Source organism: Bufo gargarizans, chromosome 6, assembly GCF_014858855.1.
Source record: "Bufo gargarizans isolate SCDJY-AF-19 chromosome 6, ASM1485885v1, whole genome shotgun sequence".
In the NCBI taxonomy this organism is placed as follows: Eukaryota; Metazoa; Chordata; class Amphibia; order Anura; family Bufonidae; genus Bufo; species Bufo gargarizans.
In genome coordinates this window covers 272,144,457-272,216,545 of record NC_058085.1, presented here as the reverse complement: position 1 = coordinate 272,216,545, position 72,089 = coordinate 272,144,457, and the positions used below count along the sequence as shown (strand labels likewise).

General features: G+C 45.2%; 1 long non-coding RNA gene across 1 annotated transcript; it reads right to left on the bottom strand.

Moving 5' to 3' along the window:
• Positions 1-20,168: 20,168 nt before the first annotated feature.
• LOC122939999 lies at positions 20,169-61,643 on the bottom strand. Its single transcript, XR_006390222.1, has 3 exons — positions 61,571-61,643; positions 24,173-24,279; positions 20,169-20,268 (listed from the first exon to the last, which is right to left on the bottom strand). It is a non-coding gene; the product is annotated as an uncharacterized LOC122939999 (long non-coding RNA).
• Positions 61,644-72,089: the final 10,446 nt, after the last annotated feature.

Here is a 72,089-nt window from a genome sequence, read left to right as displayed (position 1 = left end):
GCCTTGTTCATTTTGATAAGAGTCAACCTGTCAGCATTTTCAGTTGACAGGCTGATGCGCTTATCAGTTAATATGCCCCCAGCAGCACTAAATACACGCTATGACAAAACGCTGGTGGCGGGGCAGGCCAGCACCTCCAAGGCGTAGAGCGCCAGATCGTGCCACGTGTCCAGCTTGGACACCCAATAGTTGTAAGGCACAGAGGGATCACTGAGGATGTTGACAAAGTCAGATAGGTCCGGTTGGACCTCTGGTTAGTTCACTCATATAGTAAACGCCGACATGCGCTGAGGTCACATTAAACTGCAGTTGCTATGTACTCCTTCACCATCTTCTAAAACTTTTCCCTCCTTGTGACACTAGGCTATGCATCAGGGTGAGGGTGCTAGCGGTGTGTCATGAAACTGTCCCAGGCCTTGGGGAGTGTTGCCCTGCCTCTGTTGGAACTGCTGTGTATTCCCCTCGTCTCCCCTCCTCGGATGCCCAATGAACTACGTACTTTGCCACCAGTGTCGTCAGCTGGAAATTTTTGGAGTAATTTTTCCACAAGGACCTTCTGGTATTGCACCAGTTTGCTAGTCCTCACCACCATTGGAATGAGAGATGAGAAGTTCTCTTTGTAGCGGTGGTCAAGAATGGTGAACAACCAGTAATCTTTGTTGGCCAAAATTCATATAACGCAAGGGTCACGGTTAAAGGCAGCATAACATAAAGTCAAACATTCCAGAAAGATATAGAAATAGCGGGCGGCACTGCCGGTGGTGCGCTACCTCCTATAGATAAGCAACATAGGATTGTAGATAGAAAGGAGAGCAGGCGGCACTTACCACTGGTACAAATCACGTCTTCTTTATTGTAGACTCAAATACAAATCGCGGTGGGGTTGGGGCGGACCAAAGCCTTCACAGAGCTCTCTGTGAAGGCTTCGGTCCGCCCCAGCCCCACCACAATTTGCATTTGAGTCTACAATAAAGAAGACGTGATTTGCACCAGTGGTGAGTGCCGCCTGCTTTCCTTTCTATCTACAATCGTATATAACATAAAGTCAGCCATGTGTGCCAGAGTCCCAACAGACAAGACTTCGCTGTCCTTATCAGGAGGATGACTCTCAATCTCCTCATCCTCTTCCTCCTCTTGTACCCATCCACGCTGAACAGATGGAATAAAACTTCCACGGGTACTACCCTCTGTAGCAGAGGCAACCGTCTCCTGCTCCTCCTCATCATCATCCAATTCGCAATGAAAAGACGAATTGAGGGTGGTCTGGCTATTACCCTGTGTACTGTCTTTCCCCATTTCCACGTCTTCCACATGCAAAGCGTCCGCCTTCATTGTGAGCAGCGAGTGTTTCAGTAGACACAGAAGTGGGATGGTTACACTGATAATAGCGGCATCGCCGCTCACCATCTGTGTTCATTCCTCAAAGTTGCGTAAAACCTCACAGAGGTCAGATATCCATGCCCACTCATCGCTTGTGAAGAGCGGAAACTGACTAGAAAGGCGACGACCATGTTGCAGCTGGTATTCCACTACTGCCCTCTGCTGCTCACAAAGCCTGGCCAACTTGTGGAACGTGGAGTTCCAGTGCATACTCACGTCACACAACAGTCGGTGAGCTGGCAATTGCAAGCGCTGTTGCAGCGTTGCCAGACCGGCAGCAGCTGTAGATGACTTTCAGAAATTAGCACACACGTGGCGCACCTTCACCAGTAGCTCAGGCAAATTGGGGTAGGTTTTGAGAAACCGCTGAACTACTAAGTAGAACACGTGGGCTAGGCATGGTATGTGTGTGAGCTTGCCGAGCTCCAAAGCTGCCACCAAGTTACGGCCAATATCAGACACAACCATGCCTGGTTGTAGGTTGAGTGTCGAGAGTCACAGCTCAGTCTGGTCCCTTATCCCTTGCCATAGCTCTGCGGCGTTGTGCTGTTTGTCACCTAAGCAAATTAGTTTCAGCACAGCCTGTTGCCGCTACCTCACTGCAGTGCTACACTGCTTCCAGCTACAAACTAATAGCTGACTGGTGCTGCAAGATGAGAATTCAGAGGTGGAAGTGGAGGAGGAGAAGGAAGGGGTTGCAGCCACTAATGTAGGTGTGACCCGCAGACACTGATTGTGGACCCAGGCGTTCACCCTACCTATTAGGGTGCTTTGATGCCATGTGGCGGATAATGCTGGTGGTGTTGAGGTTGCTAGTGTTCACGCTCCTGCTCATTTTTGCACGTCACAGGATGCAAATGACAATTCTTTTATTGTCCACACTTTCTTCAAAAAAGCGCCAGACTGCGGAACACCTACCCCTTGGCAAGGGAAATTTCCGCAAGGGGGTGCTCCATAGAACAGGTGCAGGCCTGTTTGGTGTGGCCCGCCTTCTCCCTTTTCCCACCCCACTGCCTCTTTCATTCTGTCGATGCTGCGGATCCCTCCCCATCTGTACTGCTGTCCTTGCTTGGCTTGCCACCTTCCCAGTTTAGGTCAGTGATTTCATCGTCCACCTCCTCCTCTTCCACTTCCTCACTCTAGTCATCCTCCTGACTTGTTGACCTAACAAGAACCTCACTTATTGACAACTATGTCTCATCCTCATCATCAACCTCTTGAGAGACTAATTGCCATTGACTTATTGGCAACTGTGTCTCATCATCATCCACCTCGTAAAACACTAATTGCCATTCCCGCCATCATCTTCTGACTGTGGATGCTCAAGAGTTTGGGAATCAGTGCACAAGATCTCCTCATGACCCTCTTCAAGCGGGCTTGTTGAGAGGCCCAAATGAAGGAATGGCGATGAAAATAGCTCCTCGGAATATCCGAGTGTGAAATCATTTGTTTGCCAAGACTCTCCATGTTGGGAGGAAGGAGGATTAGGGTGAGGATTCTGTTTACCAGACTCTTGGCTACTGAGACTGGACTTTGTGGAAGACAGGGTGGTGCTTAACCGACTGGAAGCATTATCTGCTGCAATCCAACCGACCACCTGGTCTGACTTCTAAAGTGGTGTCCTGCGCAGCCCTGAAAACTGGGACATGAAGCTAGGGATCGGGGATCAGTGTGTTTCTTGTGCTCTGGCAGTAGGCACAGTTTCACCGCGCCCAGGGCCACGGCCTCTGCGTGCACCATCAGCAGCACGGCCACTTCCCCGTCCCTTACTGCTCGCCTTGCGCATATTAAATGGTATATATGCTTGCAAGTATGTCACACGTACAGTAGCGCAGGTTTTGTAAGTGTATGCGCAAATAAATGTCACTGGATGTCACAGATATTTAGGATGCGCAGACGTTATACAGGAGATGTAGTGCATGTAATGTCGCTGTCACCAGCGGCTAAGAAAAAATTACACTGAATGTCACAGTTTTGGGTTTCTAACACCTTTCAACACTAAACCCTGCCTAAAAAAACATGACGCGTTTCGGCCAGCCAATCACTGTAATGCCAGTAACCAACATGGCTACAGCATTACAGTGAGTGCCAGTAATTCCCTGCATGTTTATTGGCTGTGAGTTAAAATGGTGTTGGGCCGAGCATGCTCGCCCAACACTACAGCTAGGATGTCATTTATTATTTACTAGTAACTCCTCTAGCTGACGGTGGATCTGCCGAAGTTATGAAGAAGAGCTGGCTACAACATAACTTCGGCGTATCCAGCGGCAGTCTAAATGTATGCCAGCTTCCTTGGTGGCTTACATTTAGACCATTTTGTATGCCTTAAACAGACCTAGAAAATTATGAATGAGACAGGCCTACCGGCCCTTTCCCCACCAGCGCCATGCCAAGGTTTTTAGACCACTGCAACTCCCATCCTCCACTTTTTCTTCCCAGGCTGCCATTGAAATCTGTAGCTTCTGTTATCATTGATTGTCCCATTGTATTGGAAAATGAGAAAAAAAATATTTGTCGGGTGGAAATGAAAAAACCCAAAAGTTTATTAAAATGTTGCCTTTAAAGAGGACCTTTTATCTGTTTTACTTATAGGAGCTAAATACCTGTACTTTCAGGTAGAGATGGCCTTGCGGTTCACCCGGCGGTCGTTTTGCAACGAACTTTGTTCGTTCGTGGTTCGTCGAACGGGTGAACATATGGCGATATCCGCCGGTGCCATATTCTTTTACATTGTGAAGAAGTTTGACCCATGACACATCCATCAGGTGGTACAGGACAGCCAATTGATACGTTTCAGCACATGTACATAACCCTACCTTATAAATAAACCTGATCTGGCTGCCTTTTTACATTCAGTCTTTTGCCAGTGTAGGGAGAGGTTGCTGTGTGGAGCAGGGACAGACTGTTAGGGACACCAAACACTAGCTAATAGGACCACAAAAGTCCTTTTAACGGACTAGTAATCGTGTGCTATCGATAGGTGTGACATACTGAGGGGTGTAATATACTTATAATATACTTTCTAACATAGAAAGTATATTATAGTGCATTTGTATTGTGCAGCAGTTGTGTGCGGTTCTGCTGCAATACTCCAGCTACACAGAGTGCCAAACGGTATTGGAAAAAATAATTTCTACGGGTGTGATATTGTCACAACCAGACATCTGAGAAGCTCTGACAGATGCCTTTCAGAACCTCCTCCTTGAGCTTCCTTTGTTTTGGTTTTCAGTTCCTCATCTCGTTAGCCTCTCTCAGCTGTCATGTAGTTGGACTGATTGCATCCCTTTAAATTCCTCCCCATAATGCATTAGTGTGTGGTTTATACAACTTCCTGGAGTGTGTGTGCATGCTGATCCTATTTCCCAGTCTTCTACAAGATAAGTGTTGTACATTCATTTGTGATTTTCTGTTTGCTGGATCCCAGGTGACCCTGACTCCCTCCGTGTCTAGTGTAGGGAGCCGGTGGTCGTGTTCCCTCACTATTGTAGGGTGTTCAGGTGTTATACAGTCGAGGTACGAGGATATGCAATCATCTACCATTGAGATGTTCGCATAGGCTGAGCAGTCAGGGAGAGTGCCAGGTCTTATGCAGGGGTCTCCTTTTTGTTCCTTAGTTTTGGATCCAGTGATTCATATATTCATTTTGTATTGTCTTGTTTCCTGTACACCTTCTGTGACAGATATACTATTTCCCCCCCCCCCCCCCCCGAAAAAACTGATTGAGGCAGATGTGTTATATACCAATAATATACTTTCTATATAGTGCATTTAGGCAGTTGTCCTGCCCTGCCCTGTGGGTGTTCTGAGGAGATCTGTCAGAGTTGCTGCACATGATTCAGTCTGACAGTTTGTTTTGTTGTGGGTTTGAACAGAATACCACCTTCTCCCAGGTGTTGTTCTTTAGGTAATTGGTGAGGCTATGTATTCCTCCCTCTCCCTATAGCCTTTGCGGGTTATAGTTCTGCCTTGTGTGAGCTCTGGAAGTTTGGTGGATCGTCTGCTCCAACATATCTCTAGATAAGTCCTTTTCCCCTTTTCCTTCGGTGTCTGTTTTTACTAGGCCTCTAGGGTGACGCTAGCTCCTTCGGTTGTTGATCTGGGTGGCTCTATCCCTCTTCCCTACAACTGAGGGTTTGGTTCAGTGTGTTATAGTCTGAGGTACGTGGGCATGTGCATGTCTACCATCGAGATATGCACATGGGCATAGCAGCTTAGGGAAAGTGTTTTAGGGATTGCTTTGTTCCCTAGCATTTGGGGCCTAGTCAGTTGTTTTGTTTGCTTTGCCATGTTCTGTTTCCTTTCCGTATCTTACCTACCGTGACAGTAGTGCAGCATTTGTTTGTGGTTTAGCTGCGTTAGCTCAGCTACAGATAGTGACAAACGACATTAGAACAAATAATTTCTACTGGTGTGAAATACCAGTTGCCCCATAAAAAAACTGATTGAAGCAGCGGTGTGATATACCAATAATATACTTTCTATATAGTGCATTTGGGTAGTGCAGCATTTGTTTGCGGTTTAGCTGCATTACCTTAGATACAAAGAGTGACAAACGCCATTGAAACAAATAATTTCTACTGGTGTGATATACCATTTGCCCCCCCCCCCCCAAAAAAAAAAACTGATCAAAGCGGGGTGGTATATACCAATTATATACTTTCTATATAGTGCATTTGGGTTGTGCAGCATTGGTTTGCGGTTTTGCTGCTTTACCTCAGCTACAGATAGAGACAAAGTACATTGGAACAAATAATTTCTACTGGTGTGATATACCAGTTGCCCCCCAAAAAAAATTATTGCAGCAGGGGTGTTAGATACCAATTATATACTTTCTATATAGTGCAGTTGGGTAGTGCAGCATTTGTTTGTCACAGGGTCATTTTGAAAATGACAGGCAGAGGAAGAGGCAGGCCATTCCGCAGGGGTGGTAAGTTTGGGCAGGTGCACCAGGCCAGAGCCTAAGTGGGAAGTTGAAGAAGGTGCGTGTGATTATGTCAAAGGAAGCACCAGACTTAGTTGAGTGGCTCACTTAGCCTTCTGCTTCTGCACCCTCCTCATCATCTCTATCTGCACTCTTTTCACTTTCTGCTGTGTGCACCTCCAAAGACACCACCACCACCATATCCCCTCCGCTCAAGTCAGAGGAATTATTTTGCCATACATTACAAGACCTTAGCAATGCGCAGCCATTCTTGGCATCGGATCAGGAAGAGGAGGTAGCAACGGTCGCCACCCAGCAGTCTGACGACAGTACCGAGATCAGCCCAAGGAGGGTGTTCCCCGCTGTTGCTGCCTACTCCGACATTTCTAATGTCAGTGGTGGTGAAGGGGACGATGATGGTGTGTCTATGGACGTCACGTGGGTGCACATAAGAGAGGAAGAGGAAGGGAGTTTAGAGGGAGAGACGAAACAGCAGATAGGGAGGAGAAGGAGGAGAAGCAGACAGAACTTGCAGTGCACAGGAGTCAAAAAAGAGACTGCTAATGTATCTGGAATGAGCCATCCACCATGCAAGGTCACATGTGGTGCTCCAAGGACGCTGGCACATAGCTCTGCAGTGTGGGCTTTTTCTAACGTGTCTGCTGCTGACAATAGTGTTGCCATCTGCAGCCTGTTCTGTGAAGTTGCGGTAAGCCCAACACTCGCCTAGGGACAACCGCCTTAAGAAGGCACGTGGACTCCCATCAAGGAGCCCAGTGGGAGCAACAACATCAGAACCCACAAAGACACACTCCTGGTGCTCCACGTGCTGCCTCTTCTCCTTCCCCTTCTCCTCTCTCCTCCCATTTGTCCTCCACTCCACCTTCCACCGTGCCGTCGCCACGTTCATCTGGCAAAAGGCAGGCTTCCATGGCCCAAATGTTAGAGTGTAAAAAGATGATGACTCCGGATAACCCTCTTGCCCAACAGCTAACCGCCGGCTTGTCGGAACCAACCCGCACGCTACTGCCATATAAATTGGTGGTCTCGGAGGCCTTTAGAAAATGTGTGGCCATTGGCACACTGCAATGGAAGGTACCTGGAAGGAAGTATTTCTCCCAGAAGGGCATCCTGGAGCTATATGGCCACGTTCAACGGCAAGAGAATGTATCTCTGACACACAGTGACGGTGCCAAGATACATCTGACCACAGACACGTGGTCTAGCAAACACGGGCAGGGAAGGTACATAACTTTTGCTGCCCACTGGGTGAACCTTCTGACGGCTGTCAAGCATGCAACCCATGGCACCCATGTTGATTTGGTGTTACCACCACGGATTGCATGCAGGCCTGCCTCTTCTCCTCCTTCTACTCCATCCTCCGTCTCCTCTTTGGCTGACTCCTCCTTTTCCACTGCTACCACCTCATCCGCTGCAACCCCCAAGCTCCCCAGAACCTATTCGATGTGCCAGGTGAGACGTTGCCATGCGGTGCTGCGGCTGTTGTGCCTGGAAGCCAAGAGCCACACTGGTCCTGCCCTCCTTTTAGCCTTTCAGTCACAGACTGATCAGTGGCTAACCCCGCTCAATTTGACAGTTGGTAAAGTGGTATGCGACAACGGTGCCCATCTGCTGAGCGCGCCGAAACAGGGCAAAATTACACACGTGCCGTGCATGGCACACGTCCTGAACTTAGTCGTGCAGCGATTTGTTGCCAAAAACCCCGGGGTCCAGAACGTCTTGCGGCAGGCCTGAAAAATCAATGCCCATTTTAGAAGATCTTAAACAGCCATGGCTCACCATGCTGACTTTCAGCGGCAACACCACCTGCCCGTCAGACGTCTGATTTGTGACTGCCCGACGCGCTGGAACTCCACCTTGTATATGCTTGATAGGCTGCTTTAGCAGAAACGTGCCGTTAACGACTACCTGTACGAACTCTGTGGCAGGACAGGTTCTGAAGAGCTTGTTTTTTTATCACCGCGCCAGTGGCTGCTCATGCGCGACGCATGCAGACTTGTGCGGCAATTTGATGAGATCAAACTGGTCAGCCGCAGCCAGGGCGCCATCAGTGACATCGTACCTTACACCTTTTTTTCTAGAGCGTGCATTGCTTCATGTCATTGATCAAGCCGTCGAGGAGCAGGAGCAGGAAGATGAGGAATTTGCAATGCTGGATGAATTCCCAGGGGGAACTACTCCACCTGAAACAAGTCAACAGGAGCCTGAAGAGGAGTCAGAGGAGGATGGGAGCTGGGGCGGAGGAGGAGCAAGAAGAGCATGCTTTAAACATTTCTGGGATCGCTGATGTTGTCCATGGCTGGGGGGAGGAGACTGAGGACAACATTATCCTGGACGATGAGCAGGAGCCAGGCCACTGCACCACTTCCAGTTTAGTGCAAATGGTGGCCTTCATGCTCCAGTGTTTGAAGAGGGACCCCTGTATAAAAAGCATAAAGGCCAAGGACCAGTACTGGGTGGCAACGTACCTAGACCCACGGTACAAACACAAAATGGCGGACATGTTACCACCATCACAGAGGGCTGTCAGAATGCAACACTTCCAGGCCTGTTTTGCGGGCACTGGCAGAGGAATTTTCACTCACAGAGAAACTGTTGCGGGTACCAATCCAACAGCGCATGCAAGAAGAGGACGGTTCGAAGATGTGTTAGTCACTTCGGATATGAGATCATTCTTGCAGCCAACCCATCGACAGCCGCCCTCCGGATCCAGCCTCACAGAATGCTTAGACCGACAGGTGTCCGACTACATCGGGTTAACGGCCGATATGGACGCTCTGAGAAGCGAGGAACCCCTGGACTACTGGGTGTACAGGCTTGACCTGTGGCCGAAGCTGGCACAATTTTCCATGGAACTGTTGGCTTGCCCCTCATCCAGTGTCCTGTCCGAAAGGACGTTCAGCGCAGCAGGGGGGATCGTGACCGATAAGCGCACTCGCCTAGCTCACGACAGTGTGGACTACCTCACATTTCTAAAAATGAATGAGGTATGGATCTCTGAGGAATTCAACACCTGTGAAGACCACGTTTAATTGAATTTCCTCATGCCAGCCCACAAATATCCGCCACCACCCAGAACAAATATTGGGCTCTGTCTTAGGTAAACAGAGCGGCATAAATAGCCTTTTCTGTCCGTTGAATGCCTAATGTTTTGGGCCTTGGAGGAATTCAACACCTGTGACGACCACGTGCTTCAATTATTATCATTAGGGGTTTATTCAAGAGGGGGGATTTTGTTAGCCATGTTTTGTTGGTTGAGTTGGAAGATCACACTTCTCTTCCCCAACTCTGGCAAACTAGGCCAATACCCTGGTTGCCAATACCCAACATTTAGTGGCATTTTAGTGATATAACCATAGTACTCTAGACGCTATGCTACCACATATCTGTCACTGGTAGCCTGACAGCCACAGAGGTCACAGAATATTTAGAACATACACCCATATGGCATTATATGCTATGTCCAGGATTGCAAGTTTGACAAATTTGAGTGGAGGACCTATTTGAATGACAGCTTTTTGTCAATGCTATTTTTAAAGGAGACACTACCTGTCCTACCGGTTCGTGACACTGCAGTTACCTGCTTATCTATCATTCTAATCCTGCCTGTAATGATATCACCTCTGTGTATAGACAAACAGGATCCACCACTCACAATAGGTGATTGTCACAGCTTACCTATCCTTTCCTTGTACAATGACCTCTGCACAGGTCACAGGAACACTCAATTAGGTCCCCTCCTGACCATTGCTTCTATGGACCATGGTGTTGCCGTAAAGCAATTTTCTTAATGTTTTCTAAATGCTGTTAAGAACAACTCAGTCAAGATGACCTCTACACCACCCCACCTTTTCCCCCATAATCATGTTAGGGGGGGGGGGAATCTGAAATTAGAAAAAAAAAATTGAGGTGATAGAGTCACTGCAGTTTTGCACAATTTGATTTTATTTAATAGAAAAAGGTATAAATAGTAAATCTGTAAAGTTATGGTCACTAAGGCTACTTTCACACTTGCGGCAGAGTGATACGGCAAGCAGTTTCGGCAAAACGTATGCCAATTGATGGCATTTGTAAGACTGATCAGGATCCTTGTCAGTCTTAAAAATGCCTGATCAGTCAGAAAAATGCATTGAAATGCCGGATCCGTCTTTCCGGTGTCATCCGGCAAAATGGATCTGGCATATTTTTTTTACCTTTCCGGTATTGTGAATGCCAGATCCGGCACTAATACATTCCTATGGATCTGGCGCGATCCAGCGCAGGGCAAAGAAGAGCATCAGTGCATGAGATGCTCCAATGCCAACATCGAGGGGCTGCCTGGGTGAAAATAAGGGTACAACCCCTTTAAGCCAGTGACTAAGCTGCAGTATATCACTAATTTGTCAAACAAACTACCAGCGTGGGAGAGTGGGGATGAATAACGCTCGTGAACAGGATTTATGTCAATGGCATGTAATGTTCTTTGCAAGATACGCAGAGGGTAAAATTAACACTCACAGACCAGGCTGAACTATTCCTCTGATATCCTGGTTGTCTGTATCCCAAGACCTGTATGCCCTAATGCTGGATTTAATCCTTGGTAGCAATCCTTCTCAGGTATATATCTCTTGCTTTCAATTAATAATCCTTCTGCCCTTCAGAGTACTTGACTAGCTGGAACACTGGCTCTGCTCTGCCTGTGGGAACTGCAGGTTTCTCCTATTTTTTGTCCCACTATAAGACAGGGTCTGATCCTTGTTTCAATACAGCACAATACATCTGTATTGTGCTGTATTGAACTGTTAGTTTCTTAAGGTGACAAAAAATTTTTAATTACTGTAGCACAGTTTTTTTTTTGTTTTTTTTGCGGTGTTCATCTGAGGGGCTAGGTCATGTGATATTTTTATAGAGCTGGTTGATACGGACACGGCGATACCTAATATGTTTACTTTTTTTTATTTATGTAAGTTTTACATAGTCATAGTGTTTTCATAGTCATAGAGCCATAGTTTTTTCATTTTATAGCCGATTATCTTGGGTAGGGTATGATTTTTTTTCTGAATATCAATGCTGAAGAGGTGAGGTTCTGAGTATCTGGCTGAGCAGTTTCTGACTGATTCCAGGTGCTTTGGTCTACAGCGCCCTTTAATACCGGGGAACAGGACACCCTGTGTATCTTGTAAGATGTTACAGATGACATGGCTTTGTACAGTGAGTTCCACTTTGAGTGTGGAGGAGACTGTGTTGCCAAGTTGTGTGCTTATTAGAGATGTGACCATTGTGTGCATTACTTGGAAGTGCCAAGCAGAGGGCCCACTAGAAACTGTAACCACCAACCTGTGTAACCATTAAAGACTGCAACCACCAAGCCGTGTTCCCATCAAAGAATTCAACCGCAAAGCTGTGTGCCTAAGAGAAACTGTAATAGCCACATTTTGTGCCAATACTTGCAACCGTCAAACTGTGTGCCAAATTGTGACTGTAACCGGCAAGGTCCAGGCCACTGTTTATGCCCATGATACCTGTTGCCCCAATCAGAGTAAAGTTCTGTCGCTCTGTTGCCTCATTTGTTGTGGCATTCTCAAGTGTCAAGTCAGGGTCAAAGGCCACACACAAAAATTGACCCTTTTACATGTGCGTAAAGGTCACCTAAGACCAACCTTCACAACATTGATATAGTATTGATCTCATTGGGGTCCCACATCTGTATGTAACCCTTCTTTTATAGTCTACTAGCTTTAGGTGACTGCTCCTTTATATTCACTACCAATTTGCAGTGATTTACTCACTGGTCACCTATATATCATCCAGGACAAACAAATTCATGTTAGCAGTATGGTTTTATTCAGATGAGACGATTTTTTTATATTTTTTTATAATTTTTTATATGGATTTTAACAAGATGATGCCCTATTAACAGGGAACTACAGCAACTTAGAAACTCACCATACCGGCTGCCCAAAAAGCTTAAAGGGAACCTGTTACCCCTAAAACCTCCACCTGCCTGTTATCTGTTATGGTGGCAGGCACATGCACAGTAAAGAAAGGTGTACCGGGCTCACCTTCAACTGCATACACACCAAATGCCACTTTAGGAGGCCTGTGGGATGGGGATCGGCCACTATGACTCCTTGGGAGAGAAGCTCCTCCCCCATGACTCCTTACTGATATCTGAAAACATCAGTTAACATTAGAATTATGTAATATGTGGCGCACAGGACTGACAGAATCTGAGGTGGAGGTGCTCACAGTAAAGAGGAATCACCCTTCCTCTAGGGTTGATAAAAATAGATACAAAAAGATACTGGGCACTCTCACTGTCTATAAAACCACATAGTTTATTTCTAAAATTGCAATTGTGAACAGTAATATTAATACATACAATTAGTATAGTGCATATAAATAACACGCTATATCATGCAATATAAAATCCGGATGAATTATGCTAAAATCAATGTACTTCTACTAAGTGGTTTGGTTCCAAAAGTCCTTATACTGCTGGTAAAGTCTGTGAATAAAGTGCAATGGTACAATCCCTTTGGGATATATAATCCCACAGTTCAAATCTCTTCACCTCAGAGCGTATTCGTTTATAGGTTAGTTGCAGTGAAAGATATGCGGCGTCCCGCTATACTCACTGTTTGACTGGGGTTTAATTGGATTTTTCCATGAATACCATATCTTGCTGGTGTTCCGGTACAGTTGAGGGCTGTGTCCGGCCCTCGTTCGTGCTCCTGCAATTCCTCTCGGTCCCTCTTTGACTGCCGCTCCGTATGGTATAAGAGCCGGCACTCCGCGCTGGACTTCGTTATCACGTGTCGTTTGTAGCTCGTGCTTCTATGCGACAGTCCTATATAGATGCGCGTCTTCAGGGTTGAATAAGCACTGGAGGTATCACCGTAGGTATGGTTAACGTCCGTCAGGGGGTCTTTACACCAAACGCGTTTCGGGGTGTTAATACACCTTCCTCAGTGGTAATGACTCCCCCTTGTAACTTTCCTTATAAAGCCATTGACTAATTGGATTTTGCAAGACCGCTGTGAGGTCTAATCTTTTTCCACAAATCCTGGTGTGGATTCCAAATGGCGATTTAGTTAAACATCCATATCTATTCATAGTGTTTCAACAGTATAATATATAACTTACATATCTAGTAACTTCCAAAACTACTTTTTTATTAAATAGCTAAAAAGACGCACAGACCGTTACAATATCAATAAATAAATAAATGTGCAACAAGGTACTTCGCTGACAACTCCACTTGTAGTCCTCTCATTATCTATTCAGGAGGTAACCGCACTGCTATTATTGATCCTGCGGCATTCATGCGATATAAGACTTCCATCATAAATGATCCACCCTTCTCAGGAGTGATTCTATATCAACCTTACATTCCTGCTTCTCCATATATAGAGAGACATATAAACGAAATGTACTGCATTCTTCATTCCTTATAAGTTATATTTCCTTTATATTCTCTATGAAATATCGCACTGTAATGTTCATAGGGGAGAGATATATGGATACGTAGTTCATATATGAAATAGGCGGATCATGAGTAAGATGGACCGGTGGAGGTCCACCGCAAAGGGTCGGACCCCCCCAGACGTGAAATTACTGGGAGGGGTCCAGCCCTCAGCGGTGGGCACCCACCACTCTCACAGAAATCCAAATAATTCGAACTCTGCGTTCAGTCCGCCTGGTACAAGTGTGTTGAGTTCATATATTCTCTGCGTCTCCAACCTCGACATTTTCCCTATATGATCCCCCCCCCTCCATTCTTTATTAACTTTATCTATTGCGGCAAATTTCATGCCGGATGGGTTTTGGTTGTGCATTATTTTAAAATGTTTTGACAGTACATGTGTTTCCAGACCCTTTTTAATATTCGCTACATGTTCAGAAATACGTTTTCTTAGTGTTCTTTTTGTCCTCCCCACATACTGTTTCCCACATGGGCATTCTATAAGGTATATTACGTTTTCAGAACTACAGGTTAAAAAATCCTTTATCACATGTTTATGTTTGTTCGTTCTTTCGTGGGAATGTGGTATTTTTGCAATTCCCACACTGCCCACACTTATAGAATCCCTCCATATTAATCCAGTTTTGTATGGAAGATACACTTTTTTTCTCCCTTTTAATTGTAGGTGCCACAGTATTCGCCAAATTGGGAGCTTTGGTGAAGGTGATACAGGGACTAATTGGGATTAGGGGACCTATTATTTTGTCCTTCTTTAAGATATGCCAATGTTTGCGTAGTATCCCCTGGATCCTCCTGTATTCGTTATTGAATGGTAATATTATTCTTATCTGGTCAGTCTTAATTTCTTTTTCCCCCACCATTTTAGTTTCAAAAAATTCTTCTCTGTTCATTCTTCTTACTTTATCTAGGGATCTTTTTAATAATTCCTCAGGATACTTTTTGTCTCTAAAGGCGGCTGTCATTTTTGTCGCCTCTATTTCAAATTGTTCATCTACTGTACAGTTGCGCTTTATTCTTCGAAATTGTCCTTGTGGAATATTCATCAGCCAATTGGGAAGATGGCAGCTACTGTACAGGATGTAACTATTCCTTGTGGCGGGTTTGATATATGTACAGCTTTTTAGTACATTTAGTATCAATTTTTGTGGGATGAGTTGACGGTTTGATTGTTTCAATTTTGGCGTACATGCGACTTTTTTGATCACTTTTATTACCTTTTTTGGGGAAGTAAGGTGGGCAAAATTTCAATTTCATCATAGTTTTTTATTTTTTATTTTTATGGCATTCACCGTTCGGGAAAGGTAACATGACCGTTTTATAGATCAGGTCGTTACGGACGCGGCGATACCAAACATGTGTAGGGAATTTTATTTTTCTCATGTTTAATCAGTGATAAATGTGTTTTTTTATTTTTACTTTTTTTTCACTTTTTTCATTTTTTTTTTTGACCCAGACCCACTTGGTTCTTGAAGATCCAGTGGGTCTGATGTCTGTATAATACAGTACAGTACAATATATATTGCACTGTACTATATTTTACTTACACTGAACAGATCTATGCTTTCAGCACAGATCTGTTCAGCACCATGGACAGCAGGACGCCTGAGAAGGCATCCTGTTGCCATGGGAACCTTCCCCGTCTGCTCAGTTATGGTCAGAACTGCGCAGACGGGGAAGGGTAAGGACGAGGCTCTGGGGGGGCTGTCTGGGGGCTCTCTCCCTCTCCATCAGGAGGCTGCAAAGGTACAGCAGCCCTCCGATGGGAGAGGGAGGGAGCTCCCTGAACTGTTAACCTTTTCCATACCGCGGTCCGTACGGACCGCGGTATGGAAAGGGTTAAACGGCTGACATCGCATCACCGATGTCAGCCGTTTATACCAGGGTGTCAGCAATGTGCTGACACCCTGGTATACCCACTGTACACCAACGATTATTATAATGGGAGGCGGGCGGGGGATCGCGATCCCGCCTGCCGCACCGCCCGCCTCCCGCAACTGCCGCACCGCCCACAAACTGCCCCCCTGCACCCCGCCACATAAATGAATTCAGGGGTGCAGGGGGGTAAAACAAATTAGATTTTTGGCAATTTTTAGGTTTCTGATCCCTGCGGTCAGGGACCCCAGGCATCAGAAACTACATAAAGCGCTGCAAACTGCAGGTCTGAATTGACCTGCGGTTTGCAGCAATCGCCGATACGGGGGGTCACAGGACCCCCCTCGGCATTGAGCCTGAGTGCCTGGCTGTGTGTAACAGCCGGCACTCAGCGCTGTCACCATGTCTGCAGACATGGTGACAGTTAAATGCGATGACGAGTATACTAGTCATGGAGCGCTAAGTAGCAGTGCTCCATGACTAGTATACATGTGATAGGTACAGCAGATTGTCACTCTCTCCTTCTCTGATCGCTTCCCTGACAGGAATGGGGACGATCAGAGAAGGAGAGGCACACAGTCCCTCCCTAACCCCCCCTTACCTGCCCTGATGCGCTGCGATTGGTCCCTCTGCAGTATTGGACCAATCACAGCGATCGTGGGCGGGTCAGGGGTCCAATACAGCTCCTTCCGGCTTCTCTGGTTGCCTAGCAACCCCAGCACGCCGGCTTCACTGAACCTTCAGCGCTTCGGTCCCTGCGCTGACAGTGAAAGCCGATCACGTACATGCACGTGGGGATGCGGTGAGGCACCACATTCCCCCACGTACATGTACGTGATGTTGCGTGAAGGGGTTAAATCTTAAAAACGCTAAAGACTTTTTGTCAATATTGTGAGTAAATTTGAGATTAAAATCATTAATGTTTATATCCTTTAAAAAATTCTCCAAATTGCTTCTACCCGATTTCCAAATAAAAAACACGTAGTCGATGTATCTTTTCCAGAGCACCAGGTCCGTCCCCAGTCGGGGGGTAATAAAAAGATCCTCCCAATTCGCCATAAAAAGATTGGCGTAACTGGGGGCGAACCTGGTGCCCATCGCCGTGCCTTGGGTCTGTAAGTAAAAATCTCCTTCATAATAAAAATAGTTATGCGTCAATATAAAATCTATCCCCTTGATTAAAAAGTCTACCTGTTCATCTTTTAGATTACCTTCTTTTCTTAATTGAGTGCCCACAGCTTCTTTACCTTGTTCATGTTTAATTATTGTGTACAATGAATGTACATCCAATGTACACATCCACCACCCTTCCTCAAATTTCAACTTCTCGATAGTTTTAATTATCTCTGTGGAGTCTTTCGTGTATGAGGGTATTTTTTTAACTTTTGGTTGTAACAGCATGTCGATGTATTGTGACAGGTTACATGTTAGTGAGTCTATTCCTGACACAATTGGGCGCCCTGGTGGGTTCTTCCCATCTTTATGGATCTTTGGTATACAATAAAAAACTGGGATTCTAGGATGTTTATTTAAGATAAAATTATACTCATCTTCTTTTAAAATGCCCTTACATTTTCCATCTTCACATAGGTTAAAAAGCTCCATATAAAATTCATTTGTGGGGTCTTTTATCAATTTTTGATATGTCTTAATATCTGACAGCTGTCTAATACATTCTGAATTGTAGTTTTCCACATTCTGTATTACTATTGACCCCCCTTTATCAGCGGGGCGAATAATAATATTGTTATCTTCTTGTAGCTGTTTTACAATGGCTATCTCCCCTTTAGTTAAATTTTGCCTCTTGTATTTATTAGTGTCTTTCATTTTGCGTAAATCGCTTGATACATTTTCCCTAAAGGTTGCCATTTCTTGGCTAATTTCGTTCCTGGGGTATTTTTTTGAACGTTTTTTTAGGTTGGTGTGGGTATATTTGTCATATTGGGTTCTGCCTTCTAATTCCCTCACAATAGGGTTTTTTGCAAAATATTTTTTTAGACATAGATGTCTTATAAATTTTTCCACCCCAATAAAAGTTGCAAATTTGTTTAATTTTTCTGTTGGAGCGAATTTTAATCCTTTATTTAAAAGTCGACTTTGGGCATCAGTTAAAACGGTAGCGCTTAGATTTATAATGGCATCATTATCCACTTGTGTATCAATTATTTGTGATAGTGTCTTTCTCTTTCCCCTTCCTCTCCTTGTCTTCCCCTTTCTTCGTGATGTCTTCTGTGTTGAGTGTTGGCATTGTGTTGGTTGGGATTTTGGTGATGTTGTCTCCCTGTTCTCGGGGTCCTGAAGTCCTGCTGTGTCCAATGAGTGTGAGGCCTGTCCCTCAAGTTGTACTGGTGATCTATTGGTGGATTGTGGTGTGTTCTCTGTGCTCTTCTTGGGGGTGATGTGTGTCTCGTACGTGTACGGTGGTGTGGGGGAGTACGATCTAAAAAAGGCTCCCTTTCTTCAAAAAGTTCAAATCTATTGTGTATTGGAATATTAAAGTTAGTGTGTCTATTTGGGTCCTTACTATCTTTTTCCCTTATCTCCGTGCTCGTGATTATTTCACTGTTTCCCTTGCCTGCTTCTACCTTTTCTCTTTCTACATTTGAGTTTCTCCTTTCCTTTCTTTCTTTTTTCTGAAAGAAGAATTTTCTTATTTTTTTATCCATTATTTCCCGTTCAATTCTATCTAAGTTGTTGCATAGTCTATTTTGCAATATACTTGTTTCTTCATTATTTGGGAATTTATCGGTTATCACCTTACTCATGATCCGCCTATTTTCATATATGAACTACGTATCCATATATCTCTCCCCTATGAACATTACAGTGCGATATTTCATAGAGAATATAAAAGAAATATAACTTATAAGAAAATGAAGAATGCAGTACATTTTGTTTATATGTCTCTCTATATGGAGAAGCAGGAATGTAAGGTTGATATAGAGTCACTCCTGAGAAGGGTGTATAATTTATGATGGAAGTCTTATATCGCATGAATGCCGCAGGATCAATAATAGCAGTGCGGTTACCTCCTGAATAGATAATGAGAGGACTACAAGTGGAGTTGTCAGCGAAGTACCTTGTTGCACATTTATTTATTTATAGATATTGTAACGGTCTGTGCGTCTTTTTAGCTATTTAATAAAAAAGTAGTTTTGGAAGTTACTAGATATGTAAGTTATATATTATACTGTTGAAACACTATGAATAGATATGGATGTTTAACTAAATCGCCATTTGGAATCCACACCAGGATTTGTGGAAAAAGATTAGACCTCACAGCGGTCTTGCAAAATCCAATTAGTCAATGGCTTTATAAGGAAAGCTACAAGGGGGAGTCATTACCACTGAGGAAGGGGTATTAACACCCCGAAACGCGTTTGGTGTAAAGACCCCCTGACGGACGTTAACCATACCTACGGTGATACCTCCAGTGCTTATTCAACCCTGAAGACGCGCATCTATATAGGACTGTCGCATAGAAGCACGAGCTACAAACGACACGTGATAACGAAGTCCAGAGCGGAGTGCCGGCTCTTATACCATACGGAGCGGCAGTCAGAGAGAAACCGAGAGGAATTGCAGGAGCACGAACGAGGGCCGGACACAGCCCTCAACTGTACCGGAACACCAGCAAGATATGGTATTCATGGGAAAATCCAATTAAACCCCAGTCAAACAGTGAGTATAGCGGGACGCCGCATATCTTTCATTGCAACTAACCTATAAACGAATACGCTCTGAGGTGAAGAGATTTGAACTGTGGGATTATATATCCCAAAGGGATTGTACCATTGCACTTTATTCACAGACTTTACCAGCAGTGTAAGGACTTTTGGAACCAAACCACTTAGTAGAAGTACATTGATTTTAGCATAATTCACCTGGATTTTATATTGTATGATATAGCGTGTTATTTATATGCACTATATTAATTGTATGTATTAAAATTACTGTTCACAATTGCAATTTTATAAATAAACTATGTGGTTTTATAGACAGTGAGCGTGCCCAGTATCTTTTTGTATCAGTTAACATTAGTTTACATATACACATAGATGAAGACAATCTGATGTATGAAACATGTTGGCTGGATCTGTAAACTATCTGTAACAGAATAAAATCATGGAAGCAATGTGTCCGTAACAAAAGGATGGAAATGTTATCTAGATGAAGCAGCCAGAGGTTTTATCTGTGTGAATTCACCCCAAAAAGTCAAGTTAGTTTTGCTTTGAAACATCGGTTTAATTGTAGAATCTTGTCCTCACAATGTCCCGTGGGGTTTAAGTCTTTATCGTACGGATGTCCATTACTGAATAGTAGATTACTGGTCCTTCACTCTCTTCTGGCTGGTTGATTTAATCCATATTTGAAGGGAAGCAATAAAGGAGTGAGCTGGCCATAAAGCTCCAACGGAGTCCATTTTATTGGTCAGTCATCGAGTTGACATATTTTGCCCTTTCAGACAAAACTGTAAAAAAAATCCTGTGGTTCATTGGCTATTCGTGTTTAGAAAAATATATATTCTTCTCTCTGTCATCTCTACTTCTCATTTCGGCCTCTAGGTGGCACTGGTGGGGCATTACTGTAGCCAGAGGTTCTTTGAGATCTTGAATGATGAAAAATAATAACTTAGTTGAACTAAAGAATGAAGGTTTTGTTATATAATATATGAAGACTCTGTTCACACTAGCATAATCTCTTATACGTATAACAAAAGCTATACTGGATCCATTTCTAAACAGATCCCAGTGAATCCTGATAACTCGTACTGACTTATAATGGGTCTGGACAGTTTCTATCAAGTATCCAGTATTTTTGCTAAGACTATTGCTGGAAACTGTGCTACTATTGTCCTTAAATATACTGGAACCCAGTGGCGTACCGCCCATAGAGGCAGACCACGCCACTGCTATGGGGCCCGTAGCGCAGATAAGGCCACGCCCACATTATTTGGCCCCGCCCACTCACGGCCTTTTCTCCCCAGGGCCCCCCCCCCCGCCCCTCCTCCATGTTTAGCTGAATCGCCTCCCAGAGGCGCGGCTAAGTCCTCAACACCCGCCCCCCCTCCTCAGCGCCGCGCTCTGCAAACACCGGATCCTCCTCTTGTCGGCGTCCCAAATGCCGCACAGGCGCAGTGCCGGCGATTGCCTGCGCTCTGATAATACGGCTGAGGGCAACAGCTTCAACATCGTCACTGGACATGCGCCGAGCCCAGTGACGATGTTGAAGCTGTTGCCCTCAGCCGCATTATCAGAGCGCAGGCGCAGGCAATCGCCGGCACTGCGCCTGCGCGGGATTTGGGACGCCGACGAGAGGAGGATCGGGTGTTTGCAGAGCGCGGCGCTGAGGAGGGGGGCGGGTGTTGAGGACTTAGCCGCGCCTCTGGGAGGCGATTCAGCTAAACATGGAGGCGTTAGTAGTTTTCATATTTAGGCGGGCACGGCACTTCAGAGGAGCACCGTTCCTGGGCACCGTGGAGAAAGAAAAATGCCCCTCTGGGCTCCAGTCCTTACAGCGTCATTTGCATATCCTAAGAATCGATTTTTAGAAGAAAGGACAAGACTGACATGGAAAAGAAGAACACAGATGGAAAAAGGTACTTTATTAAACATGGATCCATGAGTACCTTTTTTCCATCTGTCTTGTTCTTTTGATTGTGAGTCTTGTCATTTCTTCAAAAAATCGATTCTTATGATATGTAAATGACGCTGTAAGGAGCCCAGAGGGGCGTTATTCTTTCTCCACGGTGCCAAGGAACGCCCCTCTGAAGTGCCGTGCCCGGCTAAATTTGAAAACTAATAACGCCTCCAAGTTCATCTAAATCGCCTCCCAAATCCGATCCTCCTCTCGCTGGCATCCCAAATCCCGCGCAGGCGCAGTGCCGGCGATTGCCTGCGCTATGATAAGATGACTGACGGCACTGCGCCTGCGTGGGATTTGGGATGCCGGCGAGAGGAGGATCGGGGTGTTTGCCGCAGAGCACTGAGGAGGGGGGGTGTTGAGCACTTAGCCGCGCCTCTGGGAGCAGCGTTCAGGTGTCCGCCTGCTGAGTGGAGCGGAGGACAGATGGAGCCATACTGATGCATTCTGAGCGGATCCGCATCCACTCAGAATGCATTAGGGCTGGACGGATCCGTTTGGTGCCGCTTGTGAGAGCCTTCAAACGGAACTCACAAGCGGAGACCCGAACGCAAGTGTGAAAGGAGCCTAACATGGCACCCCAAATAAGGAGACCTGCAGGCTGCAGCAGATATCCCATGTGACAGGTCACCCCCAGGAAACCCCTAACAATGTATAAATTTATTTAATGGGGGTGTGGCATGGGAGGAGCAAGGTCAGAAAGTGGGAGGGGCCATGGTGGGTAGTGGGCGGGGTTAATGGGCCCAATTCAGATTTTTGCTATGGGGCCCAGTGATTCCTATGTACGCCTCTGCTGGAACCTCTAATGGAATGGCAAAAACTTCAGTGTGAACAGAGCCTTAAAGGGGTTGTCCAGGTTCAGATCGGAACCCGGACATAAGCTCCCCTTCACACCTTCAGCCTGTATCAGTGGAGCATCGGTGCATTTCTAGCTCCGATGCTCCCCCTTGTCATGCTCCGCTTAGCGATGGATAAGGGCTGTTTGTTACTACTGGTGATGTACCCGACGTTTTTTCAGTATGCTAGGCCCAGGCTTCCACCTAGCAGTAAACCTGGTGACGTCACCGGCACTAATAGGTGGTCATTAGCGCTGCCCTAACCTGTAAAACAGTCTAGGGCAGCGCTAAAGCCCACCCATTTGTGTCGGTGACGTCACTGGGCTCACTGCTAGGTGAAAGCCTCCGCCTTGCATGCCCATGAGATGCCTGGCATGTCGCCGGTAGTGAAGAAATAGCCCTTGTCCTGCTCTATGCCGGACAGGACAAGAGGGAGCATGGGAGCTAGAAATGCTGCAATGTGCCACAGATACAGGCGAAATGTGTGAAGGGGGTGTATGTCCGGGTTCAGCTCTGAGCCCGAACCCCTTCAATGTTTCTGGTGTTCTTGTCAGCAAGAATAGTGTTATTCCTGCCATCAACAAGGCCTGATTCACAAGTCAGTGTTTCGGTCAGTGATTTCTATCAGTAATTGTGAGCCACGACCACAAATGACAATATAGAGAGGTCTAATGGAAGGATCTGCACCAGTTCTGTGTTTAGATCTGCACCTGGTTATGACTCACAATTACTGATGGAAATCACTGATCAAACACTGACTGTGTGAATCAGGCATTATTCACAGTTAGTGTTTGGTCAGTGATGTCCATCAGGGATTGTGAGCCAAAACCAGGAGGGGAGGCTACACAGAGATAAGGTATATTGGAAAGATCTGCACCTGTTCTGTGATCTTTGGCCCGCACCTGGTTTTGGATCACAGACACTGATGGAAATCACTGACCTGCTGATTGCTGATTTTCTACATTCAATCCTAAGATTGCAGATTTGGCTGCTGTTTACCTACAGATCTGCTGGAAAATCCACAGGTGCCAAAAATCTAAATTTAAAAGAAAGCAATATACTCACCTACCACTGGCGCTCCCATGATGACATTTCCATGAGCCCCCATTGATTTCTGCTTTCTAGCCTTCAGCGATGACATGTCGGCAATTGCAACCAATCAGAAGCTGCAGTGGCCACGCATCAGTCCACATATCACCACTGGAGACTGGGAAACAGAGACTGACTGTGGAAACATGAACATACCGTGGGATCACCTGCGGATTTGCAAAATTTACACAATTTGCATAGCAAAATGCTTAAGCCTCATGCACACGGCCGTGGAACACGGACCATGAGATACCGGCCTGGATTCCTGCTAAGTGCCGGAGCACACGGCGTCATTGGTCGCTATGACTCCATGCGCTTCGTTCCGCCGCTTTTGTACTGTACTGTACAGCGGCGGCACGAGGCGCACCGCGCCATAGCAACCAATGACAGTGTGCGCACCTGCACTCAGCAGGAATCCAGGCCGGTATCTCACGGTCCGTGTTCCACGGATGTGTGCATGAGGCTTAAGGATTTTGCTATGCAAATTGTGTAAATTTTGCAAATCCACTGGTGATCCTATGTTCATGTTTCCACAGTCAGTCTCAGTTCCACGGACGTGTGCATGAGGCTTTACATATGAGCATATCCTTGGTGATTGACAGTAAAACCCAATTCCATTGGCTTCTTTCTATAAACCAAGGACATGAATTATTCGGTTACTTTTTGCAACAAGTTGCAGATGACATTCCCAACTTATCTGGCCACCTGCAATAATAATGTTAGTGGGCCAAGTGAGCTGCACCAAAAATATTTGGATCTCTAAGGAGCACTACAGACCCCGTGTCTCGGGATTGCTGAGGAGCCAAACTCCATGATTGCTATTTTTATGGCATTTCAGAAGATATATTAGGTGAAATTCCCTCCTATTCTTCCAATGATAAAGTACTGACTTCATAGTTAGAATACATTCAGTAGGTTATGATTCATTTTATCTTGCCAATTTACCTTCTCGTGCTTCTGGTTTGTATCCTGGGTGGTCTTGGTGGAGGTGTTTCTTCTGGCAGGGAATGCCTAGGTTTGTATGGTGGAGGATGTTCTGAAACCTCATTATCCTATATCATTAACAAAACATATTTTTTACCTCGTATTTCTAATAAGCATTGAATTCCATACATATATTTATACTACAATGTCTATTCAGCATTTGAGCTCTTTTCACATTTCCATCGGAGGCTCTGTTGGAAATTCCATCATATTGGATGGGGAATATAGCGCAGCATGCTGCATTATTCTTAATGTCTAAATGACAAACCATTATAAGTCTGTGGGGTCTGTCAAAATTCGATTCGGCTGCTTCACAAAGAAATTCTATTTGTGACGAATCTCATTCCATTGTATGCAGCGGGCACAATGACAGAGATTGGCAATTGTGCCGCCGCACGTCATTGAGCCCCTCAGATGCTGCATTCAACTCTGATGGCGGCATCTGAGGGTCACATTCAGGGGGTTAATCTGGGGTTACAAAATAAATATCTATATATATATATAGCTTGAAAAAGGCTCATTCAGAGCCAAAACGTTGCACCGGATGGTTGAATAAAGGTATCCTTTATAAAGGTATCCTGCAGCAAGAGCTCCTCCAATTCTGGAGTGAAAAGGGGACAGGCTTAGAAGGAAGGGGTGTGGCTTTGTGGGAAATGGGTGGCTCATAGCTATATTTTATACCAAAATTGTGCCACAATTCTGGCTTAAAATTCAATTTCAAAGTAAGCCAATAGGGTTGAGCGAACCCAAACTGTAAAGTTCGGGTACATACCGAACTTTAGGATTTTTGGACCCTGAACCCAAACTTTTTCGTAAAAGTTCTGGTTCGGTGTTTAGCGCTTTCTTGGCGCTTTTGAAAGGCTGCACAGCAGCCAATCAACAAGTGTTTAACTGTGTGACCTTAGAAGCCATCACAGCCATGCCTACTAATGGCATGGCTGTGATTGGCCAGAGCAGCATGTGACCCAGGCTCTATATAAGCTTGAGTCACGTAGCGCTGCACGTCACTCTGCTGTTACAAGTGTAGGGAGAGGATGCTGCTGGACTTGTGATTTCAGGGAGAGAATAGGAGAGAATCTAACTCAGCGATCTACAGAGAAATAGTTGTGTGGGTGCAGGACACAATCGTTTTACCCTGCCCTGAGGCAATTGACCGAAAAAAAAAAAAACTTTTATAATTCTGTTAGTTAGGTGGGTGGCAGCGGCCATTTTATGCAAACTCAGTGCACCAACACTGCATCTGAGTTATTGGGACATTGCAAATCACCAATTTTTTGGCAAACTACAACATCTGGAATAGTCAGTGTGCAATTTAAGGTAGAAATACACCCATCATTTTCTGGGGTTTTAAAAACACACTATACTTTTTTCAAAAAATAGTATTTTCCAGATCTGCAAGTGTTAAATTCTAGTTTAATATATACAGCTTTTATATTCTGTTACCAAAAAAAGACTTTTTGGGCAATCTACAACATCTAGTCAGAGTGCAATTTAAGCTAGAAATACACTGATTATTTTCTGGGGTTGGAAAAAACAACTTTTTTGCCAAAAACCACTATTTTCAGGCCTTGTAGCATCAGCAAGTGTGAAATTACAGGCTGTCAAATTCAGTTGTTAAACAAACACTTGTTTGGGCACAAAAAATGTACTTGGCAGCCTTTGATGCAGATGTCATTGTCAGATACACCCTTGAATACATTTGGGTTACATTCAGAGATTTCAAATACCGCCATTTGGTGCACCAATATTGAATTCAGGCCTACACTGGTTCAGGCCCTGTGAGATACACCCTCTACATACAGGGATTTAATTCAGGGATTTGAAATACAGCCATTTGAAATACAGCCATTTTGGGCAAAGAAATATTTACTTCAGGCCTACACTGGTTCAGACAGTGTAAGATATCCCCTCTACATACAGGGGGTTGAATCAGGCATTTGAAATACAGATATTTGAAATGAAGCCATTTTGGGCAAATATATATTTACTTCGGGCCTACACTGGTTCAGACCGTTTGAGATACTCCCTCTACATACATGGGTTTGATTCAGAGATTTGAAATACAGCCATTTGAAATACGGCCATTTTGGACAAAGAAATATTGAATTCAGGCATACACTAGTTCAGACCGTGTGAGATATTCCCTCTACATACAGGGGTTTGATTCAGGGATTTGAAATACAGCCATTTGAAATACAGACATTTTGGGCAATGAAATATTTACTTCAGGCCTACACTTTTTCGGGCCCTGTGAGACACTCCCTCTACATACAGGGGTTTGATTAAGGGATTTGAAATATAGTCATTTGAAATACAGCCATTTTGGCAAAGAAATATTTATTTTAGGCCTACACTGGTTCAGGCCCTGTGAGATACTCTTTCTACATACAGGGGTTTGATTCAGGGATTTAAAATACAGCCATTTTGGGCAAATAAATATTGAATTCAGGCCTACACTGGTTCAAACCCTGTGAGATACTCCCTCTACATACAGGGGTTTGATTCAGGGATTTAAAATACAGCCATTTGGGGCAAAGAAATATTTACTTTAGGCCTACACTGGTTCAGGCCCTGTGAGATACTCCCTCTACATACAGGGGTTTGATTCAGGGATTTGAAATACAGCCATTTAAAATACACTAATTTGAAATACAGTCATTTTGTGCAAAGAAATATTTAATTTAGTCTTACACTGGTTCAGGGCCTGTGAGATACTCCATCTACATACAGGGGCTTGATTCAAGGATTTGAAATACAGCCATTTTGGGCAAAGAAATATTGAATTCAGGCCTACACTGGTTCAGGCCCTGTGAGATACTGTCACAACTGAGGATGGGGGAAGCCCTCAGCTGTGCGATGTTACACGTATGTGGAAGCTGCTTGGCCAGGACAACAGAATTAGGGAGCAGGTCACCTCCTACAGCATCCCTAACTCTGAACCTGACTCCTAGCTGTGTGAGCCAACCCAGATGGTAGGAGGGCTCATACTCAGTAACCTCGAGTCCCTACTAGCCCTCAGCAGATCCCTGAGCTAGGAACTGGGTAAGACAACCTGTTCCTCCTAGACACGGAGGAACAGGAGTCTAAACTGGCCAAACTGCAAGGAAGGGGAAACATAAACAGCCTATGGATAGGGCAGGTGAGTGAAACCACTTCCACACCTGCCACAGACACACTGACTGGATCCCGTGCTCACATGCTGATGTCCACACCAAACATAAAGGAAACAGCACACACACATATACACACAGGAACCCAGATCCATTGGAAAATCAGCGTCAGTGCATGCGAGTCTCCCCAGGACTGCTGCCAGCCCCTGGAGCAATACACAGGAACCAGGGAGCCGACTGCCAGCCTCTGGAGCAACACACATGACACACTCTAGACAGTACGAACCAAAGACCAGCAAAGAAACAGCCCAGAGAGACCGCACTGACACTGCGTCCACTCTCTACTCACGTTCCCACTCCAGTCGCAGCCAACAGCCACTCCTAACCAGCACACAGCCGGAACACCAACGGAATGCTGCCAGCAAACGACCAGAGATAGGAACATAGAGAGGGACCAGGGATCACCAACACGGACACGGAAGGCAAGTGTCACGGACGGTGTACAGGAAACAAGACAAAGCAACATGCATATATGACTCACTGGATACAAAGCTAAGGAACCAAAAGGGAGACCCCTGCACAAGACCTAGCACTTTCCCTGGCTGCTCAGCCTATGCAAAGATCCCAAAGGTGGATGGTTGCATATCCACGTACCTCGACTATATAACCCCTGAACACCCTACAATAGTGAGAGGAAACGACCACCGGCTCCCTACACCAGACACGGACGGAGTCAGGGTCACCTGGGATCCAGCAAACAGAAAATAACAGATAAATGTACAGCACTTAACTTTGTAGCAGACTGGGAAACAGGATCAGCATGCACACACACTCCAGGAAGAAGTATAAGCCGCCCAGTAAAGCATTATGGGGAGGAATTTAAAGGGAAGCAATCAGTCCAACTACATGACAGCTGAGAGAGGCTAACGAGATGAGGAACTGAATACCACAACAAAGAAAACTCAAGGAGGAGGTTCTGAAAGGGCTCTGTCAGAGCTTCTTAGCTGTCTGGTTGTGACAGCAAGGTGGCAGGGAATAAGACACCAACCGCGCCGTTAACGGTGAACCCCATAACGCTCTACCTCCGGAGAACGCATATGCATCCCATCAGCAGATGGCAACACATGCTGCACCCTCTTTCGAAGGTAAACCACGTAAGGAGCCATTGTGGTCATACTGTCACAACTGAATATGGGGGAAACCTTCAGCTGGGCGATGTTACACGTATGTGGAAGCTGCTTGGCCAGGACAACAGAATTAGGGAGCAGGTCACCTCCTACAGCGTCCTTAACCCTGACCCTGACTCCTAGCTGTATGAGCCAACCCAGATGGTAGGAGGGCTCATACTCAGGAACCTCGAGTCCCTACTATCCCTCAGCAGATCCCTGAGCTAGGAGCTGGGTAAGACAACCTGTTCCTCGTAGACACGGAGGAATAGGAGTCTAAACTGGCCTAAACTGCAAGGAAGGGGAAACATAAACAGCCTATGGTTATGGCAGGTGAGTGAAACCACTTCACACCTACCTGCCTCAGACGCAGTGACTGGATCCCGTGCTCACATGCTGATGTCCACACCAAACATAAAGGACACAGTGCACACACAAACACACAGGAACCCAGATCCATAGCTGCAGTAAGATAAGACATCACAAGAACATAAAATAAACATCACGCATACATTTTATGACCACAAGGGTGGCCCTCACTGGCAGATGGTATAAGAGACCAGGAGGATGACTCCAGCTTACAACAAGGCTGGAGTACTGGAGTACCCCTCAGCTTCATATCTCAGCAGAGGCTAAATAGCCCAAGTAGCCACACCCACACAGACACACAGTGGAAAGGGAATTAACCCTTCCAACGCCAGACAGGGTAGTGAAGCCACTTAAAGGGGATGTGCACACACACACATAAACCCAGTGTATACCAAACAGATAAAAGGCACACCTACAAAGACAGGTTGCTAGGTGCAACTAGCAACAGCTCAGGCTGCTATACTGCCAATACAACATGTTGCCGGTGGCAACCACACATGAGGCAACATACTTCAGCCCTCACCTGTGATTGACCACAAGACAAGACCGCAGGCAACTGCCTGCAGTTTCAGGAGTTACGGCCATGACCATGGTTGTGACAGATACCCCCTCTACATACAGGGGTTTGATTCAGGGATTTGAAATACAGCCATTTAAAATACAGCCATTTTGTGCAAAGAAATATTTAATTTAGGCCTACACTGGTTCAGGCCCATTGAGATACTCCCTCTACATACAGGGGTTTGATTCAGGGATTTGAAATACAGCCATTTGAAATACAGCAATTTTGGGCAAAGAAATATTGAATTCAGGCCTACACTGGTTCAGACCCTGTGAGATACCCCCTCTATATACAGAGGTTTGAATCAGGCATTTGAAATACAGCCATTTGAAATACAGCAATTTTGGCCAAATAAATATTTAATTTAGGCCTACACTGGTTCAGACCATGTGAGATAATCCCTCTACATACAGGGGTTTGATTCAGGGATTTGAAATACAGCCAATTGAAAATCAGCCATTTTGAGCAAAGAAATATTTACTTAAGGCCTACACTGGTTCAGACCGTGTGAGATACCCCCGCTACATACAGGGGTTTGAATCAGGCATTTGAAATACAGCCATTTGAAATACAGCCATTTTGGGCAAAGAAATATTGAATTCAGGCCTACACTGGTTCAGACCGTGTGAGATACCACCTCTACATACAGGGTTTTGAATCAGGCATTTGAAATACAGCCATTTGAAATACAGCCATTTTGGGCAAAGAAATATTCAATTTAGGCCTACACTGGTTCAGGCCCTGTGAGATACACCCTCTACATGCAGGGATTTGAAATATAGCCATTTGAAATACAGCCATTTTGGGCAAAGAAATATTCAATTTAGGCCTACACTGGTTCAGGCCCTGTGAGATACACCCTCTACATACAGGGGTTTGATTCAGGGATTTAAAATACAGCCATTTAAAATACAGCCATTTTGTGCAAATAAATATTTAATTCAGGCCTACACTGGTACAGACCATGTGAGATACACCCTTTACATACTGTCTTCTATTCTACTATTAATTAAACACTCATTTAGGGCAAGATCCTAAATTTGAAAAATATGAGGAGAGCGTCAAATAAGGGACGTGGCCCAGGTCGTGGTGCTGCTGGTGGAGCTCCTGTTGCAGGGAGAGGACGTGGTCAATCTGTGCCAGCTACACGCACAAGTGAAACCACTTCCTCAGGTGCGAGTACGCGACAAAACCTGCAGAGGTATTTGGTCGGGCCTAATGCTGCTCTACTGAGGCCTGAACAAGTAGAGGCGATAGTAGATTGGGTTGCTGACAGTGGATCCAGTTCTTTCACATTGTCTCCCACCCAGTCTCCTGCTGAAAGACCACAGTTGGCACCTGCAGCCGATATCCATCAGTCTTTCACCTTACCCCCTTGCAAATGAGCCAAGCAGTCTGAGCCCCAAGTCATACAGCAGTCTCTTCTGATTTTTGATGACTATGTTAGCAGGGCTTTCCCAGGGCCATCCACCTATCCCTGCCCCAGAAGTGGAAGAGATTGAGTGCACCGATGCCTAACCACTTATCTTTCAAGATTAGTTCATGGGAGGACCATCGCAGCACGTCTCGGATGATGACGAAACACAACTGCTGGGGCTTTCGAAAGTGTGCAGACCGACAAGGAAAGCAGGGGTGAAGACTGGGTGGAAGATGATGTGGAGGACGATGAGGTCCTCAACCCCACATGGAATCAAGGTCATGCGAGTGACCTATGTAGTTCGGAGGAAGAGGCGGTGGTCGCACAGAGCCACCAGCACAGCAGAAGAGGGAGCAGGTTGCAAAAGCGAGCGGCCGTCCTCTAGACAGTACGCCTCCTACTGCCCACCGCAGCAAGGGACCGAGCACACCAAAGCCAGCTCCAAGGAGATCCCTGGCGTGGCAGTTCTTCAGACAATGTGCTGATGACAAGACACGAGGGGTTTGCACGCTGTGCAATCAGCACCTGAAGCGAGGCATAAACGTTCTCAACCTGAGAACAACCTGCATGACCAGGCATTTAAGTGCAAAGCACGAGCTGCAGTAGAGTAGACACCTCAAAAACCAAGAAAGGTCTCTGGCTCCTTCTGCTTCCTCTTCTGCTGCAGTCGCAGCCTCTTCATCCACCTCTGGAGTGACAGTGCCACCTGCCACCCCGCAAACAGAGGATCTGCCAGCAACACCAACACCTGGGTTACCAAGCATCTCCACAATGTCCCACGGAAGCGTTCAGCTCTCCATATCCCAAACGCTGGAGAGGAAGTACCCCCCTACCCACCTGCGATACCTAGCCCTGAATGTCACCATTTCTAAATTACTGGCCTTTGAACTGCTGTCATTCCGTCTGGTGGAGACGGATAGTTTTAAAGGCCTTATAATGGTGGCTGTCCCACAGTACGTTGTGCCCGGCCGCCACTACTTTTCAAGGCGAGCCATCCCTTCCCTTCACAACCAAGTAGGGGACAAAATCAGGTGTGCACTGCGCAACGCCATCTTTGGCAAGGTGCACCTGACTACGGATACGTGGACCGGTAAGCACGGTCAGGGCCGTTATATCTCCATAACAGCACACTGGGTAAATGCAGTGGTGGCTGGGCCTGAGACGGAGAGCAGTTTGGCGCATGTCCTTCCACCACCAAGGATTGCAGGGCACTTCAGTTTGGCTCCTGTTGCTTCCTCCTCCTACTCTGCTTCCTCATCCTCTACCAGCTCCTAATACGGTCAGCGTAACACCTTCACCACCAACTTCAGCACAGCCAGGCGTAAACGACAGCAGGCAGTTTTAAAACGTATCTGTTTGGGGGACAAACCCCAAACAGTGCAGGAGCTGTGGACGGGCCTTGAACAGCAGACCGATGAGTGGTTTGTGCCAGTGAGCCTCAAGCCCGGCCTGGTGGTGTGCGATAATGGGCAAAATCTTATCGCAGCTCTGGGACTAGACAGTTTGACGCACATCCCTTGCCTGGCGCATGTGCTGAATTTGGTGGTGCAGAGATTGCTTAAAAATTACCCCGATATGTCAGTGCTTCTGCATAAAGAAGGCAGAGGACGAAGAAGAGGTCGCCAATGCAGCTGGGGCACCGCCAGCACCTCAGAAGGCAGGGTTAGCATGGCCGAAATGTGCAAAAACGTTATCAGCACGCCACAACAACCAGCACCACCAGCTGATATGGAACCACTGGCGGATCCGGGGGGGGGGGCAACGGGCCCCTACGAGCTGCTCAGAAGTGTAGGGGCGGCGGTGGGGCACAGGGAGATGAACGCTTCCATTGTGGAATCGTTCATCTCCATAGTCATCTGTATCGCCGTCCTCAGGACAGCAATACAGATGACTGTGCTGAGGCAGGTGAGGGAGAGGCGTGTCCCTTTCCCTTCCTCTGATAGGCTGCAGGCACTAGGCCGGCAGCCTATCAGAGGCCGGAGCAGGCGGCGCGATAACGTTATCGCGCCGCCTGAGCCGTACAGCGCGAGACACAGGCTGGAAGAGGCCTGCATCGCTTCCAATGAGGTAAGTATAAGTGTTTAGTTATACTAGTGGCTACTGGCACATAATGGGGGGCTCTGGCTACTAGCGCATAATGGGGGGCTGTCATTATTTGCACAAGGGGGGCTGTCATTACTGGCACATTGGGGGGGCTGTTATTACTGGCACATGATGGACGGCTGTTATTAATGGCACATGATGGGGGGGTTATTGCTGGCACATGATGGTGGGGCTGTTATTACTGGCACATGATGGGGGCACTGTTATTACTGGCACATTATTGGGGGCACTATAGGGGCATCTACTGAGGCCACAAAGAAGGGGTGTTTTATATGGGGGGCTCTGTACAGTAGAATTTTATACTGGGACACATTATGGTGGGTACTATGGGGAAGGGGGGAGAGGAGTACTATGGGGTCATCTATGGGGGGGCACTAAGAATGGGTATTTTATACTTGCAAATTATGGGGGACACTGAGGGCATCTACTGGGGCATTTTATACTGGTACATTATGGGGGCTCTAGGAGGAAGGGGGAAGAGGAGCACTATAGAGGCATTTACTGGGGGCACTATATAGGGGTATTTTATACTGGCACATTATGGGGGCACTATGGGGACATTAGCTCAACTGGGGGCATTACGAGGGGGTATTTTTTGCACTGTCACATTATAAGGAGAATTATTTCTACTGGGGGGCATTATGGTGGGCTTTATTACTCCCCCATGGTATGAGCCCCTAGTAGCAGCACCATCCTCTCCCTGCTCCGCTATCCCTCTGCCCCTTCTCCAAATCCTTATTATGAAATCTTTCTCATTAGGATAAAACACATCAGCTGTACCGAGCCACCGGCCAAGTGTTGAAGTGGGGTCCGAGATCCCCAAGGGCCAAGCCAAGTAATTGTAAATTTTCATGTGAAATATCTTTATGTTATACACATATAGCCTACACTGTGCCACACAGTATACAGTATACCTCTACACTGTGGAGTCTGTTCTATAAGCACTATTGTTTTGTGGTGGCGGACAGAAAATAGTCTTGAAGTGCTCTTCCCGAGACCAGGCTCTGGATCCGCCACTGTATGGAACCAGGGCTGGACTGGCCTACCGGGATACCGGGAAAATTCCCATCAGGCCGGCAGCAAGGAGGCTCCTTTGCCAGTGTAGCAACTGCCACAAACACCACACACTGTAACGACATGCACGATGGCGGCGCCATTACTACTTTATAGATGCCCTGCCCGTGTCACAACTTGCACGCTTCTCATTTACAAGATTCAAATTTGACGAATCCCAGGGATAGTCATCTGTATTGCCATCCTAAGGAGAGAGAGATTTGTCTGCTGGGATTCAAACCCACGACCTTCTGTATCAGAGGCAAAGCACTTAACAACACAGCTATAAGAGCTGCACAGCACTTCCTAAGAAGTAATAGTAAGATTAAGGTCTTCTGATTTGGCTTAATCGACATGTATTAACCCCTTAGGGACCCATGACGTACCGGTACGGCATGTTTCCCGAGTCCTTAAGGACCCATGACGTACCGGTACGTCATGAGTTTAAATTGAGATTGTGGCGCCCCAGGGGTTAATCCGCACAGGATGCCGGCTGAAATCATTCAGCCGGCATCCTGTCACAACGCCTGGGGGGGTCATATGACCCCCCCGTATCGGCGATCGCAGCACCCCGCAGGTCAAGTCACACCTGCGGATTGTTGCTATTTCTGCTGTTTCTGATCGCCGCGGTCCCTGACCGCGGCGATCAGAAACTTTAGTGTGGCACAAATCTATAGTGATCACCCCCCCTGCACCCCTGCATGATTTTAGCCTGGTGGGAGGTGCAGGGGGGGTGTTGCGGGCTGTGTGGGCGGTGCGGGAGGCGGGCGGTGCGGCAGGCGGGATCGCGATCCCCCGCCCGCCTCCCGCCGAATAATCGTTGGCTTCTAGTGGGTATACCAGGGTGCCAGCACATTGCTGGCACCCTGGTATAAACGGCTGACATCTGTGAATGGATAACAGCCGTTTAACCCTTTCCATACAGCGGTCCGTACGGACCGCTGTATGGAAAGAGTTAACAGTAAGATGCGGCTCCCTCTCCCATCGGGGGGCTGCTGTGCCTTTGCAGCCCCCCGATGGGAGAGGGAGAGAGCCCCCAGACAGCCCCCCGACACCCCAGTCCTTACCCTTCCCCGTCTGCGAAGTTGTGGCAGACGGGGAAGGTTCCCATGGCAACAGGACGCCTGCTCAGGCATCCTGCTGTCCATGGTGCTGAACAGATCTGTGCTGAAAGCATAGATCTGTTCAGTGTAAGTAAAATACAGTACAGAAACATATATAGGTTCTGTACTGTATTATGCAGACACCAGACCCACTGGATCTTCAAGAACCAAGTGGGTCTGGGTCAAAAAAAAAGTAAGAAAAGGTAAAAAAAAAGTGAAAATCAAAAAACACATTTATCACTAATTAAAAATGAAAAAAATAAAATTCCCTACACATGTTTGGTATCGCCGCGTCCGTAACGACCTGATCTATAAAACGGTCATGTTACTTTCCCCGCACGGTGAACGCCATAAAAATAAAAAAATAAAAACTATGAGAAAATTTAAATTTTGCCCACCTTACTTCCCAAAAAAGGTAATAAAAGTGATCAAAAAAGTCGCATGTACGCCAAAATAGTGCCAATCAAACCGGCATCTCATCCCGCAAAAAATGAGACCCTACCCAAGATTATCGCCCAAAAACTAAAAAAACTATGGCTCTTAGACTATGGAAACACTAAAACATCATTTTTTTTGTTTCAAAAATTAAATCATTGTGTAAAACTTACATAAATAAAAAAAAGTATACATATTAGGTATCTCCGCGTCCGTATCGACCGGCTCTATAAAAATATCACATGAGTTAACCCCTCAGGTGACCACCGTAAAAAAATAAAAATAAAAACGGTTTAAAAAAAGCAATTATTTGTCATCTTACGTCACAAAAAGTGCAATAGCAAGCGATCAAAAAGTCGTATGCACCCCAAAATAGTGCCAATAAGACAGCCATCTCATCCCGCAAAAAATGAGACCCTACATAAGATAATCGCCCAAAAACTGAAAAAACTATGGCTCTTAGACTATGAAGAAACTAAAACTTTTTTTGTTTTAACAATGAAATCATTGTGTAAAACTTACATAAATAAAAAAAAAGTATACATATTAGGTATCGCCGCGTCCGTGAGAACCTGCTCTATAAAATTACCACATGATCTAACCTTTCAGATGAATGTTGTAAATAACAAAAAAAAAAAACGGTGCCAAAAAAGCTATTTCTTGTTACCTTGCCGCACAAAAAGTGTAATATAGAGCAACCAAAAATCATATGTACCCTAAACTAGTACCAAGAAAACTGCCACCTTATCCCGTAGTTTCTAAAATGGGGTCACTTTTTTGGAGTTTCTACTCTAGGGGTGCATCAGGGGGGCTTCAAATGGGACATGGTGTAAAAAAAACAGTCCAGCAAAATCTGCCTTCCAAAAACCGTATGGCATTCCTTTCCTTCTGCGCCCTGCCGTGTGCCCGTACAGCAGTTTATGACCACATATGGGGTGTTTCTGTAAACTACAGAATTAGGGCCATAAATAATGAGTTTTGTTTGGCTGTTAACCCTTGCTTTGTTACTTGAAAAAATATATTAAAATGGAAAATCTGCCAAAAAAGTGAAATTTTGAAATTGTATCTCTATTTTCCATTATATCTTGTGCAACACCTAAAGGGTTAACAAAGTTTTTAAAATCAGTTTTGAATACCTTGAGGGGTGTAGTTTCTTAGATGGGGTCACTTTTATGGAGTTTCTACTCTAGGGGTGCATCAGGGGGCTTCAAATGGGACATAGTGTCAAAAAACCAGTCCAGCAAAATTTGGCTTCCAAAAACCAAATGGCGCACCTTTCACTCTACGCCCCGCTGTGTGGCCGTACAGTAGTTTACGGCCACATATGGGGTGTTTCTGTAAACGGCAGAGTCAGGGCAATAAAGATACAGTCTTGTTTGGCTGTTAACCCTTGCTTTGTTAGTGGAAAAAAATGGGTTAAAATGGAAAATTAGGCAAAAAAATGAAATTCTCAAATTTCATCCCCATTTGCCAATAACTCTTGTGCAACACCTAAAGGGTTAACAAAGTTTGTAAAATCAGTTTTGAATACCTTGAGGGGTGTAGTTTATAGAATGGGGTCATTTTTGGGTGGTTTCTATTATGTAAGCCTCGCAAAGTGACTTCAGAGCTGTAGTGGTCCCTAAAAATTTGGTTTTTGTAAATTTCTGAAAAATTTCAATATTTGCTTCTAAAGTTCTAAACCTTGTAACATCCCCAAAAAATAAAATATCATTCCCAATATAATTCCAACCTGAAGTAGACATATGGGGAATGTAAAGTCATCACAATTTTTTGGGGTATTACTATGTATTACAGAAGTAGAGAAACTGAAACTTTGAAATTTGCAAATTTTTCCAAATTGTTTGTAAATTAGGTATTTTTTTATGCAAAAAAAATAATTTTTTTGACTTCATTTTACCAGTGTCATGAAGTACAATATGTGACGAAAAAACAATCTCAGAATGGCCTGGATAAGTCAAAGTGTTTTAAAGTTATCAGCACTTAAAGGGACACTGGTCAGATTTGCAAAAAATGGCCAAGTCCTTAAGGTGAAATAGGGCTGAGTCCTTAAGGGGTTAATGTATATTGTTTTCGGAATGGGCGCATATTTTTACATGCAGTAAAATACAGCTTTCCATAATGACCCCTACAAGTTATATGCACACTGTGCAGTCAGCTTAGTGTTTTATAAGTACAGTACTGTACAGTACGTGTTCTATTGCCATCTGCATAACTTCACAATGCTTCCCTGCTCCTTGTTAGAGATACATGTTTTATCTTTTTTTTTTACTACACGGCTACACCTAAAATCAGAATTCCGATGTGTTAAGTCTTATGTTGAAAGTACTGTATATAATTATGTACAAAGCTGTGAAAGGAAGCTATTTATCGAATTCACTGGTTCCCTGTGTGCCAATTGGCCATCCGAATTCTGCTCCCCTGGTTTTTTTGCTAGGAACATGAAGGGGTGTACCTACCAGTCATGGCTTGTGTACGCCATTGTATACCAGACACCCTATTCCTTGCAAGGACCAAGGGGCTATTACCAACAGTCGCCTAGTTGTCATAAAAACCACCTGGTATGTGATATGCCGCAGGGACCCTTACTTTTGACCCTGCTGCGTTATCCTAATTGCATGTGATTATTGCCCTCAGCACACTGTACCTCACACCATCTTATACTCCTTATCCCGATCATTGCGATACCTTGTTGCAGCTTTATATAGAGTTGCCGCTGGTATCATCTCTATTTTGAGCATATGAATGTTGTGACATTCATCTGGGCTCGTCTTTACAGAGGGGGCGGGTCAATGAGGGCGGGATGGATGATGCGGCGGTGCCGCGCCTCCTGTTTCCCCATTGGCCGCCCTAGAGGCGTGACTCAGAGATAGGGGAGGAGGAATCTCCTTATATATCGTGTGTTTGAGCGGCCTCGTACGGCCACTCCGTGCTGACAGCTGCAGCCTCTGCTATGGAGGTTTAGCAGCTTATTCTGTTTGTCCCATACCCACATACTCATGCTCCTGACGAGCCACATAGTGGCAAAACGCGTCGAGCGCTGTGGGGACGAACACATGTTTGCCATATGAGACTTGCATTGCGCCCACACTGCAGCTGAGGTCTTTGGGATCGCAGCCCTCTGCAGCTGATGAGCAACTGCAATCAAGCCTGTCTGTTCCATCCAGCTTAGATCAGTGTCCCTTGATTCGTGCCTGCAGGGCCGACACTCGGTTATATATGAGGTCGGCTTCTGTGGGCAGATGTCTATCAACGGATTAGCTTACTAACTTTAGTTTAGGGCACTATCAGCTGGTAATGGTACAGAGCACGTTGTCCACAATACGGTGCATACCTCAGGTTGATTGGATCCAATACGACCGCATGGTCCTACGACTCAGCCTTCAGTAACGCACTAGTAGTGGACCTTCTTGCGACCCCATCCAGGTTGTAATGTTGCTGCCTCATGCGGCTTAACGTGTCCTTATACACTAAATCAATGGTGGCTAGGTGTGTCCTAGAATTTTATATATAGATTTAGTCCCCTTCCCCTTTCCCTCTTTTGTGAATCAATAAAGTATTAGTTTTAGCAGCTATTATAGCGTTCCGATTAACAGTGATATAATGAAGCTATTTATCGGCTTGTTCTCCTATACTGTACTTTGGCTAGACTCAAGTTTTTCTAATGTTCTGTAACATAATGCTTAATACAAATGACAATGCATATTGACACGGCGGGGCTGAGCATTTAATTAACAATTATTATTGTCCTGCTGAAACCCACACCTTGGCATTGTGGCAGTAGGCAGGGGGACGATGCACACATACCCAGCTAGCTGCACCTCCTCAGGAGGCTGACTGGCACCGTCGGGGTACTATATTCCTGGCACATGCCCGCTCTCTGGCTGCACTTTCCCCTGCACTTCCAGTATATCTAGTATATTCAGTGTTCAGTACATTTTCATTTGAATATTCTAACTAATACATTCTAATTTTGAATATTTCTAACGCACTGAAATATCTTCTTAATGACCAGATGATGCAAAAATAAAAAAATCCTCGGGCACTTGTCTATAAAATCTCGTCTTATTTAAAAAAAATGTCCAAACAGTGGATTTAAAACCAATGCGTTTCGGATGAAGCATATATCATCCTTAGTCATCCTACAGTATGAATAAGTCGTTTCAAAACACGTTGGTTTTTTATCCACTGTTTCTCCATGTTTTTTTTTTAATGATAATATGAAATAAAGAAAAAAATTTATGGACGACTGTCCGAGGATTTTTTACTTCTTGATTGCATGGTGGTAAAGCCGGCAGTTTTCTTCCTATGGAGCACCATTCAAACAGGCTTTATGAAGAATGATTGAGTAATCCAGACACCAGACACTTGCAGTAAGACCTTTTATTCTGTGTTGTATTTTGGTGGCATACTGCATGTTAAAGTAAAGGTGGTCCGGACCCCTGATCTGGTCTGTAGAGGAGTGTGATGATGGCGCCTGCAGAAAATGATCGGTTTTATGTCCTGCTACAATACCAAGGTGTCCCGCAAGCGGCAGCACTAGCCTGGAGTAGATGATAGACAAATAGATAAATAGTCAGATACAGTAGATAGAGTGATAGAAAGATAGATACATGTATATACTGTAGATCGCGCTCTCTCCCTAGTATAAAACTGCAGTTCCATGCGCCATCTGCCATAGAAACACAAATTGCACCCTGGATTTTCTAACTACTCTTTTTACGCACTTCGTTCTCTACAGGATATCGCTCTGCACTCACGCGATTCCACTGTGAGCGCTAGCGCTGCTACATCTGTAGAATATGGAGCAGAATCTATTCTTTCAGTAATATGAGCAAGTGCAATAATATAGCAGTGCAGCTCAAGGGCAGACACAAGCCGTCTCATCACTGCATTCTGCTGGTTTCTGGGGTAATAGAAGGAGCCCCAATGTGTGTGATCACCAGATATGAGGTCACCCTAGGCTCTATCTGTACCCCGCTTATATAAGTTATTAAATAGCTAATTATTACCCGGCTTCTTCACTGCAACCATCTTTAAAAAAGCTTCCTCAAACATCTTGTAGTTCTTTAGATCCTTTTCTTTCTTTTTAGCACGCTGACGATAGGCCATATAACTGTGAGACAGAGAAAAGTCCTTACATGAGCCGTACAGATGACAATATTCAGTTCCCCATCAGAAAACACCCATGGACCCCTCCCCCACTACAGAGATTGGGATATAAAGGTGCAGTATAACAAGCAGGAAGGATCTGGTGTCTTAGTGTATATGATATCATAATATAGCAGCGGGAAAGGGAGGACAGCGACTACCTGATTATAGCACTGCCCGATCCAGCCCCTGTATTATAGACTGGCTGCTGTAGTTACTGCGCCACCTGTAGGTCAGACATTAAATCTTATACGAATAATGTGATGTGTAGAGTAGAAGAAAAAGGAAACTCACCAGCAAATTATGACAATCAGAGCGGCAAAAAGAAATATTCCTAAAACCGTCAGGACAATGCGCAATATGTCTGGTAATAAAGAAACGTGATGCTCGTTATTAATTCTTACTATAGAGAGAAAAAGTTCTACAAGACATTGTCCAACATCTCTAGATCCTCCTGATGCCAGCAGGGCCCTTCACGAGGACATCAGCTGGTAGGCACTGGCAGCTTGGCTGGGTATAGCGGTGGTGATTGCTAGACTGTGGACTGGTAACATCTGGATAAGGGGCACATCATTATAGGAAAGGAAATAAGTGACTACTCACTGTTATTCGCACCTCCGCTGTCCGGACCGTGCGTTGTCCGCGGTGATCCATGGAAAGTCACTGTCCATAAAAGAATGAAGGAAAATAAAGACATGAAATCAATCAGCAGCTGAACCCCTGAAACTGGACCATGAGGTGGAGATACTAACTGAACCCTAGAAACCTACACAACCCTCCCAGTGATAACGTCCATTACCGCCCGGTGTCTCTGGGACTTTCTGTTCAGCAAAAACAAGCTGAGCTCCATCTCCTCCAACTGCAAACCCTCAAAAGATTCCCATTTATCCCAACACATGGAAGACTAGACACAGCGGTGTGATGTCACCATCATCAGAGCTCTGGGGACGAGGCTGCTGCTACTGATGATGTCATCAGAGGTAACACCTAAAAGATGCACATTATATGAGAAGGGGATATTCTTAGTAAAAAAATAATCCCCCAATAGAAACTTTATTGACACTAAATATTGACACTAACATGAGTTTAGACCGGATATTCATACTTTTGTGCTGATTAATTCCTTACTACTGTACATCTTCATAGCGATCAGTGCTACGTTTTTCAGTGATACCATTCTGGGTGCCATCATTATAGTAAATGGGTGTCTACTACAAATATGGACACATTGAACTCAATAGATCACCGCTCTTGTCCATGGGTTGTGTGCGGTATTGCAGTTCACTGCCATTCATGTAAATGGGGCTCAGCTGCAATGTCACACACATTCCACTGTCTTATAACCTGAGCTCCAAGCCACAGAGACTACAAACGAGTTTCGCCTCTAGGACCCATAATTATGTCAGGAGAAAAACTATATTTAGTCCCCATTCAGTGAGATAAACCCCCGGTGATAATGTCCATTACCTGCAGGTGTTTTTGTGGGCTTTCCATCAACAGAAAATACAGCGAATAAAATAAACAGAAGAACAATTCTTCTCGCATCCATTTTCTCCAACAATTAACCCTCAAAAGAATCCAGTGCACCCCCAACACATGGAAGCCTGGACATAGCATTGTGATGTCACACAGTATCAGAATTCTAAGGGGGCGGGGCTTCTGGCTGCTGCTGATGTCATCAGAGATATAGTCTGAATAAAGAACTGTATATAGAGCAGTGATATTAAAGGGCAATGCCACCTCTAATAAACCTGTGATAAAGTCATAGGGGCATTGGGAGGAATTTATCCTAACCAGGGAGTATTTGAAGTCAGTTTTGCTGTGGTCTGTGTTGTTTTATTTTATGCTACATTTACCAAACGTCTCATGTTGTTTGATAAATGTGTCTTATCCTTAAAGCTAATTCTTTTGTCAAGAAAACTAGTCCAGTTTTCCTACTCCATCCTCCTATTTTTGTGATCTTTTTTGTGATTTTTTAATAAAGTCTCAATGATTAATGTGGAGTGAAACTCAGTAACATAGCTAACCACATCCACTTTTCCACCCACATTGCAAAACTGGAGTGAGTGATATAAAAATGCAAAACGGCATAACATTTTTACACAAGCGAGCGCAAAAACCCTTGAAAGCCCTATTTTGAGACCATTTGAAGCCAGAATTCTGGAGCGAAAGCATGATAAACCTTCCCCTTCATATATTATATTAAGTGATGAGTGAAGTTATGAAAAATTAGATTTGCTGCTTTTTCAAATTTCACTAAGAAATTTGATTTGTGACGAATTACTTATTGCTGATTTGGGGGTCCTACCATTGTATACACTATGTATTATGCTATATATTGTTTTATATGATTGTGGCAGTTTGATCTAACAAGGATGTGGAAGGCAAGTGCTAACAAGTAAGAGTGCTAACCCCCCGCTCCTCTCCTCTCTATAGGACTGGGCTGGTCCTGCTTCCTGCCTGGAGGGGGGGTTTCTGTTAAACTACTGTGTGGAGAGGAAGCAAAGTTCAGAGCTCCAGCTCCTGGAAAAGGTTCTTCAGAGAGATCAGCCATATCTAGGACTCAAATGAATCCTTGACAATCAGCATTTCAAGACACTGCTAGGAGGTGAAGAACTATGGATAAGACACCCATCCCCCAGAACACTGCAAGGCCACTATGTCTTAGGTGCTTTTATTTTGTGGCTTGGCAGGAAGAATTTAATTAAAACCTACATTGAACCAAAAATTCTTTACTTACACCAAACTCCCCATTTGGCTCCCACTTTCATTTTTTAGCCAAATCTGTAGAATCTTTTCTGTGGTGTACAAGATCACCTAGAACTGCCTACTCCATTCCCACCAGAGAAAATACATTTGGTGGCTTTGGTCTTCCAGATATGTGTCCAAGGGCAGATTGGCCATAAAACTTACAGGGAAATTTCCTGGTGGGTTGATGCCCAGGGGGCTGCCTAAGGCTTCCTCTCTGCTACTGGCCGGGTATATAATAAGCTCTCAGCGGTAATTAAAGCTGTGAGAATCAGGTATTAATGTACCCGGCCAGTGGTTCTGATGAGATGGTATTTTGCGCTATGGTATTGTTGACCTACTTGTGTTTCCTCGCCTCTTCTCAATTTTGACCTATCTACTACATAGGCTAATTTAATTTTTATTTTTGCCTTGGCTACTTTAATCTTCCAGTCCGCCCCTGATTGTAGCCCTTGAAGGGAGCAGAAACAACTCTATGAACATTTTGTCTGCCCCTCTAATCATATGGTGTGTGGTGACTTGAGCTCATGGAGGGTTGGTCACTTGCTGACATTGTGGTGGGGAACTGACAGTGTGGTGGGAAATTGGCATTGTGGTTGGGCATTGAGAATGTGGTGGGTACTGGGACTGGCACTATGGAGGGGCACTGACATTGTGGTGGATCATTAGCTGGCACTGTGGTGTGGAACTGTCAGTGTGGTGGGACATTGGCATTGTGGTGGGGCACTGACAGTGTGGTGGGACATTGGCATTATGGTGGGGCTCTGACAGTGTGGTGGGACATTTGCATTATGGTGGGGCTCTGACAGTGTGGTGGGACATTGGCATTATGGTGGGGCTCTGACAGTGTAGTGGGACATTGGCATTATGGTGGGGCACTGTCAGTGTAGTGGGACATTGGCATTATGGTGGGGCTCTGACAGTGTGGTAGGACATTGGCATTATGGTGGGGCACTGACAGTGAGGTGGGACATTGGCATTATAGTGTGTCAGTAGCTGGCATTATAGTTGGAAGCAGTGTGGCTTGTTCTGCTATACTGTTTGTGGAGCTCCTTCTCACTACAATGGCAGTTACAGAGCACCAGGCCACTCGGTTGTTTCCATAATCTGGGACACTTGTGCGCTTTGTTCCATTGCGCCCTGGAAACAGCAAGATGGGACAGTGTAGCAGTATAAGGGATTTTATTTGGAGGACAAGTTCAGGGTGGTGGCAGTCCAGAAATTTGTGGACAGGTACAAAATAAGGCACTTTTATCAAAAGTATATGAAAAAAAAAGTTTGTGTGTCAGATTTTTTGTTAAGCGATCACTGTGATTATCATCATTTTATAGCTTACAATTAGAGATTAGCAAAGTTACTGAAAATTAGGACTCAGCTGCTTCACCAAATTTCACAAAGAAATTTGTGTTCTGACAAATTACTTTGTTACAAAGCGTGTTTCTTTGTATGTAGCGGATGTAACGGCGATTGTGCCTACTCCATCATTAAGCCCCTCAGATGCTGCTTTCACCACTGATCACAGCATCTAAGGCTAATATTTAGGCCTTTAAATACTCCCCCTATTAATTTGATTGTGTAGAGGCCGTCATGGCCATCTTGATTAAAGACATTGGGTGAGATGACGTTAATGACCATCAAAGTAAAACAAATTCACTTCAAACTGAATTTCAGGGAAAATTCGATTTCCTCGTGCTTCGTGGTAACTAATAAACTTCTCCAAATGGCGGTAAAAAAAGCATACACCGCATTGTTTGCTAACGGAGTGGCCATTGCTGCCTTCTTGAGTGAATAAAACGCGTAACATTTTGCGCTCTGCCGTGTGACAAAAACACGTGATCACGCTGGACATACACGGCGACATTATTTCATGCATTTTTCCAATCAAGATGGGCATGATGTCCTCTCCTGCAAGTAAATAGATGAGGTAAGTATGAATTTTTTTAAACCCCTGATTAACCCTTGAAAGGCCGTAATGTGACTGTCGCTGTTCCCCATCATTGTGCCTGCCACATACAATGAAGTGCGATTTGGGACAAAAGTATTTAATCACAAATTGAATTTCTTTGTGAACTTCTCAGCACTCACACCCCCACTGATAAAAACCTTTGACATGTCACCAGGGCCATTTCTTGGATCGGGCAGGCCAGGTGGCCGCCGTCAGAAGGCGGAGGAGGTTCCTTGGCCGGTGTAGCGGCTGCCACAAACACCACACACTGTAACGACATGCAGGACGGCAGCAGATTTCTCTCACCACCCGGCATCGCTCTTACTACTTTATAGACACCCTTGCCTATGTCACAAATTGCACGCTTCTCATGAGAGGGAGAGATGGGATTCAAACCCACAACCTTCTATATCAGAGGCAAATCACTTACCCACACAGCTTTAAGAGCTGCATAGCCACTGTCTGAAAGAATATGAGACTTCCACTGTAGATTCTGTTATAGCTGTTATAGCCAGTGTACATCTATACACATGAAAGCTGCCCCAGCACACCCAGCTCTGCTACATCTATACACATGACAGCTGCTCCAACGCACCCAGCACTGCTATATCTCTATATGACAGCTAACCCAGCACACTCAGCTCTGCTATATCTCTATATATGATACCTTCCCCAGCACACCCAGCTCTGCTACATCTAATACACATGACAGCTGCCCCAGCACACTCAGCTCTAATATATCAAGTATTACTATACAGTAAATAGATATATAGAGATATAGCAGAGCTGAGTGTCTTGGGACAGATGTCATGTGTATAGATGTAGCAGAGCTGGGTGTGCTGGGGCAGCTATCATATATAGAGATATAGCAGGGCTGAGTGCGCTGGGGCAGCTGTCATGTGTATAGATGTAGCAGGGCTGGGTGTGCTGGGGCAGCTCTCATGTGTATAGATGTAGCAGAGCTGGGTGTGATGGGGCAGCTTTCATATATAGAGATATAGCAGAGCTAAGTGCGCTGGGCAACTGTCATGTGTATTGATGTACACTGGCTATCAAAGCTCTAAACTCATATAGCTATAAAGCTATTTTTTTTTAGCCAGTGGCTATGCAGCTCTTATAGCTGTGTGGTTAAGTGCCTTGCCTCTGATACAGAATGTCATGGGTTTGAATCCCAGCAGAACATTTTCTGAAATACACAAGTACTGACTCCCTATATGGACATAAAGCACAGGACACAGGAAGAGGCTGCATCGCATCGCTGACATGGAGTAAGTATGTGTTTTTTTTGTTAAATACCCGACTGTTACTGCCACATGGGGGGAGCAGGAGGCACTTGATACTGGCACAAGGGGGGGGTTGGCACCTGATACTGGTACATGGGGGTTGGCACTATAATGCTGGCACATGGGGGGGAGATGGCACTATGATACTGGCACATATGGGGGGGTGGGAAGGAGAGAGGAACTTAATACTGGCACATTGGGGGGGAGTTGGCAATATGATACGGGCACATATAAGGGTGGGAGGGAGAGAAGCACTTAATACTGGCACATTGGGGGCGAGATGGCACTATGATACTGGGACATTGGGGGAGATGGCACTATGATACTGGCACATGGGGGAGGAGAGAAGCACTTGATACCGGCACATGGGGGGTTGGCACTATGATACTGGCACATGGGGGGTGGGTGGTAAGGAGAGAGGCACTTGATACTGGCACATTGGGGGATGGCACTATGATACTGGCACATATGGGGGGTGGGTGAGAAAAAGAGAGACACTTAATACTGGCACATTTGGGGGGAGATGGCACTATGATACTGGCACATATGGGGGGGTGGGAAGGAGAGAGGCACTTTATACTGGCACATTGGGGGAGAGATGGCACTATGATACTGGCAAATGAGGGGGTGGGAGGGAAGGAGAGAGGCACTTAATACTGGCACATTGGGTGGAAGATGGCACTATGATACTGGCACATTGGGGGGGCGAGATGGCACTAGGATACTGGCAAATTAGGGGGCGAGATGGCACTATGATACTGGCACTTTGGGAGGGGGGCGGGATGGCACTATGACACTGGGACATGAAGGGGGGCATCTATGGGGGCACTTAATGGCACATTATTGGGGGGCATTATGGGGTCCCTTTTTACTGACACATTATTGGGGGGCACTATGCGGGCATCTATTGAGGCCACAAAGAAGGGGTATTTTATATGGGGGGCTCTGTGTGGTACTAGTATTATCAGGGGTATTATCTGATTCTGCAGTATAGTATTGGGGGGCACAGCGGCACAGTATTGGTGGTAGTAGGTTGATTTGTTTAAAATATGCGAGAATGATGGAAAAGTAGTAAACTAAGATTTATTTTGTAAAACTGCAGAGGCGAGAAATGGCTGAAAACTGGTGGTCTGATCTGAAGGTCTGAAAGGAGAAGATGAGGAAAGAGAACAGATACATCAAAGAGACGTCACTGGATGTAAGAGGTATGTGCGCTGTATTACACTGGATGTAAGAGGTACAGACGTGGACAAAATTGTTGGTACCCTTTGGTCAATGAAAGAAAAAGTCACAATGGTCACAGAAATAACTTTAATCTGACAAAAGTAATAATAAATTAAAATTCTATAAATGTTAACCAATGAAAGTCAGACATTGTTTTTCAACCATGCTTCAACAGAATTATGTAAAAAAATAAACTCATGAAACAGGCATGGACAAAAATGATGGTACCCCTAGAAAACACAGAACATAATGTGACCAAAGGGACATGTTAATTCAAGGTGTGTCCACTAATTAGCATCACAGGTGTCTACAACCTTGTAATCAGCCATTGGGCCTATATATATGGCTCCAGGTAATCACTGTGTTGTTTGGTGATATGGTGTGTACCACACTCGACATGGACCAGAGGAAGCAAAGGAAAGAGCTGTCTCAAGAGATCAGAAAGAAAATTATAGACAAGCATGTTAAAGGTAAAGGCTATAAGACCATCTCCAAGCAACTAGATGTTCCTGTGAGTACAGTTGCACATATTATTCATAAGTTTAAGATCCATGGGACTGTAGCCAACCTCCCTGGACGTGGCCGCAGGAGGAAAATTGATGACAAATCTAAGAGACGGATAATCCGAATGGTAACAAAAGAGCCTAGAAAGACTTCTAAAGAGATTCAAGGTGAACTTCATGCTCAAGGAACATCAGTGTCAGATCGCACCATCCGTCGTTGTTTGAGCCAAAGTGGACTACATGGGAGACGACCAAGGAGGACACCATTGTTGAAAACGAATCATAAAAAAGCAAGACTGGAATATGCCAAACTACATGTTGACAAGCCACAAAGCTTCTGGGAGAATGTCCTGTGGACAGATGAGACAAAAATCGAAGTTTTTGCCAAGGCACATCAGCTGTATGTTCACAGACGAAAAAATGAAGCATATCAAGAAAAGAACACTGTCCCTACTGTGAAACATGGAGGAGGCTCTGTTATGTTCTGGGGCTGCTTTGCTGCGTCTGGCACAGGGTGTCTTGAATCTGTGCAGGGTACAATGAAATCTCAAGACTATCAAGGAATTCTAGAGAGAAATGTACTAGCCAGTGTCAGAAAGCTTGGTCTCAGTCGCAGGTCATGGGTCTTGCAACAGGACAATGACCCAAAACACACCGCTAAAAACACCCAAGAATGGCTAAGAGGAAAAAATTGGACTATTCTAAAGTGGCCTTCTATGAGCCCTGACCTCAATCCTATTGAGCATCTTTGGAAGGAGCTGAAACATGCAGTCTGGAAAAGGCACCCTTCAAACCGGACACAACTGGAGCAGTTTGCTCATGAGGAGTGGGCCAAAATACCTGCTGAGAGGTGCAGATGTCTCATTGACAGTTACAGGAAGCGTTTGATTGCAGTGATTGCCTCAAAAGGTTGCGCAACAAAATATTAAGTTAGGGGTACCATCATTTTTGTCCATGCCTGTTTCATGAGTTTATTTTTTTACATAATTCTGTTGAAGCATGGTTGAAAAACAATGTCTGACTTTCATTGGTTAACATTTATAGAATTTTAATTTATTATTACTTTTGTCAGATTAAAGTTATTTCTGTGACCATTGTGACTTTTTCTTTCATTGACCAAAGGGTACCAACAATTTTGTCCACGTCTGTATGTGCGCTGTTTTACCCGGGATGTAAGAGGTATGTGCGCTGTATTACCCTGGATGTAAGAGGTATGGGGTGCTGTATTACCCTGGATGTAAGAGGTATGGGGTGCTGTATTACCCTGGCTGTAAGAGGTATAGGCGCTGTATTATTCTGGATGTAAGAGGAATAGGCGCTGTTTTATTCTGGATGTAAAGGTATGGGCGCTGTATTACCCTGGATGTAAGAGGTATGTGCGCTGTATTTCCCTGTATGTAAGAGGTATGGGTCGCTGTATTTCCCTGGATGTAAGAGGTATGGGGCGCCGTATTACCCTGTATGTAAGAGGTATGGGGCGCTGTATTACCCTGTATGTAAGAGGTATGGGGCTCTGTATTACCCTGGATGTAAGAGGTATAGGCGCTGTATTATTCTGGATGTAAAGGTATGGGTGCTGTATTACCCTGGATGTAAGAGGTATGTGCGCTGTATTTCCAGGATGTAAGAGGGATGAGACGCTGTATTACCCTGTAGGTAAGAGGTATGAGGCGTTTTTTTACCCTGTATGTAAGAGGTATGGGGCGCTGTATTACCCTGTATGTAAGAGGTATGGGGCGCTGTATTACCCTGTATGTAAGAGGTATGGGGCGCTATATTTCCCTGTATGTAAGAGGTATGGGGCGCTGTATTACACTGTATGTAAGAGGTATGTGTGCTGTATTACCCTGTATGTAAGAGGTATGTGCGCTGTATTACCCTGGATGTAAGAGGTATAGGGTGCTGTATTACCCTGGATGTAAGAGGTATGAGGTGCTGTATTACCCTGTATGTAATAGGTATGGGGCGCTGTATTACCCTGTATGTAATAGGTATGTGGCGCTGTATTACCCTGTATGTAAGAGGTATGTGCACTGTATTACCCTTTATGTAAGAGGTATGTGCACTGTATTACCCTGGATGTAAGAGGTATGTGCGCTGTATTACCCTGAATGTAAGAGGTATGTGCGCTGTATTACCCTGGATGTAAGAGGTATAGGTGCTGTATTATTCTGGATGTAAAGGTATGGGCTATATTACCCTGGATGTAAGAGGTTTGTGAACTGTATTTCCCAGGATGTAAGAGGGATGAGGCACTGTATTACCCCGTAGGTAAGAGGTATGGGGCGCTGTATTACCCTGTATGTTAGAGTTATGGGGCACTGTATTACCCTGTATGTAAGAGATATGTGCGCTGTATTTCCCTGTATGTAAGAGGTATGGGGCGCTGTATTACCCTGTATGTAAGAGGTATGTGTGCTGTATTACCCTGGATGTAAGAGGTATGTGCGCTGTATTTCCATGGATGTAAGAGGTATGAGGCGCAGTATTACCCTGTATGTAAGAGGTATATGTGCTGTATTTCCCTGGATGTAAGAGGTATGGGGTGCTGTATTTCCCTGGATGTAAGAGGTATGGGGCGCTGGATTACCCTGGATGTAAGAGGTATAGGCGCTGTATTATTCTGGATGTAAAGGTATGGGTGCTGTATTACCCTGGATGTAAGAGGTATGTGCACTGTATTTACCAGGATGTAAGAGGTATGAGGCTCTGTATTACCCTGTAGGTAAGAGGTATGGGGCGCTGTATTACCCTGTATGTAAGAGGTATGGGGCGCTGTATTACCCTGTATGTAAGAGGTATGGGGCGCTGTATTACCCTGGATGTAAGAAGTATGGGACGCTGTATTACCCTGTATGTAAGAGGTATCGGGCGCTGTATTACCCTGTATGTAAGAGGTATGGGGTGCTGTATTACCCTGTATGTAAGAGTTTTGTGCGCTGTATTACCCTGTATGTAAGAGGTATGGGGCGCTGTATTACCCTGTATGTAAGAGGTATATGCGCTATATTACCCTGGATGTAAGAGGTATGGGTGCTGTATTACCCTGTATGTAAGAGGTATGTGCACTGTATTACCCTGGTTGTAAAAGGTATGGGGTGCTGTATTACCCTGTATGTAATAGGTATGGGGCGCTGTATTACCCTGTATGTAATAGGTATGGGGCGCTGTATTACCTTGGATGTAAGAGGTATGTGCACTGTATTACCCTGGATGTAAGAGCTATGTGCGCTGTATTACCCTGGATGTAAGAGGTATGTGCGCTGTATTACCCTGGATGTAAGAGTTATGTGTGCTGTATTACCCTGTATGTAAGATGTATGTGCGCTGTATTACCCTGGATGTAAGAGGTATGTGCGCTGTATTACCCTGGATGTAAAAGGTATGTGCGCTGTATTACCCTGAATGTAAGAGGTATGTGCGCTGTATTACCCTGTATTTCCCAAAATTTTCGCATTCAAATCCGACTCTTTATTTTTTCATATTAAAATAATAAAGTAAAGTTTTTTGATTATTCTTAGTTCTGACCCAATTGGATGGGATAATGGTCTACTGTAGTGTTTCTCTACCAGGATGCCTCCAGCTGTTGCAAAACTACATTTATGAACATGCCCTGACAGCCAAACGCTGCCTGGGCATGCTGAGAGTTGTAGTTTTGCAGCAGCTGGAGGCATCCTGGTAGGGAAAAGCTGGTCTACTGTGATAATATGAACAATGGGGGTTCTACAAAAGAGCTATTGTGGGGCTCTTATTCGTGTTTACACATGTGTTTTAAAATGAATGCTTTCCCCTTTTATAAACAAGTAAATAATGACGCAATGCTGTGGGGCTGGTATGCAACTCTTTCCAGGGCTGGTTTTTATCCCCAGTCCGGCCGTGTATGGAACGTCTTAGCAGGAGGCAGCATTTCACCAACATGGTGGAGCAGTATGTGTGCACACGCCTACACGTACTGAATGACGGGTCTGACCCCTTCATCTTCTGGGTCTCCAAATTGGGCACATGATCTGAGCTTGCCCTTTACGCCTTGGAGGTGCTGGCCTGCCCTGCAGCCAGTCTATTATCTGAATGTGCGTTTAGCACGGCATGGGGCGTCATCACAGACAAGCGCAGCCGTCTGTACACAGCCAATGTGGACAAGCTCACCTTCATTAAAATGAACCAGGCATGGATCCCTCAGGACTTGTCCGTACCTTGTCCAGAATCGACATGTATACCGGCACTAAGCAGCCATTGTTATACTGCAGCACAGTTGCTCATGTTTGTATTTTGGATATTTCACACTCTTTTGGAATGTACCTTGATTTTACAAAATTAAATTAAAACAAAAAACCTGTGTTGGCTATCTCGCCCTCCTCCACCGCCGCTTCCACCTACTCTGCTACGTCCACTGCCTCCTCAAACTCCTACTTCATATGGAACTCCACCTCATAAATAAAAATATTAAAATTATGTACATGTTTTATTTTATATTATTTCACTACTTTGTCATTTACATTTTGTGGTGAAATTCACCAATTTTTGGGTGTATAGTACCACTGCTATACCTAGTAGACAGGTTAAAAAAAAATGTAATTAACATTTCCTGGTGAAATTAACCAATTTTTGGGTGTATAGTTCCAGTGCTATACCTAGTAGGCCGTTAAAAAAAATAAAAATAAATTGTCATTAACATTTTCTGGAAATTAACCAATCTTTGGGTGTATAGTACCACTGCTATACCTAGTAGGCCTGTTAAAAAAATAAAAATAAATTGTCATTCACATTTTAGGGTGAAATCCACCAATTTGGGTGTGTATAGTACCACCGCTATACCTAGTAAACCGGTGAAAAAAAAAATTGTGAGTTACATTTCCTGGTGAAATTAACAAATTTTTAGGTTTAAAGCACCACTCCTATACCTAGTAGACAGGTTAAACAAACAAAAAAATTGTCATTTACTTTTTGGGGAGAAATTAACCAATTTTGGTGTGTATAGTACCACTGCTATACCTAGTGGACCGGTAAAAGAATAAATAAAAATTGTCAGTTACATTTTCTGGCGAAATAAACAAATTTTTGGGTGTAATGTACCCCTCCTCTACCTAGTTGACAGCTTAATAAATTTCAATACTTTTTTTGTTACATTCTTGGGTTGATATTATCCAATTTTAGATGTGAATAAACACCTGCTGTGCATTGGTGACAGGGAATAAAATGTAATAAATTATTCAGTGATGAATGCGCGCCACATCCTTACATTCAATGCTTAAACTTTGAAACGTTGTCCCACTTTTACGCTTTAATAATTTCTTCCATATTTTAACTCTATAATTTTAAATTTGAAAAAATGAATCCTCCCGTGGATGTGGTCTCTCTTTCTCACGCTCCCTTTCTGGTCTGGAACCCTGATTCCCCTCCACCCGTGATCACCATGGTAGGCGCATAAAAGAACAACAAAAGTTGATAGAGCAGATATAAAATTGGATCGTGAACATCACGGGGACGTGCGACATGGTGGGGCAGTAAGTGTGCACACGCCTACAAGGAACTGACTGACAGGGGTCAGCCCCTGTAACTTCTGGGTCTCCAAGTTGGGCACATGGCCTGAGCTTGCCCTTTACCCCTTGGAGGTGCTGGCCTGCCCTGCAGCCGGTGTATTGTCTGAACGTGTGTTTAGCATGACTGGAGGGGGTTATCACAGCTTATATTTCCCAATGTTTTGGGGTGTACCCTAATTTTAAAAATAACATTTAAAACCAAAAAACTGTGTAGGCTACCTCCTCCTCTTCCACCGCCGCTTCCACCTACACCGCCACATCCACCGCCTCCTCAACCTCCTACTCCATATGGACCTGGTCCTCCTAGATCAAGATTATTATTTTTTATTTGTACGTATTTTATGTTATTTTAAGTCATTTCCCTATCCACATTTGTTTGCAGAGCACTTGCCATGCTCTTAACCACATTTTGATGCCCTCTAGCCCCTTCCATGCCATTTTTATAGCCATTTTAGAGCTCAAAAGTTTGGGTCCCCATTGACTTCAATGGGGTTCGGGTTCGGGGTCAAGTTCGGGTCCCGAACTCAAACTTTTTTCTGAGGTTCGGCCGAACTCGTTGAACCCGAACATCCAGGTGTCCACTCAACTCTATAAGCCAACCAATAGTTGGTATAGAGCTAGACAAAAGTGTCTATCCCTACGTGTCTGTCCCTCCACCAGATTAATCATCCAGCCTGAGAGCCTCTGATAAGTCATGTGCAGGTCTAGATGGCGGGTCTAAGCTTACGCCATCTGTAGGATTAGTACATCTTCTCCTTTGGTGTCTGTTGAGGAAGGGTTGAGACGTATGCATATATATCCATGCATGCCTGCAAACACGTGCGGGCATGTATGGTATATATGTGCATACATTAACCACAGCATCATGGGATGATGTGCGCAGATGTGCCCAGCATCTGCGCACGTCTGCCCATGGTGATCCCCAGGGGCCCATGGTGGCCCCTGTGGGAAATATGTGACCCCTTATAATATATGTAGGGGCTTGTGCCCCCTTATCTGTGCCCCCTTATATATATGACTGCGTCCCCATCTATAATCCCCCTTAGAATACATTATGCCCCTTATATATGTGACATATATGTGTATCTGCCATGGCTCTCCCCCAGGTGTGTGTGTATATATATATATATATATATATATATATGGGCCTATAACTGCCCATGTATGCCCCCAGGTTTCTAATGAGTATATATGTATATAGATGCGCCGCAAGTATCTATATACATATATATATATATATCAAGTTCCTGCAGGGGGTGGATATGTCTCCAGGTGGCTAGTGACTTCAAAGGTTGATTTGAGGTTTATCAGCCTATTTACTATGCGGCCCCAACCTTGTGTTTGTGACATGGCTGGGCGTGTGGTGCTGTGAGCCTCAGGGGGCCAGCCAGTTGGCTGCTGCAATCTGAGTGCATGCATTCCGTCACACGCACACGATGATGTCACACCCCTGGAAGGGGGGGGGGGGGGGTGAGAGTGACTTATATATCAGTCCAGGACAAAGGAACAGGGCTCTTTGCAACCAGACTGGATTCAGAGACACATGAGGACTGCTGCCTGAAGGAAGAGAGGCCCATTTGGCCCTGGAGATGGCTGAGTATACGCTGGCATGGCATTGTACCTCTCTTGCAGTGCCAACCATATTATCCTAACCCTTTGTATCCCAGACCCCATGCTGCCCCTTGTTACCCCTGATATCCCTTATCCATTAACCCCTGCTGCGCCAGTCCCCTGTTAACCGCCTTCTCCTACTCTGCACACCTTCTCCTACTCTGCCCTGCTGTGTCCCTGGACCCTTGCTGTATACAAACTGTATAACCCTCTTGTAACCCCGTAGGGACAGTATAGAGCTAGGCGGGTGGGTTGTTATACTTGTATGTGTGAATTGTCTAGTTAGTTTATGGGTGGAATTGGGAACGTGTAGCGTAGTTTGAGTATTGTATATGTGTAGTGCTGTGTATTGTTACTGTATTGTGTGCGTAGTGTCAGGTGTTAATAAATACTGTGTTACTTGTACCCTTTGTAGTGTGTACTTGTTAGCGGTAGTAAGTAAGGCGCATGCAGCTAGTATAGTGATTAGTGTAAGGCATAGCGAAGATATTGTGTAATTGTTATCATATAAAGGTATAAATAGGCGGAGTCTTCACTAGACGGCTCCTCCTATTTAGGAATATTAATTATCAATATTCGCATAATATTGGTGATTATTATTCCCCCTTTACATTGGCGAGTCAGGCCCACTGCTTAGATTTTGAAATCTGTGTTTGGTTTTGAGGCTAGAGGTTGGTTGTCCTGTGAATTGTCAGGCAAGAGAGACGTGGTCAGCGGTCTGAGCGTCTAGGAGAGACGTGGTCAGCGGTCTGAGCGTCTAGGACCTGATAATTCGGACAGGAAACGCGACTCTTCCTCACAACACCAAACGCAGATCAAAATCTTTAGTAGAGAATCTATGTTCTATCTGTGAATTAATATTTTGCTATTTGCTTTGCACGGTCACTACACCACTCGAGTGATTGCGAGGGAGAAGAGGATACGTCACTGGAAGAGATCCATCTTTGTGGGAGCAGCGTACAAAGTCAAGCTGGTCGGGAAGAGGCGTTCCGGGAAAATGGACTTCTTCCAAGCAGCTGCGAGGAGGTACGGCCCCAAGGAGAAGATGGATGCTCAAACGGTGAGTATGGACTTCCCCACACTGCAACACTTGAGCAAACACAGTACATTCAATCCCATCCTCCCCACCACATACAAGTCAGCAGAAATGCTGTGGTCCGATTTGTTGGCACAGGCTTGTAGTTATGACAAGCTTTGTGTTAACAAACGGACGGTGTTGAATAAGGCCACTAAATGGCTTCGGATGCTGGCCAAACTCGTTCATACGTTTGAGGCTAGCATCTGTAAGCCAAAGGAAGTGGCGCTGGTGTCTCAGTCAACAGAGACAATTCCTCCGGCTGTTCACTGCCAGTGCTGTGCCAATAGTTCCGACCAGGTTTCGGCATTGCGGGCACAGCTGGCGGAGAATGTGCAGTCTACTGTTGACCGAGATGCGCAGGTGGCTCGAATACAGTCACAATTAGTGGAAATGCAGAAGCAGAAGGAGGAAATTGAGGCTCAGTTGACTCAGTCTTATACTGAGGTCAAGGCCTTCAAGGAACGCACTGCCTCTACTAGTGTGACGGTAGCCAAATTGAAGGCTCACGTTGCTGTAAGCTCCCAGATAATAACTGGCATGCAACAGGTCATCACCAAGTTGGTGCCGGCCCTTTCTTTTCCCATAAAGTCAGGGTCGGAATATCCCAAAACTTTGCCCTATGCAGGGCAAATAGGGGGGAGAGTAGTCTGTGACAGGCCAAATCACCAGACCAAGCCTGTCCAGACTAACAGAGATTTCTCCCTGACTTTGGGGAAAAGAAACATCGTGAAAAGTGCCTCCCTGAAGATGGAACAATTCAGGGAGCGCGGTTGCAGTGTGGACGGACCTAGGCCACACCGGGCAAACATCAAATGCTTTGCTTGTGGTGGCTTGGGTCATATAGCGAAGCACTGCAAAACACACAGGACAGAAAGCCCAATCAGGTGCTTCAGGTGTGGGAACAAAGGACACATTGCAAGGAATTGCCCTTGTGCAAGGAATTGCAATGTGTCCAGTGATGGGATTCAGGTAACAAATCGTGCAGCGGGGTCTAGTCAGTTTGGCCATAAAGGGGTTACCTCTCGGCGACACATGCCTCATCAGCTGCTGAGAGGCCAGAGTGGCCAAGCTAGGCTAGGCAACATTTGACACCCCTGTACTATTTGTTACACCGTTTGTTGCCTATACATGTCCATGTTGTGTGTTTTTGTTGTCCATTGTAACGTTCTTTTTGATGTTGATGTTGGTCCTTGTCTATGAGTGTGTTCCACCAGGCTGATTTATGTAGTGTTGTAATGTCCCGTCTGCTGTCTTGTTTCATTCTGTGTCCCCTTGGAGTGGAGCAGTGTTATACTGTGGATCGAGAACGTATAGGGTCGCGAGCAGATAATATCACACGGGAAATCCTGCTGGTCGGGAGAAGGCATAAGGACCTTCTTCATGCAGCACACAAAGGATGATGTGATATTATTCTGGGCAACCAGGGTCTCGGATCAATACAGATAACACTGTTGTGCTCAAGGTTTAGGGATTGGACGCAGAGTGTTTGGCAGCAGAGTGTGGACTGTGTTCTTGTGTTGTGGGGTCCTGGGGAGCCGGGGCATGCCTATGCCGTTGGTTCTGCAGGCCTCCACAAGATGGGATCACAGGGGGAAGTCAGCCTGGGTACACATGAGTGGACAGGGATGCGGTGCCATCAAGATGGTGCTTTGTCCACAGAACTCCAGTTATCCTAACCTAGTAGGGAGGCCATCCTTATCTTTTGGTACAGAGGGATGTGTAGCAGAGGACACGCTCCTCTGAAGGTTGGGTGTTCAGAGACCAGTGTTGGGATAATGAGGAGTCCTGTGAGACAAAGGGCAGCCCAATACCTTTCTCTACCCATGGGTCAAAGGTATTGGTGCTGGGAATTTTTGTACATTTAACTACACCGTTAGGGGAGAAATTCCCCTGGGAGCGCCTGGTATTTTCTTCTGCCATAGGTTTTATATGGAGCGGAAGAAAAACCCAGGAGAGGCCACGGAAGAGGCCAGCTATTCCCCCTGACGCTCTTGGGAGACTCCAGAGGATCCCACTGGATTTTGGCAACCAAGCGACCTCTGCCTAGAGGTGTTCTAGAGATGGAAGACTGTGCCACAATCCAGCGGGAGCATTATTTAAGGCTCTGGAGGAAGATTCGGAGACGTTCGGGTGGAAGAGCACTTGTTTCACCCAGTGAAACTTCTTCTGGTTCTGGTGATCGTCATCTACAGTCGGAGAGTCAAGGGACTTATTGACCAAAATACACCAGAACCAGACAGAACTGTACAGAACTATCCGGAGGAGGAGGCTCAGGACATAACCAAACATGGTTTCTGTAGCCAAATATTATTGTATGGACACGTTTTGTTTTCAATGGGGGTTCGGGACGTATAACATGTACTACCCTGAAACCCCATAGCACATTGTATTGGATTTTGTTTGTCGGTCGATGGTGTACCCATAGACACTCTAGGTACAAATGTGACAGCCCAAAACTCGCCCAACGCACTGCGGTGAGCTATATTTTGACTGTACACATTTGTATCCTATAGTCGTTTCCCATTGACAGAGGGGTCTACGACCTACCGGTGTCTTTGGAGGTGTAGAGAGATATGCCAGGTTGCATGAGTCTCTATGGGTACACACATATAATGGAATTTGGTGTTGGGAGGGATATAACATGTATTTTGTGTGAATGGGGATAAGGTTAGGTCACGATAGGGACAGGCCTCATTCATTTGCCTCCTTGAACCCTGGAACGGTGAGGTTCTTAAGGGAAGGGCTGGAGGTGTAGTGTGGCGGAGGTGTTCTCCGCAGTAGAATTTAGGTACTGTGACATCGCCGCTTAAGAGTCTGACCTGCCTTGTAAAGACCTATTAATCTGTCCACGGGAGAACCGCACCCGTCAAGATGGAAACAGACGTTGGAAAGTTGTGATAGAAGAAAGTTGGGACTGAGACTGTGAGGGTGAACCCGCTCCAGATTCCTTGGAGGCGGGCCATACCGGAAGATCGGCATAACTACCGAGAGACTGTGGGGGTGTGGTCACTCCAAAGTGGGGGTGGCTGACACCAAGAGACGGATAAAAGAAAGGCCAGTTAAAGACTGTAAGGGTGAACCCGCTCCAGAATTGGGGGGACGAAGATACCTGAAGATCGGCAGAATTACCGAGAGACTGTGGGGGTGTGGTCACTCCAAAGTGGGGGTGGCCGACACTAAAAGACTGTTAAAGAGATTGTGGGTGTGTGGTATCCTAAAGATGTCAAGAAGAAGACTGTGTATCCTGTGGACGGAGTGGTAGGTTACGGTGAAGGGCAGGTCGGAGGAAAATGGATTAGGGATGTCTAAGTACCTAAAGAACAGTGTACACTACAGTTCTTCCTGAACTTCCTCCTAGGATGGGGTTGAGGGGGGGGCAAATATATCTCAATCCGTTCCCCCACAGTCGTATTATATAGTCCGACAACAGGGGGATTGTTGAGGAAGGGTTGAGACGTATGCATATATATCCATGCATGCCTGCAAACACGTGCGGGCATGTATGGTATATATGTGCATACATTAACCACAGCATCATGGGATGATGTGCGCAGATGTGCCCAGCATCTGTGCACGTCTGCCCATGGTGATCCCCAGGGGCCCATGGTGGCCCCTGTGGGAAATATGTGACCCCTTATAATATATGTAGGGGCTTGTGCCCCCTTATCTGTGCCCCCTTATATATATGACTGCGTCCCCATCTATAATCCCCCTTAGAATACATTATGCCCCTTATATATGTGACATATATGTGTATCTGCCATGGCTCTCCCCCAGGTGTGTGTATATATATATATATATATATATATATATGGGCCTATAACTGCCCATGTATGCCCCCAGGTTTCTAATGAGTATATATGTATATAGATGCGCCGCAAGTATCTATATACATATATATATATATATATATATCAAGTTCCTGCAGGGGGTGGATATGTCTCCAGGTGGCTAGTGACTTCAAAGGTTGATTTGAGGTTTATCAGCCTATTTACTATGCGGCCCCAACCTTGTGTTTGTGACATGGCTGGGCGTGTGGTGCTGTGAGCCTCAGGGGGCCAGCCAGTTGGCTGCTGCAATCTGAGTGCATGCATTCCGTCACACGCACACGATGATGTCACACCCCTGGAAAGGGGGGGGGGGGGGTGAGAGTGACTTATATATCAGTCCAGGACAAAGGAACAGGGCTCTTTGCAACCAGACTGGATTCAGAGACACATGAGGACTGCTGCCTGAAGGAAGAGAGGCCCATTTGGCCCTGGAGATGGCTGAGTATACGCTGGCATGGCATTGTACCTCTCTTGCAGTGCCAACCATATTATCCTAACCCTTTGTATCCCAGACCCCATGCTGCCCCTTGTTACCCCTGATATCCCTTATCCATTAACCCCTGCTGCGCCAGTCCCCTGTTAACCGCCTTCTCCTACTCTGCACACCTTCTCCTACTCTGCCCTGCTGTGTCCCTGGACCCTTGCTGTATACAAACTGTATAACCCTCTTGTAACCCCGTAGGGACAGTATAGAGCTAGGCGGGTGGGTTGTTATACTTGTATGTGTGAATTGTCTAGTTAGTTTATGGGTGGAATTGGGAACGTGTAGCGTAGTTTGAGTATTGTATATGTGTAGTGCTGTGTATTGTTACTGTATTGTGTGCGTAGTGTCAGGTGTTAATAAATACTGTGTTACTTGTACCCTTTGTAGTGTGTACTTGTTAGCGGTAGTAAGTAAGGCGCATGCAGCTAGTATAGTGATTAGTGTAAGGCATAGCGAAGATATTGTGTAATTGTTATCATATAAAGGTATAAATAGGCGGAGTCTTCACTAGACGGCTCCTCCTATTTAGGAATATTAATTATCAATATTCGCATAATATTGGTGATTATTATTCCCCCTTTACAGTGTCCAACAACCAATACTTCTCCAGTAGATGTAACTTGGTCCCCTATACTTATAGTTACCTCATTATCTCCTTCCATGCCACTGCTCATGCTCAGTGTACTCCGGGTACTGGATCGGTTACTTGCACTACCTAGTTTGCATAAAATTATTAAAGACAATAAGAAAGAAAGAAAAGGTATGGACATAGTCGTAAACAAACATTGTATTGCTATTTGTGTGTTTTAGGCTGAATGCACACGGCCGTGAGCGCTCCGTGGTATCCCGGCCTGGCATCCTGCTGACAGCAGGAGCGCACGACGTCATTGGTTGCTATGACGCCGTGCGCTTCATGCCGCCGCTGCACTACAGTAATACACTCATATAGATCATACCATTGTATTACTGTAGTGCAGCGGCGGTATGAAGCGCACGGCGTGATAGCAACCAATGACGCCGTGCGCTCCTGCTGCGAGCAGGATGCCAGGCCGGGATACCACGGACCGCTCACGGCCTTGTGCATTCGGCCTTAGGTGGAAAAATAAGGAGGAAAAGTGGTACATTTTTTATACTGTGAGAGAATGAGGTTTGATAAGAGCAACATTGTAACATAAGTAGCAACATAAAATAACATTGTATTATACTTTGTTGTGGATTGTGTAGCAAGTACAAGATGTGTGACTCCACCCTTAGAGTACAGACTTTTAGAATATAGTTAAAAAAAAAATTCAATCAAGCTAGGGTACTTTCACGCTAGCGCTATTCTTTCCCGGTATTGAAATCCGGTAAAGGGTCTCAACGCATCAGTTTTGTCCTAACGCTTTCTGAATAGAAAGCAATCCGTTCAGTATGCATCAGGATGTCTTCCGTCCCCTCCCTTGTACGGTATTTGACCTGACAAAAAAACGCAGCATGCTGTTTTTTTTCAGGCCAAAATCCCGGAACAGTATCGCACTTGTCGGATCTGGTATTCATTTCCATAGAGGTGTATTAATGCCGGATCCGGTATCATGTGTTCCGGAAATTCTACGCATGCGCCTGGGTATAAGAGATGCAGGTTTCTCTTTTGATCTTTAAAAAAAAAATTAATACCGGATCCATTATTCCGGATGAGATGGATCTGGTATTTCACCGGATCCGTCTAGCGTATCTAGAAAAAATTGCTTTCCGTTTGTGTACGGATTGCCGGATGCGGCAGGCAGTTCTGTTGCCGTAACTGCCTGGCAGATTCTAAAAACGCTAGTGGAAAGTGCCCTTAAAGGGGTTCTGCAGTTTGTTTAAACTGATGATCTATCCGCTGATTAAACTGATGATCTGTCACGGCTCGTATCAACTGGCCTGGGCGGGGCTAAGCTCCATTCAAGTGAACAGAGCTTAGCCGCGCTCAGGCCAGTGATACTAGTCGTGACGTCACTGGGCCAGCAGTAAACAGTGAGATGGTCGCAGCGCTCCTGGAGCCCCGCTGCCTTCTCAAACAGCTGATCAGCGAAGGTCCTGGGTTTCGGACCCCCGCCAATCAGATGCTGATGATCTATCCGCTGAAGTGACGTCACGACTAGTATCAACTGGCCTGGGCGGGGCTCAGCTCCATTCAAGTGAACAGAGCTTAGCCGTGCTCAGGCCAGTGATACTAGTCGTGACGTCACTGGGCCAGCAGCAAACAGTGAGATGGTCGCAGCGCTCCTGGAGCCCCGCTGCCTTCTCAAACAGCTGATCAGCGAAGGTCCCGGGTTTCGGACCCCCGCCAATCAGATGCTGATGATCTATCCAGCGGACTGACAAGGAGAGTATTTATAATTTATTATTTTAATTAACACTGAGGGGCACAATGTGAGCATTATTACTGTATAGGGGTTCAGAGAGGGCACTATTACTGTAAAGGTGCCTAACAACTGTTATGGGGGCACAAAGAGGGAATGAATACTGTGAGTGGGCACATTGAGGGCGTAACTACTGTGAAGGGGAAACCGAGAGGGCATAACTTCTGTGAAGTGGCACAGAGAGGGCATAACTACTGTGATGGGCACTATGATGGCATAACTACTGTGAAGCGGCACAGAGATTGTATAACTACTGTGATGGGGCACCATGTGGGCATAACTACTGTGATGGGGCACCATGTGGGCATAACTACTGTGATGGGGCACCATGTGGGCATAACTACTGTGATTGGGCACAATATAGGCATAACTACTGTGAGGGGACACAATGAGGGCATAAGTACTGTGAAGGGGCATAATGTGGGCATAACTAGTGTGAAGCGGCACAATTTAGGCATAATTACTGTGAAGGGGGTACAATGAGGGCATTACTACTGTGAGGGGGGCACAATGAGGGCATAATCACTGTGAGGGGTCACAATGGGGGCATACCTACTGTGAGGTGGCACAATGTTTTAAAGTATGGGGGGTGCCAAAGAAAGGAGCTGCCCCGGGTACCAGACACCTGAGGCACGTCACTGCTGGGCCTCACAAACCGCTTCCCTCCTCCTCCTGACATTAGCAGTGACATTAGCTGGTGTAGTCATCTGCTCTTTCTCCATTTGTTTTGCAACATCGCCATCTAGTGACCAGATCTCACCACTACAGTCCACTAACATTACATTGGTTTTCTGAGCTTTTTATACTGATGACCTATCCTCAGGATTGTTCATCAGTATCTGTCCGATGGGGTTCCGAAAGTCAGGACCCTTGCCGATCAGCTGTTCGAGAAGGCAGTGGCACTCCTTTAAGCGCCGCAACCTTTTCCAGCTTTTTCTAGGCCAGTTTATTTGTTATGTAGCCTAGGTACAGCTCAGCCCCATAGAAGTGAATGGGATTGAGCTGCGATACCAAGCACAGCTGCTATACTATGTAGGACGCTGTGCTTGGTAAGCATAGAGAAGTTTGCGGCACTTGACAAACAGCTGATCGGTGGGGGTCTGGGTGTGGGATCCCCACTGATCACATACTAATGACCTATCCAGAGAATAGGTAATCAGTATAAAAATCTTGATAGAATGTAGTTACCTTACGGTATAAACTTACTCTGGCGCTGGTAGGTAGAAATAAAACAGATTGAGTACAGTGGCTAGATAAATGTTCCGCTATAATAGATAATAAGTATCAATTGACAATGCGATGAAATAATCACGCGGTGGTAGTTACCTTTTCTTTAGATGTGAGCTGGGAAAAAACAATCGAGGTCCTTTGGATGCTTACACAGTTCCCGTTCCTGTGTGCAGGAAAGTGTGAAGAAAACAAATCTTCACCGCTCACCTACCAGCATTCACACTGCTCCGGCCGGTAGCTGTGTGGTGCGAGGGAGCAGACTGCAGATTCGGCGTCCAGGATCTTCTGTGCGTGTGACGTCACCGCGAAGTACTACTGGTGCTCCCAGAGATCAAAGAGAGTATAAAAATCTCGGAAAGCCCTGTTAATGTAATAAATGAGGATGTCTGCTCACCCTGGCTTATCTCATTGGTGCAGCAGTGGCGCTCATTACTGGGTTTTACTGGGTTTACTCTTCCGCCACCTTCAACCTATACAGACCCATTGTCTGCTGACAGCACATCCTTGTTTATACAGAGTGATCACAAATGATGATATTATATGCCGCATGAAAGATGGGATCCAAACATCTCTGATTTGTCCTGATCCTCAGCCCATGTAGAAGGGCTCAGAGAGTGTTGGGTGCATTCTGAAACCACCGCTCTGAGTGCCCAAAGAGCTGCCTCCACCTCTGGATCTACATGTATGTACAGACACATTAAGGGGTTAATATACTGTATGGAAACCAGCTTACCAGTACTTGTACACAATTTCCTCATTTTGTTACCCATCAGATACATTACATTTGCTTATCTTAGTAACATAAATGTATTTATTACAAGACATACCCCCCCCCCACCCCCCCACACCCTAAATGTCTGTGCTGAGAAGTCCGCCTTCTACATGTCCACATCTCTCCACGGCTCCCAGGCTTGTGTGAACAGGTTCAGCTTTGTGTCACTTCCATTCTGCAAATGTTCCATGGAGGAACCCCCCCCCCCCCCCCCCTTCTATTTGCGGGCATCTCATAGTATCGTGGAGGGGTTACGGTACATGACACCCCCACTCTTCCGGTGGTACTAGAGCTCGGTATCCACACAAAACGGGAGTATTTGACCGAATGGTGCAGACTTTTTGGTTCTCTGGTTATACCGAGAGGGAGAACAGTGAATAGACACCCTACTCATATGGGCAGAGACCTAGTGTTATATTAGTCTATGTATGTCAAAATAATAAAGTCTCATGCAGCACTTTAACTTTTCCTTGGGTACCATTAGAGCAAGAGGGTGGTTTGGTTTTAAGTAAGGTGGTATGTAACACCCGAGAGTGGTGTTACCACTCCTGCACCCTGCTACTGTCTTTGATGGTCTAACACAATGTCATCCCATGTATTTTTGTCCAGGTCCTCCACAATGTACATCCCTAATTTTGTTATGCAACTGTTCATATGTACTGTACCTGGTTCACCAGCAGATGGCAGGATAGCTGGCAGAGCTATAGTTAGAGAGAATGGAACTTGCCATTCCATTCTAACCCCCTCTGGAGAGAAGTAGGCTAGCCCTACTTCCTGAAGGAAAGGTGGGGACTAGTTAGAGTTAGTGTAGTTTACCCCCAGCAAGGGGAAGGGTGTACAGGGGCATGTCTCTGCTGGACGTGCCCATCATAGCCAGAGCACCCTAAGCTCTGTTGGCCATGGGGGCAGAAGCTTGAAGCCTTAGAAGCAAAGAGCATAGTCCTCTGGCAGAACCAAAGTCCGACTAAGGAGAGAGGTGCAGCATACAGAAGGAATCAAAGTTACTGAGCTAGCTAGTCAGCATAGCAGAGAGAAAGAGATAAAGCAGGGTTGAGTTTGCCTGCCAGTTCATGATAAAGCCTTCCAGAACCAAGACAAAGCTTAAAAACGTTTATTCAAGTAAAGCTGCCACTGAACTTCATCTCAAGGTCTGGACTCAAGTTATTCTTTCAAATCTCTCAATTATTCCCCATTTTTATTGCTGTAGAGCCAAAGCCTGGGGTCCATCGGTATCCAGGTAGGAGCAACGGGACACAGATAGACATTTAGATAAAGAGACATTTAGGCCGCACTATACCACTCGGCTTTCCTACTATACCAAGAGATTGCAATATAGGAGCCCTGGGGGGAGGGCACGTTGCCCAATTCCCACCTCTCCCCTGCGGGAGCAGCATCATACTTCACTGGGCCTGGCTTTTTTATCATTCTCAGGAGGCTTTTCCTCTCAGAGCTTCTTCCCTAACTAATGGTTAAAAGGATTGTTCAAGGATCCAAACATTTTTGGGTTATGGCCGGGAAAGTGACAGGAAAAAGGGCACTCACCTATTCACTGCCACTTTCTTTCCAGTGCCGAAGCTCCAGCCCACGCTCCTTCTGGTCCCCAGTGATCTGGCAGTGTGACCTCCTGCCCATGGTCACATGCACCTCTGCAACCATTCACTGGCCTCAGTGGTGACGTGCCCCATCAGCAGTCACATGCCATTTGAGGACATGTCAGCACTGAGGCAGACAAATGGCTGCAGAGGTGCATGTAACCACTGATGATACTTCACATTTCTAGTCCACTGGGGACCGGAAGAATCAGGAACAGAAACTGCGGAGCCCCCTTAGTCAGGATTACTGGAACACAAAGGTCCACATTTGCAATGTTATTGCACGTAGGGAATGTAAACTGCAATAAAATGTGTTACAATTTGGCACAATTTACCGCATATAGTTTTCTATCAATCTCTGAGCTTGACAAAGGGGCGTTTTAGTGGGAAAGGGCGTGACCTAAAATGTGACATTTTGCACCACAATTCCGGCGTAAAATTCTGTCAGAAAGTAAGCCAACCATTATTTGCTATGAAGTTAGACGAGAGTGTCTAGCCGGTGCCAGATCTATCACCCACCAGGGGCCACTGTGATATATTATGTGCAGGTCTAGACAGTCTGTCTTTACATGGTCTACAGGATTAGTAAATCTTCCCCATAGTCCCACAGACAGTAAGTGCTCCATTACGGGCATTTCCCTCCTCAGCCCAGCACATGGAGGATCTGACTGGTATTATTGCAGGCAGTTATTGGACAATTAGATTACAGATAGCTTTTGTTATAGTAGGGGCTCCGGCTCCATAGTGCGGCAGGCACCAGAGCTCCCTCCACAGCAGTGATATCCTTATCTGCATACATCAGATGCTGGAAGGAACTGCAACGCAACCTCTTCTTTAGCCTATGATGTCACTTCCATTGGTCACATGACCTTTGTGCAGCTCAGTCCCATTCATGTGAATGGTATTTAGTTGCAATAGCCAGCACAACCACTATACAATACTTGGCGCTGTCCTTGGTATACTGTGATGCACATGACTATATAAAGTAGGACCGCATAGAAAACTTTTGAATGCCCACAATGCCCCCATAAATGTTGTGTCGTTATTTAAGTGATCATGGCGAAACCAAATAGTTTATTATGTGTTAAAAGTTTTTTCTATGTTTTACAACTTTTGTACAAAAATAGCACAAAGCATGGAAAAAGGACAAGATAAGAGCAGATCTAATTTCCAACTGGGTTACTATTTCTGGCTGTATGGCGGCTAACACGGTGATCACAGTTGTTTGAAACTTATAGTGTTAGCTTAAAAGCAAAATATAGCTCCTATCCCTAGCTGCTATGCAGACTGAGATAGATCAGGGTAAAGAAGCCCCCCTTAGTTAGCTTTGGTCTCAGCTAATGCAAGGACAATGACTGTCTGGATGCCCCCTTGATATTGCAGTCCCTCTAGCAGGTAATATGGCCGCTACAGTGGTAGTTCCACCGCTGGGCATTGAGATCCTTTCAAACAGCTGATCGGCTGGGGTTCTGGATGTGGGTCCCCAATAATCAGATATTGATGGTCTATACTGAAGATAGGTAATTAATAGTTATTTCCTGGAAAACCCCCATTATGTAACAATATTGTCAGGCAGATCTGTGGTGTAGAAACATGAACGGCAATGACGGAAGATCAGGAGACTCACAATGTATCACAGCACACAGAAAAGAAGACACAGACACGGTGAATTAAAGTGAAATAATTATTTTATTCCTATCTGTTATTAAATTTGGACTAATTAACCATCCAGTACTCTTTATAGAATTTACTGCGTAAGAAGATATGAACCAGAGGAAGGCAAAACATAACCCCCTGTGGGGGAAAAAATTCCTTCCTGACCCCATCAACTGGCGATCGGCTACTCCCTGGTTCTCTGCAGTGTCAGCGCTGGATGGGCCCTGTCACCCCTTATATGTAATATTATTCTAATCCTAATATATATCTCTATCTTATCTCTATATTTATCTTACTTATGGCTTATTTCTGACTAATACTTATCTTACATCTTACAATATCTGATTAAGGCTACTTTCACATCTGTGTTTTTGCTGGATCCGTCATGGGTTCAGCAAAAACGCATCCGGTATATAATACAACATCTGCATCTGTTCAGAACGGATCTGGTTGTATTATATCCCAAATGCACAAGACAGATCCGCCACTAAATCCATTGTAAGTCAATGAGCGCTGGATCTGTTTTTTTTCGTGTCAGAAAAAACGGATCCGTCACCATTGACTTACATTGTGTCTCATGACGGATCCATCTTGATCAGTGTCCCATGACGCACTCTAAAACGCTGCTTGCAGAGCTTCTGTGTGCGTCATGGGAACGCAACGGAACAGAATGCATTCTGGTGCACACCGTTCAGTTTTGTCCCCATTGACAATGAATGTTGACAAAACGGAAGCGTTTTCCTCCGCTTTTGAGATCCTATGACCTAAATAGTGGAAAGGAAAAGTGCAGATGTGAAAGTAGCCTAATAGCTAGTACATAAATCCCGAAATCTTACCTTATACAACCCCTTATAGCTAAATTACCCTTTAACGGGTCATAGACATACAAAGCAAATGATGGGCGACTGATGGATGACTTATTAGTCCCTCGCTCATGTTATTGGCCGATAACATTATAAACCCAAATAACCCGGCACAGACGAGGAATATCAGATATCATTATAACCCCCTGTGCTCTTCTGTAAGGTCTGATCGGCCCCTATAAGCCTGACAACATCAATGATAGGTTCTATCCAACACATGAAGAAGCATGGCGGATCATGTTGTCAGACTGATTGTCAGCAGTGGAGGGAATGTTAGATTGTAAAACATTCACAATCCTGGGTTTAGGTGACAACTTCTGTCTACGGCCATTTTTACCTAGTGCTTAACTTATATCTTATCTGTAACTTATTCTCTATGATACTTATCTTATATCTTACATAACTTATCTCTATATTATATATCAGGTCCTGTCACACTGGCAGATATTCTGTCCGGTAAAGATCGGTTACACCATGTTGTTTGGCGCTCATTACCTACATTTATGTGCAGCAATGATCATTAGTATGGGGATAAATGATCGGTAATAGGATCATTCATCCCCATACAGTGTCCATTTGTCGGCAGCATATGCCGTTTACACAGGGTGATGTGCTGCCAACAAACGGACATTTCTGATGCCACATAAAAGATCTGATCACCGATGAGCGAGGATTTTGTACACACCGCAATGATCAGGAGCAGGAACAGCGGAGCTAACGCTTGTTCTTTATCATCCGTCTGTGGAACAGGACCTGATTATGGCTCCCCTTTATCTAATCTCTAATATATCTTCTATCTTTCTTATCTTTCTACCTTATCATTAAGTGACAATTCCTATCTTAAACATTTATGGCATACCTACAGCCTGATATGTGCTGTTCTCACCTCTGAGAATCTCATCCATGGAGAGAATGAGGGTCCCTTGTCCCATTAGGAGTCAATGAAGAGGTTTGGAAATACCATAAATGTATAAGGTGGGAATACCCCTTTACCTTATACTAACACCTGATAACTATGGCTACTTTCACATCTGAGCTTTCCCTTTCCGCTATTCAGATCCGTCATAGGATCTCAATAGCGGGGGGAAAACGCTTCCGTTTTGTCCCCATTCATTGTCAATGGGGACAAACACTGAACTGAACGAAACGGAGTGCACCAGAATGCATTCCTTTCCGTTTGGTTGCGTCCCCATCGCGGACACAATGTGGTTTGGAGTAAGACGTATCCATCATGACTCACAATGTAAGTCAATGGGGACGGATTTGTCCCCCTTTGACTTTTAATGGTGCTCATGATGGATCTGCCATGGCAATTTTAAAGATAATACAACCGGATCCGTTCATAATGGATGAAGATGGTTGTATTATCATGACGGATTCAGCAAAAATGCTGGTGTGAAAGTAGCCTAAGTTATATTAACCCTACACTTATCAGTTCACTATCTCATATGTAAGTTACTACTCTCTTATATCTGATAACCTATTCTTATCCTATCCCGATCCTATAATTGTGCTATATTTTTTTTTTTTTTTTGTATTTTTTTTTGTATTTTTTTTTGCACCTATTATATTTATCTAATGACCATTTTTTCTTAAAGGGAACCTGTCACCGGGATTTTGTGTATAGAGCTGAGGGGTTGCTAGATGGCCGCTAGCACATCCGCAATATCCAGTCCCCATAGCTCTGTGTGCTTTTATTATGTAAAAAAAAATAAAAAATTGATACATATGCAAATTAACCTGAGATGAGTCCTGTATGTGAGATAAATCAGGGACAGGACTCATTTCAGGTTAATCTGCATATATATCAAATCGGCTTTTTTACACAATAAAAGCACACAGAGCTATGGGGATTGGGTATTGTGGATGTGCTAGCGGCCATCTAGCAACCAATGTCCTCAGCTCTATACACAAAATCCCGATGACAGGTTCCCTTTAAAGAATAAATGCACTTTTTTAAAACTTTTAATGTGTCACAGTTTCATATCAAAGGTTTTGATCATGGGGGTCCAAGTGCTGAGATCCCCCACTGATGGTTAAAACGAGGAGTTAGCGCCATTTCTCATCACTGCCGAACACGGAAATGAAGATGGGGTCAGTAGAAATCCAATGAGGCCGTCTTCATTTCTGCAGGAGGAGAAACAACGATAACTACTCTTCCTAGTGATCGGTGGGGGTCTCAGCACTCAGACCCCAGCGATCACTATGTCACTATGACATATCAAAAGTTTTGAAAAACTGCAGGTACACATTATATCTAACTTATTCATCTAATATCTATCTAATGTCTACCCCATTTTATATCTAGGCTGTTCAGACCTCCTTTATCTACCTTATCTCTGTCTTGTTCAGTAGGGAGCCAAATTATCAGAGACTAAAATATTGTTAAAGGGGTTGTCCAAGTTATATTTATTGATGACCTATCTTCAGGATAGGTCATCAATATCAGATTGGAGGGGGTCCGACACCCGGCACCCCCTCCGATCAGCTGTTTGAAGAGAAGGTGTGTGCAAGTTATATTTAGGAAGGCTTGGGTGTAATTACACCTGCTCACCACTGCACATGCAACGGCTAGAAGGTAAACAGTGAAGAGGAGGCAGCGCTGACACCGCGCACACCTTCTCTTCAAACAGCTGATCGGAGGGGGTGCCGGGTGTCGGACCCCCTCC